General features: G+C 43.2%; 4 protein-coding genes and 1 long non-coding RNA gene across 7 annotated transcripts in view; 4 read left to right on the forward strand and 1 right to left on the reverse strand.

Annotated features, from left to right (window-relative positions):
• kif3b (kinesin family member 3B) overlaps positions 1-14,386 on the forward strand; it is a 16,273-nt gene extending 1,887 nt beyond the window's left edge. The window contains exons 2-9 of the mRNA XM_035645647.2: positions 1-180; positions 763-864; positions 1,269-1,391; positions 1,784-1,902; positions 4,869-4,985; positions 6,024-6,129; positions 9,277-9,488; positions 10,989-14,386. The exon at positions 1-180 is cut by the window's left edge and continues 1,309 nt beyond it. Of these exons, the coding sequence (XP_035501540.1) occupies positions 1-180; positions 763-864; positions 1,269-1,391; positions 1,784-1,902; positions 4,869-4,985; positions 6,024-6,129; positions 9,277-9,488; positions 10,989-11,094 (1,065 nt within the window). The 3' untranslated portion in view covers positions 11,095-14,386. The remainder of the gene's footprint in view (positions 181-762; positions 865-1,268; positions 1,392-1,783; positions 1,903-4,868; positions 4,986-6,023; positions 6,130-9,276; positions 9,489-10,988) is intronic.
• Positions 14,387-19,053: 4,667 nt separating this feature from the next.
• Positions 19,054-32,072, forward strand: LOC118316601 (kinesin-like protein KIF3B). Of its 2 annotated transcripts, XM_035644574.2 has the most exons (9): positions 19,054-19,229; positions 19,969-21,451; positions 22,322-22,423; positions 23,358-23,480; positions 23,876-23,994; positions 27,407-27,523; positions 29,208-29,313; positions 30,315-30,526; positions 30,808-32,072. In XM_035644574.2, the coding sequence occupies exons 2-9, from the start codon at positions 20,051-20,053 to the stop codon at positions 30,911-30,913; spliced, it is 2,286 nt and encodes a 761-aa protein (XP_035500467.1). In that variant the 5' UTR covers positions 19,054-19,229; positions 19,969-20,050; the 3' UTR covers positions 30,914-32,072. The 2 variants fall into 2 exon arrangements, with proteins under 2 accessions (XP_035500467.1, XP_035500468.1); XM_035644575.2 differs by lacking the exons at positions 30,315-30,526; positions 30,808-32,072 and having other exon boundaries at positions 29,177-29,314.
• A 6,267-nt stretch (positions 32,073-38,339) lies between these two features.
• Positions 38,340-40,329, forward strand: LOC118316625 (tumor necrosis factor receptor superfamily member 5-like; the record flags this gene model as incomplete). Its single annotated transcript, XM_047330637.1, has 4 exons — positions 38,340-38,464; positions 38,570-38,745; positions 38,834-39,425; positions 39,776-40,329. Coding segments are annotated over 3 exons (399 nt in total), but the record flags the coding sequence as incomplete, so codon positions are not given.
• Positions 40,330-42,704: 2,375 nt separating this feature from the next.
• LOC118316626 lies at positions 42,705-46,019 on the forward strand. 2 transcript variants are annotated; one of them, XR_004795234.2, is made up of 6 exons: positions 42,705-43,052; positions 43,783-43,984; positions 44,351-44,433; positions 44,649-44,908; positions 45,101-45,228; positions 45,570-46,019. It is a non-coding gene; the product is annotated as an uncharacterized LOC118316626 (long non-coding RNA). The 2 variants fall into 2 exon arrangements; XR_004795233.2 differs by having other exon boundaries at positions 45,101-46,019.
• A 22,831-nt stretch (positions 46,020-68,850) lies between these two features.
• Positions 68,851-71,760, reverse strand: part of LOC118316603 (tumor necrosis factor receptor superfamily member 14-like) — a 7,545-nt gene continuing 4,635 nt past the window's right edge. Inside the window, exons 6-10 of the mRNA XM_047330931.1 lie at positions 71,219-71,306; positions 70,938-71,113; positions 70,818-70,849; positions 70,193-70,253; positions 68,851-69,688 (exon numbers count right to left, since the gene is read on the reverse strand). Coding sequence (XP_047186887.1) covers positions 69,684-69,688; positions 70,193-70,253; positions 70,818-70,849; positions 70,938-71,113; positions 71,219-71,306 — 362 coding nt within the window. The 3' untranslated portion in view covers positions 68,851-69,683. The remainder of the gene's footprint in view (positions 69,689-70,192; positions 70,254-70,817; positions 70,850-70,937; positions 71,114-71,218; positions 71,307-71,760) is intronic.

A 71,760-nucleotide genomic window follows, 5' to 3' on the forward strand; every position in this document is an offset into this window, starting at 1 on the left:
GACAAAGGAGATTACTGGCGGGAGCAGCAGGAGAAGCTGGAGAGAGAGAGGAGAGCCATCATGGAGGATCACAGTCTGGTGGCTGAGGAGAAAGTTCGGCTGCTCAAGGAGAAGGAGAAGAAAATGGAAGACTTGAGGAGGGAGAGGGAGGCTGGAGAGAAGCTTTCAGCCAAGGTTAAGGTAGGCAGACTTTTCTCGACGGGACGTTTCTGTACGGCTGGACTGTGATGCTGCGTTCACAACGGACGCAATAGGAATTTTTGCAAGAAATCTTTTGCACGAATATTTTCCCGTTCTTCCTTCCATTTTCTACGACAAACCTTATCTGAAAAAATACACGCAAAGACACACACAGGTAAACATGAAAAAAAGTCAGACAGGAATGACGATGCAAAGCTACTCAAAGTGGTTGTGCCAACTAGCTAGCTAGCGTCCAACTTCACCACTTATTTGTGTCACGCCATTTGCACGCCCGACTCGTTGCCTCGAAATTTTTCGTCTAGTCGTGTCATTGCATTGACTCTGTATGTAATCCATTAATGCAAAATAATTTGGTTTGCGTCTGGTGTGAATGCAGCATAACTTCTGTCTTAACATGACAAATTTGACTCAACTAAATGATGATGATACACACAAGCCACTTGGTCTTCTTGTGAGTCAACAGACTCTGTGGTTCTCCTAGTGAAATGTATTGTAGAGAGATGGAAATGCTTCTGTGCCCCATTTGAAATGTTTTCAACCATTTTTTTCTTCTTCGCCCAGGCAATGGAGAGTAAGCTCCTGGTAGGGGGGAAGAACATAGTGGATCACACCAATGAGCAGCAGAGAATGCTGGAGCAGAAGAGGCATGAAATCGCTGAACAGGTATTCCAATCACCTGAACTGTGGATTAGAGTAATTGTTTGAAGGTTGCATGACAACAAAAAAGTGATCGCTGGTTATTTACACTCACATTCAGTGCAGCTAGTTAACCTGCATGTCCTTGTATTGTGGGAGTAGGCCAGAGTACCTGGAGGAAAGCCAGGCACGTACGGAAGAACATGCAAACTTCACGGTTCTTGTCATTTGCACTCGGCTCGATTGACTTCTGTAACATTTACTTTCACTTTTCTTCCTCATCTCCTACATTATTTGTTGACGGTTACTGTTGTGCTGTCTTCTGTCCCTCACTTGGCTGATTGTGAAATTATGACAGTCTGCCTTTCAGTCAGTGACTTGTGTTTACACACACAGCACTGCAGTCTATAGTTTAAAATGTGTGTTTGCAGAAACGCAGAGAGAGAGAGATGCAGCAGCAGATGGAAAGTCGGGACGAGGAGACTCTGGAGCTGAAGGAGACCTACAGTTCCTTGCAGCAGGAGGTCGACATCAAAACCAAGAAGCTAAAAAAGGTATCAACTCCAACCCTGACTGGTTTACTAGATGACTCTTCCAATCACAGTGGCACAGGACACTTGTTTTCTGTGTGCACCTCCAGTCCTGGCCTCTGTAGTCAATGAATTTATCCTGAGTACATACAAATACACTTATGTCATAAAGATGCAGTTCATTATTTGAAAAAGCACAGGACAGTGTAACAGCTTAATTTTGGAATCTGATGTGCACTTGTTAGGGTTTATGAGAGGTTTAGATTGTTTAAGAATAAGTGTTGTCGTTGTTGGCAGATTTAGATATTCCATTACTCATGACAGTGTGGTGTTTAAGCCAAGCTCTGATAAAAAATATTCTAAAATTCCCTTTCATCATGGAAACCCTGGTTTCCTCTTCCTCCTCTGTCCTTCAGCTGTTTGCCAAGCTGCAGGCAGTCAAGGCAGAAATCCACGACATCCAGGAGGAACACATTAAAGAGCGCCAGGAGCTGGAACAAACCCAGAACGAGCTCACCAGGGACCTCAAACTGAAGTATGGAGCCTGCCTATCATACTGCTGAACATCAGTATTTTTTTACATTCCATTACATTCATTTAGCAGACTTTTTTTCCAAAGCGACCTACAATAAATGCACTCAACCATGATATTACCCAAAAAGGGCAAGAATCAAGAGAGTACATAAACATTTAACAAATAGGCAAAAACAGCTTCAAGTGCTCCATTCTAGAGATTTTTTGTGTTTTTCAAGAAGTGCAGTCTGAACAGGTGAGTTTTCAGTCTGCGACGGAAGCATTGAAGGTATTCTGATGTCAATGTGGAGCTTGTTCCACCATTGAGGAACCAGGGGTCTCATTTATAGACATGGCGTACGCACAAAACGGGGCTGGAAACGTGCGTACGCCACTTCCCACGCAAAGGTTGAGATTTATTAAAAAATAAACTTGACTGGAGAATGTGCGCACCGTAAGCAAACATTCTGGAGACGAGGGGAATAAGCGACACAGACGGGGAGGTCGTGAACTGAAGTCAGATTGTAGAAAGTAAATGTGAGAAGATGGATTGACACCTCACACACAGCGCTTGCAATTCTTTTTTCTCGCCCCAATGACCAACTCCCTTTACTTCCTCAAAAACGGCAGAACACAGAGACACTTCCCCTTTGGACACTACTGCAAGTGTTTCTTCGCTGCTCACTGACCCCGCCCACACACACACACACACACACACACACACGCACACACACACACACGCACGCACACACACACACACACACACACACACACACACACACACACACACACACACACACACACACACACACACACACACACACACACACACACACCCTGCGCGAGAGGGAGAGAGTGCGGGGAGGGGTCGCTGTGGACACGTACCTCTTTGCCTCCACCTTGAATGAATGAGTCTTTTATGTCGCACATTTAAAATAATACTCAAGCAACACAAATTAAATACAGGGCCACTTTTCTAATTCCTCCCACTGTCCGCTGTGACCCACTGACAGTTGACAGCCGCGCAACACGTATCCTCTCGCACGGCTTCTTTTTATTAGTGATCCGCTGCTGTGGCACCAAATAACGCTGTTTTCCGGGCGTCCCCCTCCCTACGGGCGTGTCCACCTCCCTACAGGCGATTTTTTTCTTTTCTTTTTTCTTTACCTGTCGGAACAATGAACAATTGCATGCCAGGGTCATTAACATATCAGCATTCATGAGTTGATTTGCATTGACTATGGTTACAAATGGGTGTGTACGGGGGCGGGAAATGAGGCTGATTCACGTACGCACAGGATCTTACGCACAGTTTTATAAATGGGGCGTAAGTTTTGACCATGATCTGGATGTAGGAAAGGCCTGAGCCATTTGCAGCATTGTAGGCGAGTACCAGTGCCTTGAATAGGATTCGAGCCACCACTGGAAGCCAGTGCAGGGTGCGGAGGAGCGGTGTAGTGTGGGAAATTTTTGATCGGTTGAAGACCAACCGGGCCGCTGCATTCTGGATGAGCTGCAGAGGATTGCACATGGACATATCCTCTTGATGTTATGGAGGAGCTGGTTGTCACCGCGATTTTGGCAGCGTTGTCACACCCAGGTTCCTTGCAGTGAGCTGGATTCCTTAGAGTTCTCAATGGTGAGGAGAGGTTGTTGATGTGAGATGCCCTCCCTGGAAGTAAAGGAACACGGTCTTGCCCAAATTGAGCTTCAGGTGGTGCGTTGACATCCACTGAGAAAAATGTCAGCCAGACACTTGCAGAGGCAGAGATTTGTGCTGCCACCTGGGTTTCAGATTTTGGAAAGGACCAAATTAATTGCATCTGCAAAGCTATGGTAGGAAATGCCATGGGAGTGAAAAATAGAGCCTGGTGACCTGGTGTACAGAGAGAAAAGGATGGAGTTCTAAACAGAGGCCTTAGGGACCCCAGTAGTGAGGTTGCAGGGTTAAGACATAGATCCCTCTTCAAGGAACCCTGTAGGCGCGGTCCTTGAGGTAGGATGCAAACAGGGAGAGTGCCGAGTCTCAGACTCCCAGTTCTTTGAGGGTTGAGAGGAGGATCTGGTGGTTCACGTTCAAAAGCTGATGTCGAGCATGATGACAAAGAGGAGAGGGAGGCTGCAGGAGTTGTGTGGAGTTCCTCTGACAGCTAGGAGGGCGGTCAGTGTTGAGTGCCCTGCCTTGAATCCAGACTGGTGGGGGTCAAGAAGGTTGTTCTGGTGGAGATATGCAGAAAGTTGGGTGAAGACAGCAAATTCTAGTGTTTTGGAAGGAAATGGTAGTGGTAATTGTTCACATCAGATGGGTTGCGTGTGGGTTTCTCTTTTAATGAGGATTCACTTTTGCCGAAGGGAGTGTTGGGAAAGTAACCAGTTGTCACAAGGGTATTGATGAGCTGGGTGAGGAAAGGAAGAAGTCCGGAGCGATAGACTGAAAAGGGTGAGAGGGGGTAGGGTCAAGTGGGCAGGTGGTGGAGCGGTGGGAAGTGACCAAGGATAGTACGTCACTGGAAGGGAGTGGTGAAAAGGAGGATAGAGAAGGAGATGAGGTCAGTCGTACAATATTTATCATAAACATGATCTGTCCTGCTCCCGGAGAGAAAACATACAGCAACCTTTAAACTGCATGTGATTAGACTCTGTTTCCTGTCAGACTTAAACTTTGAGACATTAAGGTTATTGAAAAGGGAAAGGCGGTGAAAAGAATCCATGTGTATTACACTTGACAGACTTGGTTTAACATGCTGACAGGATACTTTAATATAATATAAGGAGAAAAGTTGCACTGCTGCATACTTAGAATCGAGTTCTGTTCTGCCCGATTATTCTTTAATATATGAACGTGTGATTGTTAATTGATATGAAATGAACTGGATAAATGAGCAAACAAAGTGTAATAAATAACATACAGCAGAGTTGGATTGTTCAGTCACACCTGAGTTTTTTTTGTCATTTCTCTGGCTAATGAATTGTCTGTTTGTCTTTCAGACATCTGATCATTGAGAACTTCATTCCCTTAGAGGAGAAAAACAAAATAGTCAACAGAGCTCACTTTGATGAGGAGGACGAGTGCTGGAAGATGAAGCCCATCACACGCCTAGAGGAGTAAGTTATGCAATATTCATTGCCTGTTTCTTTTGTACATTCTTTATCTGGTTAGAAGTGCTTTTCATGTGTAATGTAGCAACATGGCTCCTGCTATCAGCCTGGTTTCTCCAAAGCGAGAAAATACTGTAAGAAACCCAGTTTTTAACTAGAAACCCTGTTTTCAGTGCTATGATAAAGGCAAAGTGGGTGGAATTAAAAAGGAGGCAGGTTATTTTACTGATCTAGTAGAAATGCTGCCAACTGAGTGTTGGTGAAGTTCCAGAGCGCCATAGTCAGACTGACCATCCAGACTACTACAACGAATTGGCTGCATTGATGGGCAGATGGCCCGTCCCTTTACATCCCTGTCTATGGCTTCATCCACACTACTACATTTTAGTTTTTTTAGTCTTCAAACGCATCACTGTTGCTGTTTACGCCTGGCATTCACACTATTCCGGAATTTTTGAGCAGCTAAAAAAGTTTGGAGACGCTGCTCGCTCGGTTTTAGTTTACAGAACAGTTCCACCTCATCATTGGTAGAAGAAGAGAAGAAATCCCTTCTCCTACTTTTCATCATTGTTGTTACTTATTTGTATTATTTTCTGTTACTAAGCAACCATCAGCAGAGTAGACAATCTTACTTGAATGGTCATGTCACCATTTTCAGGTGAGTTAATATGGGCAGAGATTATTTCTGACACAGAGCTAAAACGCTTGTGTAGACACAGATCACATTCGTGAGCCTCCCTGCCAACCAGCAGGGAGGCTGGCGAAGGCCCTCTTGTTTATCCTTTAATTTACCAGGAAGGTCCCATTGAAATACAATATCGACTCCTCTAGGGAGTCCTGATCAAGATGGCAGCGAATGATAAAAAAGTTTCACATAAAGAGACAAACAAAGTCAAATAACATTAACAGACTATAACTTAGAGCACACACAAAGACAATAAAAATAGCATGAAGCAATGGGTGCTTTCTATCATTGAACAATATATGTATTGTTATAAATACATTTTCCCATGGTACATCACTCTCTCTGTGTATCTGCTTCAGTGAACATCAGATGATGACCAGGCCTCTGTCTGCAGTCGGCTACAGGAGGCCTCTCTGTCAACACGCCCGCGTGGCCATGATGATGAAGACTGACATGAGATACAAAGTAAGCTGCACTTTCTCTTCCTATTGTATTAACACTTAAACCTCACAAAGAGCCGTCGGCGCATATAAAACATTGAAGACACAGTGACTGTGCATTGTTCATCCTCATCTCCTGTTTCAAAGGTTACACCACAAGGGTTGAGCTTAGATGTTATGAGATATAACAACAGTACTGCAATGCAGCCTTAACAGCATAGGTACAAGTGCATTTAGCATAAGAAATATGTTTATTCTAGACACTGTAATACCAATAAACTTCAGACCCTTAGCTTCCACGTTGCCTCTTATAGCAGCAATGGACGATGGCTTGCATCACTATATCCCTGCTCAGGCTCCTCCAAAATGTCCCCATATATAAAAATGGACGTAATGAAGTCTGTATTCTCTGGAATCACCAGCAGAGGGCGACCCACTGGTTGCAAAAAGCGGTCAGTTTCTATAGATGTCAATTAGAAAATACTTCTCACTTGATTTATATAACGTTAGTAGACATTTTCCTGAGGAATCTATGGTCTCAAATGCTTGTTTCAAGTCTTCTTCAATACTGCATGTTTGCTTTGTAAATTATCGCCCTATTTAGAGGAATATAGATGATAAAGCACCGTTGCGTATATACAGCGTGATTGACAGCTGGTCTGTCCAATTGATGCATGGTTGCAGGTGTAGGTGGGCTTCAGGCGCTTCCGCACTGGCTTCATTTTCTGTTTTCCGGTGACTACGCCCATTTTCATATACAGTCTATGGTTTGCACATGTAAAGATTAACCCGTTAATTTGCATTTCAATGTGACAGACACTGGATTCCAAATAAAACATGTTCATTTCATAATGTTTCATCGGCTAACTAGCATTGGGTCTCAGTGAGAAAACTATTCAAAAGGCACGTTCCTACTTCATTGCTGTTATGCTTTGACATTGGTAATAGTACCCTGCCTCATGCATAGGGCACCATTTGTTGTCATCACAGTTGATCAGTTTTGGCTATCAAAATTAATAAAAAAATAATATTAAACAATATCTTCAATTAATAATAAATTTACCTCTGGGCTAGGCCTGTCACAATAACTACTTTTTTCAGATGATACATTAGGCCAGAAATTATTGTGATAAACGATATTATTGTATTTTTGCAACTGAAAAATTTGAGCCTTTAGCAGAGGCCTATTGGTCGTAGCGTGTGTGAATCACTGCACTCTTCTTCTACACGATTTACAACAATGTAGTATGTCATGAGCGTGACTCGTTATGTCAACAAACACGCATGTAAACACAATGGCGGTTATCAGGTCAATAGAAATAATCGAGTGTTGCACGATAAGTCGATAACCTAATTAATTATAGTGACTTGGGGGAACCACCCTTCAAAGGAAGGGAAATTATAGCCAATTTACTGATTCAGTCTCATTTACAACGTGCAACTATCAATTTGGAATTCTGATTCATAACTAAATTACCAATTACAACCAAAATCACCATGTTGGTAGTTAGCAGATGTTGAAGGATTTTGAGTTCTACCTGGTCAGAGGTTGACAACTCATTCTTATGCAAAATTAAAAAGACCAAACTGTATATTTAAGAAACATTTATTTAAAAGATTATTCATTGAAAACAACAATATCTAATCTAACAAATCTAAATAATATGTGTGCGCGCGTGTGCAGGTGCTTGTGTGTACACAGACTAGATGGCCGTCGTGGTCAAAGGTCTGCGAAGTACTACAAACAAGATGGCAGTAAACAAAGTAACTACAAAATGGCGGCATCAAATGTGTCAGTTCGACCACATGCTGTGTTTCTTTGATAAGACACTTCAGTGTAGGACAAAAGGTGCCAAGTTAAAATAGGTTTATTTAATAGAATACCATCATCAAAATAGCGTATTAATAGATATAACAAAACCACCAAGTGAACACATTGAATCAAATCCAATACAGTACACTACCAAAGTTAAACATTCCTATATTTGCTATGCGTTATATGCCCAGGTTACTTTACCAAGTCCATGGGGAAAAGGAAGAGTCTTTTTAAGAGACCTGATATAAAACCACACTTTGCAGCCTTGGTCGGTCCTTCAGCAGGCTCCCTTGTCCCTGCCTTAATTGGAAGTTGTAGCGGTCTGCTTTGGGCAGACCTGTATGGAGGTCAGGATCCTCACAGAGGAGTTCTGTTCTCTCCTTGAAGGTCGAGGCAGAAAGAGATCTTTACTCCCCTGAGGCAGGAGAAGAGGGAGATGAAGGCTTTTATTGGCCCGATGACCCCCTGGGGTTTGGGACACAGTGACCAATGGCAACTGGAGATTTCACACCCAAGGTGTGACAAGGTGAAGGATCACAGGAATCTGAGATTTCTTAGGCCCCGTCCACACCACAAGATATTTCGAAAACGATCTCCCCCCCATTTTCCTCAGCAGGGGGGCCTGAAACTTCTCCGTAATGATAGATTAATTGGTAAGACGCATCTAGCTGTAGAAACGGTGTAGTACCTATTCCCAGCCTATATGTGGCGCTGTTTTCTGCTACAGAACTCCACCAAAAAAGAAGAAGAGGCGGATCATACAAATACTCGTAGAAGAAGAAGCCGAACAACAGTACGAAGATGCTGAGTGAGAAGGGAAAAGGAATCCTCACTCTGAGCAGTTGCCGCGTGACAACTGTTTGGTTTCTCCCCTCTCCCTGGCCCTATGGAGTGACCGAGCAATAGTATATATTGCCCTAGTGACCCAAGAAGAGTCAGCATCTGATGCAGCACCGTCACAAGCCTGTAGTCTGCCATTGTTGTTGTTGGGGAGGCCGCGGGCGAGGGGCGAGGGTCGAAGGGTGGGGTGATGACATCATCGTATGCGTATCTGACGTTCACACAAACTCAAATACACAAACTCGGGGGAGATTTATCTTCTCGCCCCTGGGACCTGGATTCAAAAGAGTGCGTTTTTAGGCAGCGAAAACTCTGGGTGCGTCTGGACGTGAGGCGCTTACGTGCAAGACTTCCGCGTATTTACAACAAATTTGCATTCGTGTAGACAGGGCCTTAGTCTTTTCCTTTGTCTTTGGAGCAAAGGACCACATGGTCAAATCCTCTATTGTGTGATGCACAGCAATATCCAATATATTTTTTTTTCTCAATGAGTCTGCTTCTGTTTCTTCCCCCCAGGCTGAAAACATCCTGATACTGGACATGGACCTGCCAACACGGACAACTAAAGACTATCAGGAGCCAGTTATCGCCCCAACGGTGGCAGCCGCTCTGGAGGAAGCTCTCAGGGATGAGGATGAGATCCAGGTAGATGCCTCAGGCTTTCACAGCCGCTTGGGACCAACCCCACCAGCCAGTGCCAGCTCTAGCCTCAAGAAACCAAAGTCTGGGTAAGACCAACAGTCAAATGTACGATGTCCTTCAGCTGTCAAGAACCCATGTTGTAGTTCAGCTATCAATTTGATTTAATTTGTGTAGCACCAACATGCATTATCTGAGAACTTACATGATGGTCCTGTAGTTAGGCTGGAGCTTGTATTAATTGGGCAGGAAACAAAAGAAAGTTACTGTCAGAATGTGTAGGTTTATGACTTTGGCTGTCATTCCCACAATCTCAGGGTTCCCAAGCGTCATGGAAACACTGGGGAAAAAGTGACCTATTTTTTTAAGTAAAATGTCCTGGAAATTTTTTTAAACATGTTGCAATTGTGCTTTTAGCTGAGAATGAACTTCTAGGTAGCTATAGAACATCCATCTGAAAGGGCACATTTATGGACAAATCATTTGAATTGGTTGCTCTTGGTAATGTAGCAACGATGTGAACGTAGCCCCAAGTCATGTCATGGCTGACGTTAACATGCTTGCTAGCCTGTTTTGCCCAGTTTTGCCTGCAAAGGTTTAAGGTTGTGCTGAAACTCCGGCTTGGAGCACGGTTTCAAATGTGTTGGGTAATGTTATTGTTGAGAGATGGATAATAATTACTTTTTCTTTGCTAGCATTGTGTCTTCAAATGCAATTCTACGTTGTTAAGAATGACCATGGACCATGACCATGAAACTTTTTAAAGGGGAAGCTCAGTGGGTGTGCTAACTTCACTTAGTAGTGAAGGGGCAAACATGGTGTGGAAATCATTTATAAACCGCAGCTTGGTTGAATTCCCTGAAACATTCATTAGAAAGCTAATTCACGTATTTGCACACCTACAATGTTGTCCTCATTTTTCCACTTGCATATCGATTCGCCAACTTTGTTGTGAAGTGCGAGGCACTATTTCTTTTTGGAAGGATTATTATTGTTCTATTTTTTTCTGTCAGGATATGCCATTTTTTGGCCCTGGTGCTCTACAGCACCCCCCTATGTCATTGGCTGACATAATATCACATGCATCAAATTTTGTTGGCATGTAGGACTCCTCGAGAAGAACTTTTCCTAATACACTGCATTAAAAGGAAACACTGCTCAACAGGAAGTGAGCTATTTGACAATAAGGGCAAAGGAAAAAAATAGGGCTTAACATGATGTCAAAATCAAAGGCCTATCGCAAGTGTTACAGGGAAAAGGGAAAAGCTGGTAGGTCTAGCAAAAACTGTCCAGAGACTACACTAAACTGCATGAGGAACATTAAATTTAATCTGACTTTTGCTTTGTTTTATTTTTACCATTTTGCAGGAGGAATGTCCATGATACAGCTGGTTTATTTTGAGCTGGGCAAAAGTGAACATTTGTGGCCATGGACATTTGGCTGTTATTCAGTTCTATTTAGACCAATTTATGTTGTTTTGCTATGCACTGATCTCCCTGACGTGAGATCCCTGTCTGTCATACCAGCTCGATCATCACTCTAGAAAAGAGTGGGAACCCTGAATCTGTCTTTTCTTTCTGTCCCTCAGTCGACCAAGAACTGGCAAGAAGTCGAGCACCCCGACGTCTCCTTTCAGCCCCTCCAGTCCGGGATCGCCCCTTTACCCGAAACCCCGCGGCCTGGTGCCAAAGTGACAGCTTCTGTCACTACCACCAACCTCTTCCATGCACCTTTCCACTTTGGGACTAAACTTTGAGAGAATGCGTTCGGTTCTGTCAAAGGTTGTTTTTTTTTTGTCCAGACTACAGAGTCTTGGATTCGTTAACAAACTTATACTAATACTGCTTTCTAGGTTTTAACTGTAACCACGCCACTGTTTACTGTTGTTATGAGCTTTTCCATTTGGAGATTTGAAGCCCACTCAATACTGAGTGTGAGTCAGAACAACACCAGGACAGCAGCCATGCATGAAGCCTCACTACACTCAACACTGCTATCAGCTGCTATTGATGTCTTAAATTTCACACACAGTTTCACAAAGTTCTTAATGTACAGAAAAAAAATGCAGGTGGGCTTGGAGGCTCACTCTTGATTGACCATGGTAGCTTCAATGCACTTCCTCTCCCTCTTCGCATCTTCCCAGAAGTGTTTGGTCGTCCTCTCTCTTGGGGTTTGATGTGAAGACACATGGACAAGGCAGCACTCATTGTGTCGACGAGTCTGTCAGTTTGCTGTTGTACGTCCGGCTGTATATCTTATGTCTGACTCTTTTTCTTCTGATAAAAAGGTGGTATGTGTTGTTTTGTGTCTTTAAGGGAATCGTTCGACATTTTGGGAAATGTGCTTTCTTACTTTGTAAGAGTCAGATGAGATAATCAACACCACTCGGCTGTCAGAAAAAGCTGGAGGTAATCAGCCTGTCTTCACTCATGGTGACAACAAGGCTTAGTGAAGTCTTTATGCTAAGCTAAGCTAATCAACCGCTGGCTGTGGCTTCATGCTTTTACACTGGAGTAGACACTGGAGTACCGAGAAAGGTATTTCTTAAAATGTTGGACTGTTCCTTTAAGCTGTGTACGATTGTAAATGTTCAGAACACATTCCAGACTCGGCCTCTGTCACAAGTTGCTGTTATGAGTGGACGATGTTCTTCCTGAGGCACGAGACAGAGGCGGGTAATGATGGGAGAGAGCTGCGCACATTGACACATGACTCTGCAGTTGGCCACCACACATCCCAGAAGCAGACGAATGCTGAGCACACCCCGGGTTACTCCACAGTTAAGCTGGATCAAGGCTCGACGCATCGGCCATTGCGCGCGTCAACTGTGATGTCGCCGCAGTGCCAGATTATTTTATGCTTGCACTTCCGGCGTGCCTGCCATGTTGCAGTCTTCACCCAAACAAAAGGTGTCTCTGCTGACCAAAGCGGGTCGTTCAACGGGAAAGAAAAGCCGATTTTATAAGCCTGCTTTCAGAAATGCGACTCAAAAGAAGGTGGTCTGTTTGTCCTTTGACGGAGCGTCTGTCTCCAGATGTTTCGAGAATGAATCCTGCTTTTTCTCTTCCATTGATGCAGTGCCTCAGATTCGTCAGTGTTCCATGGTGCCTTAACGTGTGCCCTTCATCTCTGCTCCTTAATTTGAAGAGCATGCGCGCGTTTGTTGAGGCCCGAGGTGTCATCACTTTGTCTGCTCAATCATTCTGACGTCCGGGCTATATCTTCAGTACGCCCCCGACAGTCCTGTCAGGCTGGAGGTGCAGTAATTAGATGGAGAGGCAGAGCATGTGGACACAGCATTTATCTGGCTAAGCGCCACAGGAAGAGAAGGCAGACACATTGTTGTTATTATTCAAATGTTTCAACCCATCTACCTTTGTCTGAGTCTGACGCTGCTGCGTTCACACCGGACTGGTCACCAGCAGGTTGTTGGTATTAACTAGGGCTAACTAGCTAGTTACTTCTTCACCTGCTCACAATACAATCGTGATCCACACACAGCGACAGTAGTGATCCTCCATTCATGATACAATGACAGCACATCTGACGACAATGACAGAGGGAGGATCTCAATGCTCATTGGCTATCGCGTGAACGCGTCACAAGCGGCTGACGTGAATTTGCTGTCGAGCTACTCACCATTCGCGTCACGTGTCTAGTCGTGTATTTGTATTGACTTACTGTAGTATGTAATCTTGTCGCACCAAAAAAATGTCATCACGTCCGGTTTGAACGCATCATGTGAGAAAACAACTGATTAGTCAAACGGAAAATTAAAACCCAGCGGGGGTTCAGTCCATGTCCCATCTGCTTACGTGGAGGGGGTGGCGTTTATGGCAGTTCCCCCTGCCACCCACCAGGGGGTGTTCGAGGTGATTTGGCTTCACTTTTGGGTGACGTCAATTCGTCCATCTTCGTCTACAGTCGGTGATGTGAGCACAAACAATTTCTAACCTCCATGGTCCAGCCTGCCTCGCTGCTGCTCTTCGTTGCCCATACTCTACCTGTGAGGGGTGTGCTGTCCACTCGCTGTTGCTGTGAGGGCTCTTACAGGCCACTGTGACCTTGAAACTGGCCTGGGTCAAATGGCGAATGAAATCCTCCCAAATACTTGATATGTGCAGTGGATTGTTGAGGAGGCGTCACCATGACGCCCAGCTCAGCTGATAGAAGTTGAAAGTACTGCTGTTTGGCCCATGCCTACATACATGAATACATACATGTATTTATGTATGTTAGATAAGTAACAGTGACTCTAGGCTGTTTGAGATCAATCCTCAGTCATTCTTGCAGCTGTAAAAAAAGAAAAAAAATATTGAAAGAAAAGTCTAACTTATTACAATCTTTCATTTTTATATACAGATGTAGATATAATTTTCTATTCATTTTTTTCCTTTAAAATAGATTTTTATTTTTTGAGCTCTGTAATTTAATGTTGAAATTTGTTTTTTGCGTGTTACATTATCTCTTGTATTCAGCAAGGTACATGCTTTTCTCTCTCTCTGTGTGTGTGTGTGTGCGAGCGCACTTTTAAATGTGTCTGTTGTTGAGTTCCACACATATGAAAGTGCGTGTCACCTGTAGATTCATGTCACAGCTGAGTATTTACATGTTGACATGTTCATAAACACAACCATAATCTTTTAGAAGGAGCCCTGATTGTTGTAAACTAACACTGCAATGTCGTGAACCCCGCCGCATGACTTTAGCACGCGTGAGTAATACATGTGGTTGAGCGACTATTCATCACTCATAGGAATCTGCTACGCAGAATTTGAATGTCTCAATGTACCTGAAAAGCTTTGCGTCTGTATCCTGTAGCTACATCACTGGATCAAACTGCATATCTAAGACTTTTGTGACCAACTTTGATGCTGGTGTTGATTTTGTAGCCAAACGACGGTTGCTGGTGCACTTCGGTCTGCGGCTGTCTAAGTCTTTTAAATATTTAGTTTCTTTTGATTATTAAAAACAATTAAATGATAACCAGATGGCAGCATGTCCCGTCTCAGTGAGCGTTTTTTAAAGAATGATGTGTGACCCCATTTAACGCTTTGTTGATACCCCACCTCCAGCGCGTCGGAAAAACACCCCGGGTGCAGATGTCAGAGATGTTGAAGCATACTTTCGTGGAGACGTCCCAGTGATTCCTGTGGTGCTGTAAATGGGCCCACCGCTTCTGTCACAATCAACTCAGGGGTCATATGGAGAAAGAAAATTAGAAGGCTTAAGATTTGTTTTTGTTTTTTGTGTGGTTTCATTTTAAATCTAATATTTGTATCTTTTGTAACTGCAGCAATCATTTTAAAATTGTATTTGATTTCTCTAAATCATCTTGCGACCCACACCTCAGTGTCGAGCAGGGCCGGGGTGGGGCCACTTTCAACCCGGGAGTTTCAGGCCCAAGACCCATTTTCCATGGTGGTGGAAATGAAGCAACTGTTCAGCTCTTACTATCGTGTAAGATGGTGGAAAAGTATTACATTATGAATTTCTACAGAGAATAAAGGTGCCAGGAGATATAAGTGATGTCCACAACATAGATTTATTTAGTTGTATAACTTGTCCAATAAATTGTCGACTGGACCTTTGTTACACATCTGTCCGACTTATGTATTTAGATTATTACCAAATGTTTCCAACAATGTTATACATCACCCCTCAGTAGACCTACAATCTTGAGAAAATATTACATTAATACAAGTGACAGGGAAAGTGCGTTTTCAAAACAAAACAACACAACAGCCAACTCAAAAATTCTAAGCTGTTCTCTCATCCTAGTCCATTTCTGCTAACAAAACTGTACAAGCGTGGATGCAGCTGTGAGATTCAGCTCCCCCGGAAGAATATTTTGTACATTTCAAAGTTAAATCAATCAAGCTTGACATAAATTTGGGAGGCTAGATCTAAAATAACTTTATACTGTACCAGTATTTATGATTGTGTGCTGTAGTAAAGAATTTAATCAAAAACTAAGGTATGAATGTATGAGCTTGAATGATGATCACCACCATTAATATCCTCACAACCTATATGTGTGTTTTATGGACACTGATGACCCCCACCCACATACTATTACATAAAAGAGGGAAAAGTAGCTTCTTTTGAAAATATCATCATTTGCATAATTCTTTCTGTATTATGATTTTTTTCCTTTAATTTCCACTATCATGTTTTGTGTTTTCAAAGAATTGAAGTTAACTTTCAGACTGTCAGTCATATTTCAAGGACCGTTCATCTTGTCATGTGTGCTGTTTAGGGTCCAAAAAAGCGCAGTGTTGAGTTTGGACACGTTCGGTTCAGTATTGACACATTTTAAATAAATAGCTGATCAGCGCTGTGGATCTGGGACTCACCAACGTAAGACACGCTGTCAATCACAACAACAACTGATTCTCACACAGGTACAAATTGGAGTAGTTGAGCTGGTTCTCTTACAAAGCATTTGTTTCGTGTCTCACTATGAGTTACGACTCCTGCGTGACCTCATCAGAAGCAAAAATTACATTACGCCATTCTCCATTGGCTGGCACTGATGACGCCTATGTCAGGAGGGGATGGGACCCTCCTCTTATATAATAGGTTGACATCGCGTCAGTTGTCATTCAAAAAACTCTTCTCGCTTCTCACAGAAGCCTGTAAACAACTGTGTTTTTGGGTACTAAGCTAAACTGTCCACCGATTCGAGTGCACAACTCGGTCACCGGGCAATTTGTTCCCTTGTTAACTAGCTCGAGTGCGGTAGCAATACTGTTCCTCGGCTGACTTTGGTGCGAAGTAGAAACACTTTTCACTACTTTTGGGGGCTAGCAAGAGTTAACGAAATGAAAGGTAGTAATACCCCTACTTGGATAAAAGCTGGGCGGATGCAGACCTCCACCTCATGGGCCCGACTCTCGTGTCACAAGAGATGGATGAGGGATGCGAGGGCTGGGCTGCAGCTCATGTCAGCCTCAACGGGGACATGGAGGATGATGATGGGGCTGAGTCGGCCGACTCCCCCACACGGCTGAGGGAGGTGTCCAACCCTCGCTGACATCTCCCCTGGATCTTGACATGCAGGAGATGTGTAAGCGAGCTACTGCTAAGCTGAACATACCCGCCGTCCAAGCGGAGGTTGTAAAATCCCGGTTTGACGGCAAGAAACTGCCAAAGGCGAAAAAGACAGGGAAGCTTGTGCTGCCTATTTTACTGGAGCTACTCGACGATATAGCGGTGGTGTGGAAAGAGAGGCCATATAGTGAGAGACAACCCATCATGGGAGGCTCCCGGTTGGACTGTGAGGGGATGGAGTCCCATGGTAGCTGCCAGATGCCACCCATAGAGCTGCTGGTAGCGATTCACCTCCACCCGAAAGGCTCCATCTCTCCCCGCCAAGACAGACTGCTTCCAGTCTAGCCTCACTGACAAGTACTACAAGGCAGCGGCACTGTCGGCTAGAGCCCTCAATGCCTCCTCTATGCTGATGGTGTATCAAGATGAGCTAGAGGAGAACATGACGTCTAAACCAGATACCACCCTGTAAGAAGTCTGTGATTACGGACCACATCCTCCGTCTCCATAAAGTGGCCATACAAGCTACAATAAGAGCAATGGGCCTCATGGTTCTTCAGGAGAGGGCACGCTGGCTTGGGCTCACCAACCTGACGAGCAAGGAAAAGGAAGAGCTCCTTGACACTTCTGTCGTCCCTCAGGGTCTCTTCGGATCTGCTGTTATCACCATGCAGAAGAGATGTGAGGAGAAAAAGAGAGATGATGAGGGGCTGAAACTTTGCCTGCCGAGGAGGGCTCCACCTGCCGCTCCTATAGTGACACGCCGGTCTTTTGCACAAGCGATTTCTCACCCGGCCCGTGCTTTCAGGATCCCCAAGGTCCCTAAAGCACAGACAGCCCTTCAGGCCTCAAGAGGTCCCAAGAACCCGTGGTCAAGGAAGTAGTCTCCCCAGGCCAGACCCACAGCCACCGCGACTGCGAAGATGATGAAGCACCCGGTCTGACAGCCTCTCCTCCGGGGTTGAGCGCGTCCAGTTCGCCCCCTCTATGGACCACTGCCCCTCCCAGCTCTGTTCCAGAGCAAGTTCAACGGGACGTGTTCCATATAGAATGCAGAACCCTGGGTGGCGTTCATGTTCCATCCACCAGAAGGGGAAGACAACAACGTTGTCAGTGTTGTCACACAAGCAGTGAGAAAGAAAGGAGCTAGATATGAGAGTTGTTCCTCCCAAGGAGATGAGAGCCATTCTGGATCTCCGTGCCCTAAATCGGCATCTTAGAAAATACAACTTCAGGATGTTGACAGATGCTTCTCTGCTGCAGTGTGTTCAGGCAGGCGATTGGTTCTGAGCGGCGCTCTATTTCCACATTCCCCTATAACCCCCACACCGGAAATATCTGAGATTTGTTTGTGGTTCTACCTTTCGGTCTGTCCCAAAGCCCAAGGGTGTTTTTGAAATGCACAGAGGCAGCGGTAACCCTGCTCAGGGAGGGGGGTGTTCCTGTTGCCACATAAATGGCTGGTGGCAGCTTCCACCTGCGAGGAGGCAGCTTGTCCCACAGATGCTTTTATAAATCACCTGATGAATCTAGTATTTCAGATAAATGTGGAAAAGAGCAATTTGGACTCACTCCAAGTCAAGTGGAGACCATGCAGGCAAATCTAGCACTGTTTCGCAGGGACAACATGGTTTCCCTCAAACAATGCCAGAGGCTATTGGGTCTAATTTCTTCCTCTGTGGTGGTAATACTACTGGGACGCCTGTATATGAGGGGCTTCCAGCACGGGTGTCCTCTCTGGGTCTGGAGCCTCACCGTGACAGCAACTGTCGGGCTATGGTCTCCACAGCCTGTTCTTTAGCCCTTTGCTATTGGAGGAGCCCAGGTTTCCTTACACAAGGTGTTTTGATGGGGACCATCTCAGCCAGGAAGGTGATCACCACAGATGCTTCTCTGGTTGGCTGGGCTCACGAGGGGAGAACGGTGAGGCGGAGATGGGTCCCTCACATGCCTTCTGTCCACAAAAATTATCTGGAGCTGCTGGCCATTTATTTGGCTCTGAAAAATATCTTCTCTTGGGTGAGGGACCATCATGTTTTAGTGAGGTCAGAAAATACCACAGTTGTGGCTAATATAAACAGTGGGTAGGGGCTGAGGTCCCCCCAGTTACACACAGTGGCACATAAAACTGATTGTTTCGAGCAGTGTGCACCTGCAATCGGTGAGAGCAACTCACGTGCCAGGCATTCTGAACTGCTGGGGCGGATTTGTTATCCAGGGGCATTCCACTCTATGCAGACTGGTGACTTCAACAGATTTGGTTGCAGTCTGGTCAGGCAACCGTGGACGTTTATGCATCAGTGGAGAATGCTCAGTGTCCACTGTTCCTCTCTCTGCACGATCAGAGGGCTCCACTGGGACTGGATGCGCTGGCACACGAGTGGCTGAAGGCTCTTCTTTACGCCTTTCCCCCGATAGCTCTCATAACCCCGACTCTGGCCAAAGTGATGATCTTGGTGGCTTCCACAGAGGCCGGGGAAGCACCCCGTTGATGCAAAGATCAAATGATCAAAGGCACAAACACTCCTGTGATCTGTGTTTTCATCGTACATAACAGGTAGTGAATTCCCTCAGAATCCCATTTGAATTATAGGCAAGACACTGAGTAACTTTTAAAATTCTAAACTGGACTGAGACCACCAGCCAGGAAGAAAAGCACAATTTTTTTGAGGGGAACTTTTACTCTTAAAACCTATTGAGTCAGGGATCAGCTGAAGCTGAGAGAGAATTTTGCCATCTTCCCAGAGATGGCAGAGGAAACAGATTTGATCTTCAGGTACAGACTTTTTTGAGTGATGGCTCTTAAGAAAGACATTATTCAAGAGCAGTCCATACTTGCTTTGGACTGTAGGAATGGGACTTAATAATTAAGTTTTTAGTTAGATTTGACATTACCTGGCATAATGCGGGCTTGGTCAGATGCAACCACTGGAGCAATAGAGCGATGATAAAGCTCTTTGATGAGAATTGAGGATTAGCTGACAACTAGCTAATAGCTGGTTACTGCTGACCTGCTTACGTCATGTTACATACCTGCTATGTTGGTATAATGCAGTAGTTGGTTGGCACAAAAACACTTAGGTTTTGTTGTTAAAACTTTGTATGAAGAGTGAAAATTTTAGGAAAGAGAGAGAATTGAAGAGAAAATCAGTTTCCATCTCCCCCACTTATTCTGCCACCCTGCTACCCTGTGCAGGTATCTGAGTTGTGTTATATTTTCTGCTAGCTACAGTTGTGTGCAATTCACTTGCTAGATTTGTGTCGTTTATGTCCTGCTTGCATACCAAATGTTGATTATTAAGGAATATGTTGGACACACAATCCTGTGATCTCATTGCATATAACAGGTAGTGAGTTGTGAAAAAGTTGAATACAAGCCGGCATGTCCTCATTGAGCTGAAAATGTTGGTGTTTGAATGAAGTTTTTAGGTGGTAGAAGAAGAGGACCAAATAAACAGGCTGCAACTGTTTTGCAGAATAACATGTTGTGAATGCTTTGGATGTGTCTTCCGCAGATTCTGATGTGGGCATTTCTACTGGGAAACTCCTCCTGAAACCACACTTGGAAGACAGAAAGTACAAAGTGCCAAACTCACCATGTCCAAGAGCAAGAGTTCTGAGTTGGTCAAGGTGGTGGTCCGTTGTCGCCCCATGAATGAAAAAGAACGGGCAGCCAAATTTGAACCGGTGGTCTTGGTCGATGTGAAACTGGGCCAAATAATAGTGAGGAACCCCAGGGAAGCTTCGGCCAGTGAACCCCCCAAAGTCTTCACTTTTGATTCAGTGTACGACTGGAACTCCAAACAAATAGATCTGTATGACGAAACCTTCCGGCCCCTGGTGGATTCCGTTCTTCTTGGTTTCAACGGGACCATCTTTGCCTATGGACAGACAGGTACGGGGAAGACATACACTATGGAGGGGGTGAGAAACGACCCAGAGAGGAGAGGGGTGATCCCGAACTCCTTTGAGCACATCTTCACACACATTTCACGGTCCCAGAATCAGCAGTATCTGGTGAGGGCCTCGTATCTCGAAATCTACCAAGAGGAGATCAGGGACTTGCTGCCCAAAGACCAATCCCATCGCCTTGAGCTGAGGGAGAGGCCTGACACTGGCGTGTATGTCAAAGACCTTTCATCATTCGTCACCAAGAGTGTGAGGCAGATCGAACATGTCATGAATGTGGGCAACCAGAATCGTATGGTGGGTTCCACAAACATGAATGAACACAGCTCCAGATCTCACGCCATATTTGTCATAACTGTTGAGTGCAGTGAGTTGGGTGTGGACAGGGAGAACCATATCAGAGTTGGCAAGCTGAACCTGGTAGATTTAGCCGGCAGCGAAAGGCAGAAAAAGACTGGCGCTGAAGGGGAGAGACTTAAAGAAGCCACAAAGATCAACCTGTCACTTTCTGCTCTGGGGAACGTTATATCAGCACTGGTGGATGGCAGGAGCAGCCACATCCCCTACCGAGATTCAAAACTCACCCGTCTGCTGCAGGACTCGCTGGGGGGCAATGCCCGCACCGTCATGGTTGCCAACATTGGTCCAGCTTCCTACAATGTGGAGGAGACTTTGACAACGCTCCGCTACTCCAACAGGGCAAAGAACATCAAGAACAAACCACGCATCAACGAGGACCCCAAGGATGCCCTGCTGACAGAGTATCAGGGACAGATCGCCATGCTGAAGGCGCAGCTGCAGAATCGCTCGGGAAAGAAAAAAAACAGGAGGCAGAGGAGGAGGGCTGGGGAAGGGAGCGACAGCGAGGATCTGGAAGACGGAGAGACGGAGGGCGATGATGAAGATGGAGACGACAAAGGAGATTATTGGCGGGAGCAGGAGAAGCTGGAGAGAGAAAGAAGAGCCATCATGGAGGATCACAGTCTGGTGGCTGAGGAGAAAGATCGGCTGCTCAAGGAGAAGGAGAAGAAAATGGAAGACTTGAGGAGGGAGAGGGAGGCTGGAGAGAAGCTTGCAGCCAGAGTTAAGGTAGGACTTTTTAGACTTTTCAAGACAATCAATCAATCAATCAGTCAACATTTATTCATGTAGCGCTTCACAGCAACCACCACGTATCCAAAGTGATTTACATCAAGAAATAACATAAAATAGAATAAAAGAAAACAATAAAATCAGACAAAGGTACATAAAAAGGAGAAGGAGAGTGTCACAGTGCTAAGTTTTAAAAGCCATTCTAAATAAATACATTTTAAGGTATGGTTTTTAAAAAGTGCAAAGTCAGATATAGAGCATAAGTCGGGAAGTAATTTGTTCCAGCTTTATTAAGAAGGGTCCTGACCACAGCATGTTTAAAGGCAGCTGGGACAGATCCCAAACTTAGACATGATTTAATAAAAACAAGTAAACAAGACTCAACGGTATTAAAGATCTCTTTCCATATCTGGGCGGGAACAATGTCCAAGGGACAGATGGTGGGTTTCATGGGTTGCACCACCTCAGTGAGCAACGACAGAGAGACTGGCTCAAACTCCACAAGCACAAAAGAATGTGAATAGAATAGTGAAGGAAGTTCTCACAGGTTATGGTTGAAACATCTGTCAGAGCAGAAGTACAAGGGTTCACAACATAGTTAATTGTATTAAATAAACCCTGGGATGATGGCAGCTGCTAGACAGGGTGTTTCTGTACGCCAGGACTGTAACTGCTGTCTTAACATGACAAGTGAGATTTTCATTTGATTCAACTAAATGATGATGATACACACAAGCCACTTGGTCTTCTTGTGAGTCAACAGACTCTGTTGTTCTGCTAGTGAAATGTATTGTAGAGAGATGGAAATGCTTCCGTGCCCCAAGTGATTTGAAATGTTTTCAACCATTTTTTTTCTTCTTCGCCCAGGCAATGGAGAGTAAGCTCCTGGTAGGGGGGAAGAACATAGTGGATCACACCAATGAGCAGCAGAGAATGCTGGAGCAGAAGAGGCATGAAATCACTGAACAGGTATTCCAATCACCTGAACCGTGGATTAGAGTAATTGTTTGAAGGTCGCAAGACAACAAAAAAGTGATCGCTGGTTAATTGACAGTTGTAGTGAATCTAATGAGGATGAGATGAAGAGAAACAACCATAAACTCACATTCACACTCACATTCACACCTCTGGACAAGTTAGTGTAGCTAGTTGACCTGCCTGTCCTTGGATTGTGGGAGGAAGCCAGAGCCAGGGAGAACATGCAAACTTCCAGCAGAAAGGCCCTGACACTCTGACCAATTTTTTTACACCAAGAACTTTCTTGTTGCATGGTGACAGTGCACCACTGCACCACCGTAACAAAACCCTCAAGACAATGTGGAGTCCACGCTCATTATCATCAGAACAGGTCATCAAGTTTAAAGACGTGTCCTCTTGTGATCTTTTCACTACAACAGTCTTCAGCCAGCGACACATTCAAATTATATTATTAATGCTTTGAGAATCATTAAAAAAGCTTCGTCGGAAACAAAATGGAGACAGAGGGAATTATTTGATGCCTGAATGTCACAACGTAGAGCCAGAGAGGTATGGAGCAGGACAGTCGCAGGTGGAAATGGAGTTGATGCGGTTGATTTCTTCACCTTTTTTGACGGAAATACAGGGGTTAATGCAGTAACAAAATATTGAAAGTTCAGTTGAAGCCTTAAAATTATATTATATTCCACTGAACTTCAAGTTGAAGTACCACCCCCACAATATCCACCATACAGTCTCAGTCTTCGTCCCCGTTGTCTCCTACTAATAGTAGGCTACTATGGCATTATTTGTCGACGGTTGCTGTTTTGCTGTCTTCTGTCCCTCACTTGGCTGATTGTGAAATTATGACAGTCTGCCTTTCAGTCAGTGACTTGTGTTTACACACACAGCACTGCAGTCTATAGTTTAAAATGTGTGTTTGCAGAAACGCAGAGAGCGAGAGATGCAGCAGCAGATGGAAAGTCGTGACGAGGAGACTCTGGAGCTGAAGGAGACCTACAGTTCCTTGCAGCAGGAGGTCGACATCAAAACCAAGAAGCTAAAAAAGGTATCAACTCCAACCTTGATAACATATACCTTTATTCACCACGATGGGGAAATTTGGTCCAACCTTCAACCTTGACTGGTGTACTAGATGACTCCTTCCTGTCCTTCAATCACAGTGGCACAGGACACTTGTTTTCTGCATGCACCTCCAGTCCTGGCCCCTGTAGTCAATGAATTTATCCTGAATATACAAATACATCAAAAAGATGCAGTTCATTATTTGAAAAAGCACAGGACAATGTGACTGTTTAATTTTGGAATCCGATGTGCACTTATGAGGATTTATGAGTCAGGCAATGAAATATCTTGCAGGTAAGTAGTTATAGTACATTTTAGATTGTGTAGGTCCCTTTCATCATGGACACCCTGGTTTCCTCTTCCTCCTCTGTCCGTCAGCTGTTTGCCAAGCTGCAGGCAGTCAAGGCAGAAATCCACGACATCCAGGAGGAACACATTAAAGAGCGCCAGGAGCTGGAACAAACCCAGAACGAGCTCACCAGGGACCTCAAACTGAAGTATGGAGCCTGCATCAGTATTATATCTATCATTAACATGATCTGTCCTGCTCGAGGAGAGAACACATACAGTAACAATCTTCAAACTGCATGTGATTTCATGCTCTGTCATTTCAGACCTAAACTTTGAGACGATGGAATCTTTAAGGTTTATTTGAAGGAGAAAAGTTCCATTAATAGTATTTAGTTCTGATTGTTATTCAATACATGACTGTGTAATTGTTAATTGATATGGAATAACTCTACATTTATTTAGCAGATACTTTTGTCAAAAGCGACTTACAGTAAGTGCAAGAATCAATCAATAGAGTACATAAATATTTATCAAATAGGCATAAGTGCTCATTTTGGATTTATTTTTATTTTTTTAATGATAAATTCAGGGAGTAAGGTGCAGTCTGAACAGGTGAATTTTCAGTCTGTGACAGAAGCATTGAAGGGTTTCTGCTGTACTGATTTCAATGTGGAGCTTGTTCCACCATTGAGGAACCAGGACAGAATACAAACGGGATTCAGATGAGCGGTGGCTGCCCCTCGCAGTGAGGGAGCAGCAAGCCATTTGGCAGTAGCACAGAGGAGTGGACGGGCTGGTGTGTAAGTTTTGACCATTTTCTGGATGTAGGAAGGGCCTGAGCCATTTGCAGCACGGTAGGCTGGGAATGGCTTCAAGCCACCACTAGTGCAGGGTAGGTAACTTTGGTAGGTTGGAGATAAACTGGGCCGCTGCATTCTGGATGAGCTGCAGATGTCGGATGGCACATGTCAAGAGCCTGCACCAACACCTGTACCAATACCAATACAATGTAATGTAATGTAATACCTGCATCGCTTTCTCTGTGACGAACGGATGTAACCTCCTGATGTTGCTACTTTAAGAGTGTTGTGAAAGTAACCAGTTGTCAGAGAGGTATTGATTAGGTGGGTGAGGAAAGGGAGGAGGAGTGTCTGTGGTGGAGTCAGGAGGCAAGAGTGAGAAGGAGTCGGGTGAGGGGAGAGATGATAGGACAGAAGGAGACAGGGAGTGAAGGTTAGTATGAGTGGAAGAGGGAGGGTTGGCAGTTTGAGAGAGGGGAAGAGAGTAGGATATGAAGAAGTGGTCAGAGACATGGAGAGGAAGTGATAGAGAGTTCTGTGGTAGAGCAGTTTCTGGATGAATATGGGATCAAGTTGGTTACTGTCTATGTGTGTGTGTGTGTGTGTGTGTGTGTGTGTGTGTGTGTGTGTGTGTAAGACTAACAGCAGAGATGTTAACTTCTCTGTCTGGTTGTTGAAATCCCTGAGAAGTACTAACACTGGGCCATCTTCTGGGATGTTCTACAGGAGGACGTCCAATTCCTCCAAGAAATCCCCAAGAGAGCCTGGTGGGCAGTAGAATACAATGATATTTAATTCCACCGAGTGGGTTACAGAATATTAAATGGAGTAAAGTGCAGAAGGGGTAAAGAGAGCATTTTCCCCTCTGCCAGCAGGGCGAGGTGTGTGGGTGAACGGTAAGGCTGAGGAGAGAAGAAGGGGTGGAGGTGTTGTCGTGAGTTACCCAGGTCTCAGTGAGAGCAAGGAAGTCCAGGGCCCATGAGGAGGCGCAGCCAGAGATGAACCCGGCCTTGCCGTTAGCAGACTGGTTCCACAGGTCCCCTGTGACAAGGTGTTGGGTCTGTGTGGAACGGGAGAGGTGTAGATGAGATTGGAAAGATTACGATGATGTTGTGTAGGGGTACGTGGTCTAAAGTATCTACGAGAATAGGGATGTACAGGAATCGAAAGTATACACTTGTGACGTGAGGAAGAAAGAATTAAAAATCAAGAGATACTCAAGCCCCTTTCACACTGGCCCAAAAACCCGTTAAAACCCGCTAACACCCGGCGTTTTCTGCAGTGAGAAAACGTTTGATCGGCATTCAGCCCTGGGTCAAATGACTCTGCAATAGACCCGGGTATTAATCGGCTTCACCTCCGATCGCACTGATGTGACGTCACATCCGGGTGAACGCGCTAATTTGCGCGATGACAGAGGCAACGAAGGCTCGACTCCTCTGACGGTAACTGCTGTCACCTCACCAGCTGTAGTAAAGAGACCTCTCGCATGTAGCTAGCTCGCTTAGCCTAGCTTTGGGTCGTTGGTGGTAACAACTAACACAATCCAGATTCATGGATGAGGTTCAGAACGGGGCACTTTATTTCAACCCTTCGACGGACACACACGGCCTCATCGGGCGGTCTCTCATTACACAGTGGCCATAAACTGTCGGCAACATGGATGATGAACGGCTCACTGGCTGCCATGCTTTCTGTTGTTTACTACAATGTTGTTCTTCTTTGTTTTACGGCGCACACCGCTCTCTACCACCATCTATGGCCGCCACCTGTCACTACACGATCATCAGACCTTGGTCTGTTTGCAGTGTGAAAGTGGCCAATTGCCGATTCAACGTGGGTCGACCCGCGTTTAAAAAACCCGGGTCTACACGGTCATTTGGGTGTGAAAGAGATATGAGATTAAGTCAACAAAGAAAAAAATTGTTAAACCTAAAACAACAGGCAGAGCACAGTTAAACAGGGAATGCCAATTTCAGAAACTAGATTTACTCAGCTAATTCTAGCAGTCCTAGAGGTAAGATATCGCAGTAGTCAAATGTACAGTAAAATAAGGGTTGTGAAACTGGAAATAAATCAAACTTAGGAGTGTACAGAATCCAACTTAGAATCAGTCTGCAAAGACAAAGGCTTCTAAGACTACAAAACACTTGTTTCAGGAGAGACAAGTGAATTAAGAAAATTATGTGAGGTTTAACAGAATATGTGAGGGCAAAATATTGATATAGTCTTTGGGGCTTAGACTCCATGGGGAGATATTGTAGCAGAGGGCATCGGTCCTGAGCGGCAGCAGAGTAAATCCTCCCCATGGAGTCCAGACACTGTTGGCGATGGCGGTCGATGACCTGTTGAGTTAATGGAGAGAAGAATCGAGTCTGCCCAGACTGGGCGGCGATGGGGATGTGGAGGGTGCGCAGAACAGCAGCATGAGAAAATGCAGGCAGGGAGAAAAATCATATTTAAACAGACAGCAGCAAGATGATAGGCTGACAAGGCAGGTGTGTTGCAATGCTTTTGGATAGATGAGACCAGCTGATTAACAGCTGATCGCAGGAATGTCAGGCTCTGGGAATGACGGCACGAAACAGCGTGAGTGTATGACAGCCAGGATGAATGGAAATTAAAGTACAACTGAGGCAAGCGTGAGACTAGTCTTCCTGACCACTCCAGGGTTGGAGTCACACGGCTGAGCTGCTGTTTCTCTTTTTCTCTATTTACATTTGTTCAGTCACACCTGAGTGTTTGTGTCATTTCTCTGTTTGCCTTCCTGTCTGTCTGTTGCCGCATCCGGCTGATGACTTGTCTGTTTCTCGTTCAGATGTCTGGTCGTCGAGAACTTCATTCCCTTAGAGGAGAAGAACAAAATAGTCAACAGAGCTCACTTTGATGAGGAGGACGAGTGCTGGACGATGAAGCCCATCACACGCCTAGAGGAGTAAGTCACGCAATATTCATTGCCTGTTTCTTTTGTACATTCTTTATCTGGTTAGAGGAGCTTTTCATGTGTAATGTAGCAACATGGCTCCTGCTATCAGCCTGGCTTCTCCAAAGTGAGAGAAAACTGTAAGAACCCAGTTTGAACTAGAAACCCTGTTTTCAAGGAAAAGTTAAAGGTGCAGTAAGTGATTTTAATCCAATAAACTTTTTGTAAAAATCAGTGAATATTTCTCACACTCCACTAGCTGTTGGTTCTGTGTGTGCTGTGCCTCGAAATTTTTTTGGGGCTCAGCCCAGACAAGCTTTCTCAAAAATCGCTTACTGCCCCTTTAAAGCTCCCCTCCAGTCACGTTATTAAGTATATTAAAAAAATCTGCTTTGCCTAATATTTTGTTTAACATTGTTTACGCAAAAAAGGTTTTTAAGAAAAAACTCTGAAATGGGGATGGAAACCATCCACTCTCACTCCCTCATTGAGGAATTCTGAGACTATGAATATTCATGATATGCAAATAACACAGGCCACGTGCCCCGACCACCCCAGCTGCTCGCGCAACAAGACGGCTAGCGGCAACATCGGCTGAGATTCGGCCATGAAGCTTTCACGAACTGCTAATGCTAACGCTACCTGTGTGCTGCCACACCCTCCGTCCTCTCGTGGATGCGCTGCCTCTGCTGCACTAGAAGTTTCCGATTTCTTTGCCTGCATTTGCGTATTCGACAGCGATTGGTGTTCTGTATTACTGTGGACTGAATCTAGCTTGCCCAGGAATCCGTTGAATTTGGCACTGCAGAGAAGTGCACAGAAATCCCCTCCTTCAGGAGAGGAATGTGAAAACACCTCCATAGTGACAAAACGTGCTCAGATACAAGTCCCTACAGTCGATGTCAGACGTTCTAGAGGACAGGAGCAGAGGAAAAACACTTCTTTGAGATGATTTATTCATGATTTAAGAAAACATATTGATTAACTACATAGGCATGTCGGTCTGCCTTTATTGTAAATCTATACATTTATGACTATTAATTACCAAATTTTGCGTTTCTGTCGCTCTGAATAATGGATTCTAATTGCGCGCCAACAACTTCCAGGAACTATCTGACATCTCCATGAGTCACGTGACGTGCAAACATTTTGAACTTCCGTTGCCATGACTCTCATTCAACGGCGCTGGGATGGATGTAGCCTGTCTCTCTACCCGCCCTCTCTGTGAACCTATCATTCAGGATGTTGCACATTAGAGCTTGTTGAGAGCTTGTTCTTTTGTGTGTTCCAGGACTTACTCCCCCCCCCCCCCCCCCCTTTTTTTTTGTGCAATGCTTCAATTGAGCATGTATAAAGTAATACAGTTTCACGGAAATGTGAATCCTCCTTGTTTTGTCTTGACAGGTCGGAGTCCTTCTCCTATCTCAAGCGTCCATAATGGAAAATTAAAAGATTGGTGGCACAATGAAATTAAATATAGATCATAACATGAAGCGATGGGTGTTTCTACCATTGCACTATATATATATATATATATATATATATATATATATATATATATATATATATATATATATATATATATATATATATATATATATATATATATATCATCATATTGTACAACCCTAATCAAGATGTGTCATATGCCAAATTTTTCCCAAGGTACATCACTCTCTCTGTGTGTCTGCTTCAGTGAACATCAGATGATGACCAGGCCTCTGTCTGCAGTCGGCTACAGGAGGCCTCTCTGTCAGCACGCTTGCGAAGCCATGATGATGAAGACCGACATGAGATACAAAGTAAGCTGCACTTTCTCTTCACCTGTTTCGTTGGTGATTGTATTCACCAAGAGCCGTCTCCTCACATAAAACACTGAGGACACTGACTGTGCACTCTTCATCCCCATCTCCTGTTTCACAGGTTACACCACAAGGGTGGAGCTTAGATGTTATGCACAACAAAACAGTACTGCAATGCAGCTTTTACAGCATAGGTACGAGTGAATTTAGCATAAGAAATAAGTTTATTCTGGATACTATAATAGCAATAAACTTCAGACCCATAGCTTCCCCATTGCCTCTTGAGGTAGCAATTGACGGTGGCTTTGTCCCCGCTCAGGCTCCTCCAATATGTCTCTTAATAGGTCCACCTCGGAGCTTTCACCCTCCTCCTGCCCTGTCAGACTCCCTTTCCACAATTCAGAGTAGCATCATTTCTGCTTCTGCTTCCTAAAGTAGGGAACAGGTTTAAAACAGGATTTACTTAGTCCCACTATTCACTTCTAATTACAATTGAATAAAAGCTATGTTTTGAATTAATCTCATTGAAGAAGCAATAATATCTGGATCATAATAAAAATAATAATAATGTCGAATTTGGATCCTGCAGCTCTGGAGTCAGATACCTGCACTGGGGCACTAACACATATAATGTAAATACATGGAGATGGTTCATTAAACACCTGAGCAGCTCTAACTATTATCTTTATCAAATAGGAAAGTCTTAAGTCTAGCTTTAATGTAATTAGGCTATTTTGCCAGGCCAGGTGAAAATCATCTAGATCAGCGGAACACCATTTCCTTTCTAACTCACGTCTGTTTTAAAGCATGTTTGTGCAACCACACCCCCAAAACTGAGGCCTCACTAAAAGGAGTAGTAGAGTAGAGTAAACGACATTCAATTTGTGTTTTCGGACTTATGACCTCCACCGAGGCACAAAAATGGCTGCATACATTTCCAACATGAACTACCTGGATTGATTAGTTTTTCTTAGCTGAGTGCTTTTGTTTTCTCTCTTCAGGCTGAAAACATCCTGATACTGGACATGGACCTGCCAACACGGACAACTAAAGACTATCAGGAGCCAGTAATCGCCCCAACGGTGGCAGCCGCTCTGGAGGAAGCTCTGAGGGATGAGGATGAGATCGAGATAGATGCCTCCGGCTTTAACAGTAGCTTGAGACCAACCCCATCAGCCAGTGCCAGCTCTAGTTTCAAAAAACCAAAGTCTGGGTAAGACCAACAGTCAACTGTACGCTGGCCTGCAGCTGTCAAGACCCCGTGTTGTAGTTCAGTTTTCAATTCAATGCGATTTTGTTTGCGTAGCACCAACATGCATTATCTGAGAGCTTACAGTATGGTCCTGTTGTTAGGCTGGAGCTTGTATTATTTGTATTTGGTCAGGAAGCAAAAGAAATCACAGAAAATGTCAAGTAACTGTCAAAATGTGTAGGAATGTAATGTATGACTTTGGCTGTCATTCCAACAATATGTATTTTCTTTCTGTCACTCAGTCGACCAAAAACTGGTAAGAAGTCGAGCACCCCGACGTCTCCTTTCAGCGCCTCCAGTCCAGGATCTCCTCTTTACCCCAAACTCCGCGGCCTGGTGCCCAAGTGACAGCTTCTGTCACTACCACCAACCTCTTTTGTGCACCTTTCCACTTTGGGACTCATCTTTGAGGGAATGCTTTTTTTTTCGTCAAAGTTTTTTGTGAAGCTGCACAGGACGTCAACATCAACAATATGGAAGCCTTCTTTGCACTTTTATTTTGAAAGTACAGGAGCAACAGCTAGGGGTTCCATTGGAATTCACATAGACAACTTGACAGATGTGTTGTTCATCCCAGGACGCTAACACATAAACAGATGTATCTTTTTAAACAGCACAATGTAACTCGGGGGGACATTGTCAGTACAGACGGTGCAGACAAGCTGGATAAAGACAATGTGCCTCCTCAGGGTCTTGGTAGCTATGAATTGTCAAAAACATAATTATTATCCACCAACTTTAGGGAAATGTTAGTGAAGATTTAAAGAGATCAACTGAGGTGAATACTACAAGTGGATTTCAAGTCAGGAGAGATGGTCTTGTGAAAGATATGTTGATATGCTGGGTGTATACGATTCAGAGTTTAATCAACAATCTTTAATTATTGTGGTGGTTATCTGGTGGTTATCAGAAGAAACAATTGAACAAGAATATAACATTAGACTCTAAAGCAACACAGATGAAACCGAAAACAAGTGTCATGGTCAATTACACAAAATAGCCAAAAGAGGTCTCTCTTGCCGACAACGGGACGTACAGCACGCATTTTCAATGGCTGCAGGTGGTAGTAACAAGGCCTTAAACTACCGACAATGGTTTCATTTTTTTCTACATAGTCACGCTTGTGAAAATATATGTGTAACAAGTAAACCTGAACCAAGAATATACCGTCAGTGCTGCTATTGTATGGAAAAAGAACAAACTACAACGACTGGGATTGACAGTAGTTTAAATGTATTAAAAGCACAAGATACAAATATTGACAGCAGTTTCACACTGAAGTGTCAAGTATGATTTGATATAACTCCAGTCTCCTGTGGGTGAATATGTTTGTGTGAGTGTGTGATACCCTGTGCTCTGTCCCCGGTGTGTGTAGCAGGTGTGACAGGAGGAACAGCTCCCGTCTCCATGTTGCTGCTGTATTAGTAGCATACTTCACTCATTGTGAACCGTGTTGAACTGTTGGTTTGTTGTTGCCATTTCATCTTAAAGGGCCCATATTGTCAAAGATGAGATTTCATCCCTTTTTTCATAAATAAGCTCTGTAAGTACTGTAAAAGTGTCAAAACGGGTAATAAACAGACAAATACATTAGTGCTGTCAAACGATTAAAATATTTAATCGCGATTAATCGCATTAATGTCATAGTTAACTCGCAATTAATCGCACATTTTTACCTATTCTAAATGTCCCTTGATTTCTTTTTGTCCCATTATTTTTTGTCTCATTTTAATGCTCTTATCAACATGGAAAAGTGGATCGGCTTGCTTTGTGCAAATGTTTTCTTATTGAAACAACATTGGCATATACTGTAGTGTTCAATTTCACACTAACATTCACACGTGGAGCTGACAATCTCTCACACAATGCAACACTGTCCATCAATAAAAGGGTGAAAGAAATACTTTGTCACACAAACAGCCCCTTCAACAGCCCTTTCTAAGGGATCAAAACAGGGCGATACAGATAAACTAGGACTAGGCCTATAGTGCAGTTAAACCATGGCTTAATATTTTCTTTTTCTCAAGTTTGCTTTGAACATAGCAGTCAGGCTACTGCTTTTTATTCACCAGAGGCTCATGGACCCAGCCTCTTATTTCTCTCCAGAAAGAATGAACATGGGTTTTCCGTCTGAAGTCGTCCATTGTCGCCTGGCTTTGCCGAGGGGGCGGAGAATTCGCATCAGCCGTGTGCTTGGCCATCAAGTGGTATTTCAAACTGGACGTGCTGCGATGGTAGCTCAGTTCACAACGACAGAACACAGATCATTTCGGACTTGTCAATGGAACCATTTGGCAACTTTTTAAAAGTAAACCCTCCATTCAGAATCTTATTGGCATCCATTTCGGCGTCTCGCGCTCGCCTACCCTTCTGGCCGCCTCGTGTGCCTGTTGTTTTGTTTCCGGTCTAGCTAGATCCGGTGTGGTGTTGTAGTTTTTCTAACGTTACTAGGTGTTGCAACAGCATGTGAGAAAACTACACAGTTTGCTAGGCCAAAAAGAACGTTAATCTTGCGATAAAAAAAACGACGCCGTTAAAACGGGTTTGCGTTAACGCCGTTAATAACGCGTTTAACAGACAGCCCTGAAACACATACAATATAGCTTTGGCAGCAGTTCACTCTGGCGGCTTGTGATACCGGTTACCGATGAAGTTTGCATTGGTTAGTTTACAGAACATTTAAAACAGCTATAAAACCAGATTGAGATGTTTTTTGGCACCAAAAGAAACAAATATATATTCTTAAGAATATCAAAACTTCAAATAAAACACCAAAAAGGTGACAATATGGGACCTTTAACCTTGAAGGTTTCCCATAGACTGTCTGCTATATGATTTTAACCAATAAGATCATTTACATACAAATAAAATTAACCAGAGATTAAAGCTATAATAAAGAACTATATGTGCAAAACCTGGCAGGAATACTGCGGCAGGAAGAAATCTTCACAGTATTCAAAAACCTGTTGCTGGAATACAAAGAAGGAAACCAAAGGAAGAGATGCTCATTACTTGGATGAGAGTTGGACATTAACGTCTGGACCACACACTCCACAGAATGGGAAACAACCCTGCTGGACTCTGCTCACACTGTAATAAACCAGAAACTATGATAGACAGCAACAGCTATGATGAAGAAAGAAAGGAATTGATTTCAGCACTAGGAAATCTGACAGGAAATACAATTTGGTACAATCTGACATGAAATACATTTTGAAAATTCTGAAATCATCTTATTAAGTACCTTAGAGAAACAAGAATAATAAAGAGGATTAATGTTCTTTTTTATTGAATTTTGTTCAATTTTTTTGTTTGTTTTTTTGTTAATCTACTGCTCACACACCAGACCAGTAGGTGGCACCATAAACTGGTTTGCCAACTACCATTAAACATAAGAGCTGTTCTGAACAGTTTGTTTAAAACGTTTAAAACTAATGTGTCAAAATCAGTTTTTATCGAATAATGTTTTTCAATGCGGGGAAGATAGATTATTCCCTCGGATATGCAAACACAGCCATCACAACATTGCAGACATGTTAACTCTTCCTCATGTCATGATCACACTGAGGTCGTTGCTCTTTGCGTTTCTAAGCTGTTTCTTTGTTCCATGCAGGAGGCAGAGTCAGAAGAGTCCGAGTGCCAGAGATGTTTCTGCAGGCTGCCATTGGTCACTGTGTGCCCAAGACCTCAGGGGGTCATCAGGCCCATAAAACCCCAGCACACCCATCTTTTCACTCTCTTCCTGCCTCTAACTTCAAGCAGACAACACTCTCCTCTCCAACCTCTCAATGGAGAGTAAAGACCTCTCTTTCTCCTCTGAGAGAAACCACTGCTCTTGGACCCTGAACTCCATGCAGGCCTGCAGAAGCAGACTGCTGCAACTTCCACAGGCAGCGACGCGAGAGCCTGCCAAAGGACCAACCAAGGCTGGAAAGTCTGGATTTACATCAGTGGCAGACACAAAGTCTGGTCAACTGATCAAGCTCAGGAACCACCAAGCAGAGTTAGTGTTGAGCATCTAACTCTGTGGAGGACACAAAAAGAAACACTGAAACCACGCAGCACGACTGCTGCATCTTTCTGGACACACAAACAGCCTCCATTTCCATGGACTTGGTAACGTAACTTGGGAATACAGAATAGCATAACGCAACACGGCTAAACATAGGAATGTTTAACCTTAAAAGTGTACTGTATTGATTTGACTCAATGTGTTCACTTAATTTTGTTGTTATATCTATCAATAAGTTATTTGGACGTTAGGACCCTGTGACTAACCCTCTCTTAACCTGAAACTCTCTGTCCTGCAACAAATGGCCTTATCAAAGAAGCACAGCATGTGGCCGAGCCGACACCACTGATGCCGCCATTTTGTAGTTTCTTTGTTCAGCGCCATCTTGTTTGTAGTACTTCTTAGACCTTTGACCTTTACAGCCACACACACACACACACACAGACACACACACACACACACAATCTCATATTTGTATATATTTCGTTTGTTAGATTATATATTGTTGTTTCAACTTGTCTTTTAAATAAATGTTATTGAATATGCAGTCTGGTCTATTTAATGTTGCATAAGTGTGAGTATTGCCAACCTCTGACCGGTAGAACTCCAAATCCTTCAACCTCTGCTAACTACCAAGGTGGTGATTCTGGTGGTAATTATTAATTTAATCATCAATCAGAATTCCAAATTGATAGTTAGCTTATTGTAAATGAGACTAAATCAATTGATTGGCTATCATTTCCCTTACTTTGAAGGGTGGTGCCCCGAGTACTTTGATTTTAATCAAAGTTATGATTTAATATTAACATTTTTAATATTAATATTTTATTATTTTAGCCATAACTGATCAATTATATTGCTTAGACAAATGGTACTTTCACCAATGTCCAGGCACAACACTAATTAAAACCGGTAACAACCCATGAAGTAACGCGGAAGTCAGAAAACGTTTTTGGCACATGCGCTGGGTGAGCAACTTTCGTAAAAATGAATGGCGCCGCCATCTTGTCTGGGCGACATCCGGTTTCTAGGTTTTAATTATTAAATCTATGGGTAACACCAATCAATTTTTAAGCCCAAGGTCCCTGAGCTTGGCCCTCGAGAAAGGCAAGATCTACATATGGGAGCATTGAAAGAAAAAGACAATATCTTCTAAACTGAGCCCTTTTATTAAGGCAAACTGTATTTGAATAAAATGAAATACTTTGGTCCAACTTTCAATTTGATGAAAATAAAAAATAAATGCTGTATATACTGGCATATCAAACAGGCCATAGCTATCTTGCTTTAAGAATTGTAATATCAATTTTAAGTTGTATTATTCAAATGTATACCAATACAAAGATATTTATATATATATATATATATATATAATATTTGCATTATAGAGTTTGCAGATTATTTTGTTCATAGTGGACAAAAAAAGCAGAGCAGATCACATGCAATGCCAGTTAATTATCAACTTGCTTCATGCAAGTTACTACATTTACTATTAACATTGAAGAAAGCAGAACAGTAATATGTGCCATAATCCTCTATTAATAAGTTAAGTGCAGTTCTCTGTCCCATCATATGCAGCACCACTTCTACAAGGCCATCAGAAGTTTCTCAAGTGAGTGTGATGACTGTGACTGAGTGCTTTGTGGTTTGGCTCATATAGTAGATACAAACGGCCAGTCTGAGGCGTCAGTTAGAGGAGTTAGTCATCATCCGTATCTCAGCAAATCTCAGGTGAGTGCATGTTAAATCCTGCTTCGTAGTAGTAATGAGAGATCTGTGGCAGATCTAGAGGCTAGTTTTAATATGAATAAAGTTATATAACTATAAAAAATGGAAACAGTGACTGGTGATACATTCTTATAGTGAGGCAGGGGGTGTAAATGCATGTGTGCCACACACACACACACACACACACACACACACACACACACACACACACACACACACACACTCTACTAACAGGTTTCTGTCAGTGGGGTAGTGGAGTGGTAGTGGGAGTATGACCCCAAAATAGTGCAGGGTTGAAAAAAAAGCTGTGGGATGGAGGGGGTGCGACTGTTTTTTCCACATCTGTGTGGTTGCTGTCCCCCTGTGAGTCAGCTGCAGTGTTCGCTTTGTGTTTGCTCAAAATACTTCTGTCAAACATCCTGAATATTCAGAATTCAGACAAGCTGCAAGTTCACTTACATCTCCCAGCAGTTACAAATCAATGAAACAATAAAATCAATAATCTTTTTCAGTGGGCTTTCTAAATGAATTCTGTAAATGGGCAACACTGGTACTGCTCCAACTTAACAGATGCAGAATACTTGACTATACATTTGAGGATGAATATTTGAGCTGGATACAGGAACAATCACCTCAGTGGTGAGTCTGTTGGGACAGATGAGCGAGGTCTCAGGGTTTACAATCCACTGTTTTCATTGGGAGTTGTTTGGAATGGTTTCTAACTAAAGAAGATAAAATACAATATAATATCCATCCATCTTTCACTGAATGAACTAACAAGCAAAGACCTTAATACCAACTTGAATGTTGTCAAAAACCATAATCATTGTCTCCTCCTCTCCTCCTCTTCTCTCCTCCTGTTCTCTCCTCTCTTCTCCTCTCTCCTCTCTCCTCTCTTCTCTTCTCTTCTCTCTTCTCTTCTCTTCTCTTCTCTCCTCTCTTCTCTTCTCTTCTCTTCTCTTCTCTTCTCTTCTCTCCTCTCTTCTCTTCTCTTCTCTTCTCTCTTCTCTTCTCTCTTGCCCGAGTAATTCTCACCTGCTCTTTGCAATGTCAACATGTCAACCAAGCTTCACTGAGACGAAACTCTTATTCTTCACAGATATTTTTGATCAACGTCTTCAGTGGGAACACTCTGACCTGTCATCCAGAGACAGAGTATCCGATAGGGGATGAATGCTGTCTTCTGTGTCCGCCTGGTAAGATTTTAAGACTTTTAAGACTTACAATAATTCATTTTTTAAATATTACAATTTTCCTCAATACTGGGATATTACAGCAGTCCTTGTCATGTGGTAAGTTGCGTGAATGTAAATACTGCCATACCTGCAGTTTTCATGAGTGATCGCTTTCTGTCCAACAGAAACAAAGATCTCACAACACCTCTCTATAGAGATAACTCTGGTCAGTCTGGGAACCAGAGGGATTTAATTGTTGCCAAATGGTTGAAGCCAGAAATGATTTTCATGCATCACTGAGCACAAAGTTGAACTTGGCATTTGTTGCTGTTTACTGATATCTGCCTAAACACCAGCGATCAGATGGAACACGCTGGCAAAACAGAAACAGGTAGATGTGTTGTCAGAGGTTAGAGTCACAGACAGCAGCCTTCTCATCTTCTGTGTCCATTGAGGAAAGTTGTTGTTCCTATGGCAACATCACAATAGCTGTAGAGAGTTTGTTGTATATGGTGAAGATGAGGGACCTGCCACAGTGATAGGAACTGTGGGCAAAACTGGTTCAGCCGACAGAGACATAGAGAGACAGACAGACAGACAGACAGACAGGCAGGCAGACAGACAGGTAGACAGACAGAAAGCCAGGAAGACAGACAGACACAGAGAGAGAGACAGACAGACAGACAGACACAGAGAGAGAGAGAGACAGACAGACAGACAGGCAGGCAGGCAGACAGGCAGACAGACAGACAGGTAGACAGACAGACAGACAGACAGACGGGTAGCACAATCTTGTTCCTTCTATTTAGATTTTTAGTAGTTTTAATGTAGATTGTAGTTTGACCCCTTCATAATATGATATGTGCTAGTAAGTGTATATAATTTGTGTTGTACAGGAACAGCCCTCACAGACACTGAGTGCTCTGACTGCAGTGATGGGACTTTTTCAAATGGGACATCTACATCTTGTCAACCACCCACACAGTAAGTGAAGAGTCCCGTCAGACATGGACACACCTGGTTTCTTACAGGTGCAGTGAATCTGTGGTATCTGTGCATGTTCCTGTGAAAATCTCCCTGTCGTTCCAGATGTGAATCACAAATCCTTCAGCTGATAAAACCTGGAACTGTGTCGACTGATGCTGAATGTGGAGAAGACTACGATTCAACTATTGTGGTCGCCATTGTAGTGTCTTTTTTATTAATTTGTGTTGTTTTACTTTTTTTACTCTTTTTTTTCTGGAAGAACAAAAGACGTCTATTTGGTAAGATCTGAGTGTTGTCAAAGAAGGTGTTCTCAAGTGACGACGTCATTGATCAGGAAGTTTTTCATTGTTTTTTCATTTGTTACAGGCAAAATAAGAAGTGCAGCTATTCCCACAGAGGTATGTCTGTTACTCTCCTTTTCACACTGTATCTTCTATGTGTGTGTGCACTGTGGTGGAGGATAATACTTGGTTCATCTTAAGCCTTGTTCACACTACACAATATTCCAGCTGTTGACAATTTTTGCAACTCGCTGACAAAAGCCCCTGATGGGATCGATCAGCAGTCGCCAATGGCTGAGTGAACTTTCACAAGACGCGATTAGAGAGGTTCGCCGACGCCTCTTGTAAGATCACTCAGACTCATTTGAACGGACACCTTTGGAACCAATATTGTAGCGATGCTATTCTGTGTACAGGTATGTGGAGAGCTGTGACAGTATCTAAACCCATGTTTGCGTTTGTGTGTACTAGTCTGGGGTTTCACAAGACAACAAGTCATGTAGTGTGGACTGCACAGCTGACCCACAGTACGACTCTGGAGGTCGTGAAGTGTGAACTTGGCTTTAGTAATTCAATTATTAAACTTTTTAAATAATAATTTCATATTTCACCCAAAAGCGAAACGCAGGTGGAAGAGAAGGTGAGAACATGATTGATACGAGAGGGAACAGCAGCAGGTGAGACAGCAGTGTATTCTTGTGTGTGTGTGTGTGTGTGTGTGTGTGTGTCTTGATATTTTACAATAAAACTATATAACTCTATTACAAATAACTTTGATCAAAAAGAAAATAGAAAGCGTAGAATGTAAAGTTTTCATAGTGATGCACATTGGTAAAGAACTCTGATACCAATATGTCTGTGAAAGTCTCATACCGGCCGATATCATCAGCCAACTGATATATTGGTCGGGCTCTAATTGAATTTTTCATTGACTGAGGACTGTCTTAATGAGCTGACATCATCACTCTGTGAAGTCTTTACATATCTTCAAGAGGTCTCTGCTTTTTTAACATATTTCTCTCCACAGTGTAAGAGACAACTGGGGGAGAACCAGTGAAACACTGTTCACTGCAGAGTCAATGTGCTGGTACATTGTCTTTAAAAAAAAGGCCGCTCCGTGCTACAAGCTGCCCACAGCTCATCATCTCACTCAGATGTTGCTGCGTGGCTGAGAATAAAGTGGTCAGGAACATGAAACTTTGAGAACAATGACTCCAGCGACATGAAGGTCCTGCTGACAGTGAGTCACGGTGTACGTGCCTCCACACTCAGACTTTACTGATCTTCTGTGGAGGCAGAGAGAGCTCACAGCTGGATCTGAACATCAGACTGAGACTGGACTGTATTAGTCATGAATAAGGACAAAGAGCTGGAACAGCGGCATGATGGGACGTCGTGATATGTAGAGGCTTCTGATGCTAGCTGGTCTAGCTGCTGCAGGTCAGGACCCCTGACCCCTGTTGCAAGACTACGTCGTAGTCACACTATGCGATATGTTGTTTTTGCTTAAAATCAGTGAAATAATTATTTTCCGAAACCTTCATTAAATGATCAAAATGAATGATTGAAATGTACAGGTTTTTTCTATATTTTTGGGTTTTCACAAAATTCTTGGTGTTGCTACGTCAAACCTACCTCCTGTGATGATGGGACGGATTGTTGCCCTCAGCGGATGAGTTGGGAATATGCTCCTCACTTTTTATCATGTTTTACACAACATTTTCTTCACAATGGACATAGACAATGGACAATGAAAATAGTATATTTACTTTGCATTTGTTTTTCACTGTTTGGGAGCTATGGCTCACTGACAGGAACAATTTTCTTATGTCGATGTAGGCCGTCTGTTGTGTCCCACTAATTCATCAGAATATAAAGATCCCAGTAGATGATTCAAACATTGACGACAGAATGTTTTCCAGTGTTTGAGAAGCTGTGCAGGTCCTCAACATCAACAATATGGAAGCATTCTTTGCACTTTTATTTTGAAAGTACAGGAGCAACAGCTAGGGGTTCCATTGGAATTCACATAGACAACTTGACAGATGTGTTGTTCATCCCAGGACGCTAACACATAAACAGATGTATCTTTTTAAACAGCACAATGTAACTCTGGGACATTGTCAGTACAGACGGTGCAGACAAGCTGGATAAAGACAATGTGCCTCCTCAGGGTCTTGGTATGTTAATTGTCAAAAACATAATTATTATCCACCAACTTTAGAGAAATGTTCGTGAAGATTTAAAGAGATCAACTGAGGAGAATACTACAAGTGGCTTTCAAGTCAGGAGAGATGGTCTTGTGAAAGATATGTTGATATGCTGGGTGTATACGATTCAGAGTCTAATCAACAATCACTAAAAAAATGTGTAACAAATGAACCTGAACCAAGAATATACCGTCAATGCTGCTATTGTATGGAAAAGAACAAACTACAATGACTCTAAGCAGTCTATTATTTGGACATAGTATTCTTTATCGAACATTAATTGGCGTCATTATAAAAAACCTGCAGTGAAAGTCCAAAGGATAACGCTTCATTCACGCACAACTTTTTAGCATCATGCGACCCGTTCAGCCTTACTGCAACACACACGTCCGTCTACCTGTCACAGTTCTTGGAGCTTGTGGTATAGCTCCAAGAATTTGTCTAAGGCTAGGAAAGTCTGGGTCTTTACTGCACAATGCAACAAATCCTGAACGAACACCGAGCATTGCCTGTGCCCCATCAGCTGTCAATGATGCTATTATATGTATAGGAATTTCCTTGTCCTTGAATGCCTTATACACATTCTCACCTCACACATCCTGGTCCTTTTCAATGGAATAAGACAGCGTAAGTCCTCTTTTACTGTAAAATCTGTGAAAACCATTCAGACAAACACACTGGGTGGTATCGGTGGAGTCGGTGGACTCATCAAACTGAAGTGAAAAGTATTCACAGATCGAGAAGTCTTTTAAGACTTGCTAGGATAAATCAATGACTCGACCCTTCCGGCTACAGTAGGTGCAGCAAGCGGCACACTTTTAATCCTTGCTTTAATGTCCTCTTTGTTTTTAAAGTCTGTGCTCAGCATCTGTAAATGGCTTAAATATGTAAAGTCTTCACTTTCTCCACTCAAATTTAACATCAATTACAAATGTAAAAAATGTGAAACAAAGAACTGTGACTCCTTTCGGTTTAATTATTACTTTTGTTATGTATATGTAAAAATATTTTTCTATTGAGTATGTGATCTAGTGTCCTCTGTAACTTACTTTGGGTCTCTCCTATTTATTATCTGTTAACTGTTCAATACATGTATTCAAAAATGTACAAGCGTGTCCTGTGTGACTATTTCCTTATCTGTGTTCTTCGTTCCCGCTGTTCCTTTATTCTTCTGAGTCTAGTCCAATCCTTACAGTACCTTTTATATTAATTTCTCTTACAACTGGGACAAGGTGTGTTTTTCTCTTTCAGAGAGATATTCAATTGAATAAAGAATTACTGGCTATGTCAATTCTGTGCGCATGATTTTATTTATTGCAAATTCCTTGTCTCATTTTAAGACAGTAAAGCTAACAATGACAACTCTTGATTCAAGTAGAATCATCTTGTTTAGTAGATCTGTTTTTATTTTTATTTTTCCACAAACAGTGAAAGAAGAATTGACAAGCTAGTTTTGGACATTCCAAAATATGTCTAAAAAAATGTTAGCCCCCAAAAACGAGAAGGTCCAACATATCAGCCTTTTAACATTGTCATATTTAACATATTTCAATTAATAATAATTAACTCTTTTAATTCTAATTTTTGGCTGATTTTAAATCAAGTTTGCTTCAGAAATGACAGTTAGGGACCTAAAACCTTGAAAATAGCTATCCAATCAGATTTAGTTGTTGCTGTTGTGTCTCGGCAGAAAAAAAGGTGACAGCTCGCTCACTCATTGGTTAAGGACTTCATGACCGGGAAAAGAATCCGGAGCTTGTGTGTTCATTATTGAGTGACGGGTAAATCAGCCAATCGTATTTTGCTATTGTAGTGGGCGGGACAAAAGCTTCGGGAAAGAAGCTTCCAGAAGGCCGAAGCGGGAAAAAGAGCACGAAGTGTGGCTGCTACGGGAGAAGATGACGCCATCGTGGCTAGCTTGATAGCACCAGGAACACACCAGGACTGTGTCGACAGGGAGCCTTGGCACTTGTGTCGATAGAGAAAGGATTTGTCATGGAACATAAAGCTAAGGACAAACTTTATGACGCTGCCATTTCCCATTTCACGAAGAAGGACCTATGGATGGACTTGATATTCAAGTAGCCACATGAGGTAGGCTCCCCGATTTTATTTGACTCCGAATCAGAGATGGCGTGTTCATTTTGCATTGTCATGGCACTTCATACCTGGTTATTATAACACTTTGCTAATTTAGGCCAACTTGCACTCAAAATTATGGCGTAAGTTTCGGGGCACTCTGTTGTTACTTTGGTGTTAGCATGCTAACTTAATGACTTTAGCGCTATGACTACACGGAGACGAGGGTCTGTTCACACAGTCCACAGTCACACAGACTGACTGGGTTGGACCGTTAAGAGTTGAAATGGCAGGAACGTGCAAGACTGTGTGGCTGCAACCCCGGAGCCTCCCGTCCTGTCCCGTCTCATGCCTCTCATCCCGTGTAGTGCCATCCCACCTGGTGCCGTCCCCGAGCTTCTACTTTTCAAAATAAAAGCTTGCGTCTGGTCTGCCATGTCCTCTTCGCACTTTGGTGTTTTGGGTCTTTTTGAACTAAACAGTAACGGCAATCATGCGAATGAATAAAATACTTAAACACATCTGTCTATAAGATAAATGCAGACTATCATGCTTATGAATGAAATACCAAAAAATATGTATGTCTATAAAATAAGTGCAGACAATCATGCTAATGAATAAAATACCCAAAATGATGTCTGTCTATAATATAAGTGCAGACTATAGACCATTTAAAAATCCATTCTATGGGGATTTCTCAATGTGCGGTCTTCTCTGTACTTGTGTTCTCGTGAAACGTCATCAGTCCCGGCCAAAGTGCTGTTCACATACAATGAACGCATCGAGCCAAGAAATCCAAGTCCAAATGCCCGGATGCTGTTCTCGCCGCGCCCCCTTTACCGAGGATGCATCGGAGGTGACTTGTGTGTTCTTGGGAGAGCCAAGTATCCCATAATGCATTTCGCAGCACCCAGCGGCAGCAATGGAGGTTGAGAGAGCTCACAGCTGTAAGTTAAACATTTCGAAATATTACTCTTGATTTCTCACAGAATATAGTTTAAATATTTTTTAGGCGAGAATATATAAATATGTGGTCGATTTATCAAGTTAAAGCCTATTTGATAATTTGTTCCAACGTTGTCGGACGTCGCTAGCGGGCATCGCTAACTAACCCCGCCAACCCTCATTGAGTGGATGGCTAACTGACCCCTTTTTACAGGGAGGGGGAACTCCTCCAAAAATGGATGGGAGGGAGTATTTTTTTTGAGTGCTTATATCATTGTCTGTATGTCTGAAAAAAGCTTGGAGTAAGATTTTGTGCAGTCTACCCTAATGCTTAATACAGTTTGTCACTTGTGTTTTCTTTTTCCCAGTTACTTTGTTACCACTTTTGGCCTGTCAATAAAAAGCCAAGCAGGCCAAAAAGCAGTGGAACAATCTGAAGGAAAAGTACAAGGTAACATTCCTGCTTCTCTGCTCTGTGTTGTATACTGAAAGAACCTTACTGAGATTCCTGTCAAAGAAACACATAGTCAAATTTTGTCAGACCATATATTAAACCAAACACAGTCAACAACACTGATGCAATGGACCTTGAAATAAAGTGAACTGTGCAAATGTGAATATATTGAGTCAGTTTCACAGTTTAGTAATTAAAACCCTATTCCTCAGAGATCCACCCACAGGGAAAGGGGTAGCGTCAGGAAGTGTGACTGCTGCCAGCTGGCAGTGGTACAGTGCGATGGATGCTGCACTCCAGGGGCAGCACTCAATTAGTCCGCCCCTGGTTGTTGCAGCAAACTTAACTGCCACTGAGGGTGGTGTGGTCACACTGGCCACACCAGAGGAAGCCAGGGCCAGTCAGCCTCCCAGAAAGAGGCCCAGGGACAGCCAGGCTCTTCTGGACTTCTTGAGAGAAGAGGCAGAGAGGGGTGAGGAGAGGGACATTGCTAAACATTTATTTGAGTTCTGACTTTATTCTCAGAATTCTGATTACAAGCCTTGTAATATTTTATTTAAAGTTATATGGACTTAAGTTTTTACTGGATTTAAATGACAATACTTTGAGTCACCAGTTATTTTATTCAATCTTTTCCTCATCTCACCCTTTTGGGTAAGTGCAGAGTTTCCGAGGAATCTTCTCCAGGAGGACATCTACAGGCCTATCTAACTGCTGTGCCCGTTTCAAGCAAAAATGGGTGCTGCAGGAGAGCGACATCAGGCACAAATGAATCTTCTACTTCAACTTAAGGTTTTAGAATAGTTTCCCACAACTCTTCAGTTTATCTTAGCGGGCTTAATCTTCATTCTACCTGTCTCACTCACATTTCCCTCCTTTCGCCTGTTTCTCGGGGTCACACTGAGAGGTAGTGCATTTCTTTTTCTCATGAAAAAATGTACAGTTTGAATATTGATGTGAAAAAAATTTAAGGACACATTTATGGTTTAGTATTGTATTAGTTACCATTAATTTTAATTTCTCTAATGTAAATTGAACAGTTTTGACATTAAAGTTGGTAGTAACGGCAAACTCAGCCTGGATGTTAAGAGTAATACGTTTCATTATATGCTGAATGTCTTTCTGTTCTGCAGAGTGGAATTCCCATTTTGACAACACGAGAGGTCATCCGTGGTCTCATTGACAGCATGTCGACGTCCCCACACACAACAGAGGGCACACGCTCAACCTGGTCATTACTGACACTGCCCCAATCAAAAATCTGCTGACGTACGATCTGGGAATGTCGGATCACAAAGCCATTTCATTGGAGTTGAAATTCTATCACCACACCAAGCCAAAACATTTCACATCAGCAAATGAATCAGTGGATTTTTACAACAACACCCTGAGCAGTATCCTGGACCTCCATGCCCCTGTGAAAACACAAACAGTCACCTTCTCTCACTCAGCCCCCTGGTTCATATCTTACAGAGCTCCTAGTTTCATATTATCCCAATAGATCACTTCGCTCTGTAAATGCAGGATTACTTGTGGTTCCCAGAGTCTGTAAAAGTAGAATGGGAGGCAGAGCCTTCAGCCACCAGGCTCCTCTCCTCTGGAACCAGCTCCCAGTTTGTGTCAGGGAGGCAGACACCCTGTCTACATTTAAAGTTAAACTTAAAACCTTCCTTTTTGATAAAGCTTATAGTTAGAACTGCTCAGGTGTTTAATAAACCATTCCTTTATTATGCTGTTATAGGCCTAGACTGCTGGGGGAACTTATATCATGAGCATCTTTCTCCCTCTCCCGTTCTCTCCTTCTCCCTCTCTCTCTCTCTCTTTATATCTCTCTCCTTCTCCCACCTTTTTCAATCTCTCTCTCTCTCTCTCTGCCCCCATGTATCTACATTACATGTCACTAACTCTGTTTTCTCTCTCCCCTAGTAGATCTGACCCCAGAGCTGCAGGATCCAAACCTGTCATTATTATTATTATTAGTATTATTATTATTGTTATTATTATTATTATTATTATTATTAATAATAACATCATTGTATTCATAAGTGTCAGTTTTCACTAATTATAGGTATCAGTCTGGTAGAAATTAAAGCAACTGTTATACTACCCCCCATCCCCCGATATATTTACAGTACATGTCACTAACCCTGTTTGTGTTTTCTATCTCTCCTAGTGTATCTCTGACCCCAGAGCTGCAGGACCCAAACCCCTCATTATTATTGTTATTAAACAACAACATAATTGTATTTTTTAATTATAAGTATCAGTCTGGTAGAGATTACAGCGGCGGTTGTACAACTGTCCTCTCTCTCTCTTCTCTCCTACTGTCTCTCCTCCCACCCTCTTTCTGCCCACCTCTCCTCTCTTCCTCATTTCTCTACTCACCCCAACCGGTCGAGACAGAAGCTCCGCCCACAACTGAGTCTGGTTCTGTCAGAGATTTCTTCCTGTTAAAAGGTAGTTTTTTTCTCTCCACCGTCGCCAAGTGCTTCGCTCAGTGTGGGATTTGTTGGGTTTTCCCTGTAATATTGTAATATTGACCTCACTATGTAAAGTGCCTTGAGACAATGTATGTTGTGATATGGCGCTATACAAATAAAATTGAATTGAATGGAATTCACTTCAGATCTACGGAATGAGAAAGCAGTTGGCCGTGTACTCGTGCGGTGTGTTGCACCAACTGGACTCACTGTACACAAATTGGCCTATCAAGAACAAAAGAACACGAAAGGCCTACTCAAAGTCACTTAGAAAAGCACGGTCACAGTTCTACTCCAACATCATCAATACAAGTCCTGGAAACTCCCAACAGCTTTTCTCTACCATAAATCATCTCCTCAAGCCGCAAACTCTCTCACACACCGATACCACAGAAGAGCAGTGCAATAACTTCATCTTCTTCACGAAAAAGAGACTAAACAAAAACAAAACCTTCACCCTTCACCCATCCAGGACCAGGCTCCGCACCATGGGGGATCGAGCCTTCTGCTCAGCCGCTCCTCTTCTGTGGAATTCCCTCCCAGACCACCTGAGGGCTCCATAAAGCACTCTCTCTTTGTAGAAGGGCTAAAAACCTTTCCGTTTAAACAAGCATTCGCCTAAATTTTTGCTACCGACGTGGAGTAAAGCTGTGTCTCCACGGTGAGTTTCTGCTGTAACCATTTTTATGAAATACATATAGGGAAGATGATAAACAATGACCCCATCATTTTACTTTTAAATATAATGCTTAATACCTTAACCCTGCTCCTGACAACTGACATGTCACTCATGCTTGTTAGATTGAAAGGTTAACATCAGAGCATCTTTCTGCAGCTCAGTGGTGGATTGGGTCTGTTGCCTCTTGATTTCACGCTACGATGTTACCATAGTCTATGGAAGGCCAAAAGCGCAAATATCGAATTAGAAAATGCGCCTCGTCACGTCAAAAACAGACGTGTCAAGACATAAAAATGTCTCAAGACGGCATTTTTTGCCATGTTAAGACCTTATATTTGTACATGTTGACGCGTCATTGACGACACATGATCTGGTTATTGGCCAATGAGAGACTTAGGATAACGGAAGTCATACGTATTCATGAAGTCGGCAGTCCAAAAATAATGCATGAGTCACGTGATGAATAAATTACTGACATTGCGCAAACATCACTGGCACGTATAGTCAACATACCCCCCACATGACGCTTCTCATTACCCGACACACATTAGTAGTGACGTATGTGAAACGTGGGCCAGGGGGCGTGTCCTTTGGATGGAACTAGTTCACGTTTGCAGCGGGGGTGCAGGGAACCAGGCATTCAGTTGACTCCGAGGCAAACGAGAGGTAGAGATGGCACTAGGGAAATTTCTGACTGACAACCAAACGTTTGGATATTGTGCGCGGTTAGCCACATCTGACGATGATGAAACGAGATGAGCGTCTTTGGCAAGGTAAGATAAATCACTTTTTCTATTTAACAGCCATGTCGACTGAGCTCCTGCAGAATTAGATAGTTACTAGCTCATGAAACACCTTTGGCTTGATAATTCCATGTGACTTAACCCCCCGTGCTGACTACAGGGTCTACCCTGTTGAGCCAAGTCTCTATTTTCATGTTGTATTTAGCTGGGTGACTCATTTTTATCGTTCAAATGCGCTACACAGGGCTTCGACTGAGCTATTTGTTTTGGAGACCAAATTGACCTCCGACGTTCGGCCACTAGATGGTAGTATATGACCACAAATTGCAGAGGGGTCCCTATATAAGGCAAAAACAACTAGATTTCTCTGGGGATATTTCAGTGGCTTAATCTTCTTCCTTGTATCTGAAATAGTTGGTGTATTAGTACTACTTGGTGAACCAGCTCTGTTTAAAGAACAAGTAAGTGTACCCAGGAGGCAAATGAGGCCCTGCAGGACTGCTCTGAGTCTACGGAGTGGGATGTGCTATGCGAACACATGGGGAGGACATAAACGATATGACTGACTGCATAACAGAATACACCAAAGGACTTCTGAACAAGAAGATGAAAGAAAAGAAAAGGACAGACTACAGCTGAGGAGGGTCCAGCACGAGCTGAGGGAGAGTAAAGATGCCTACAGGATGAAGCTGGAGGCTTGTTGTTGCAGAACAACGTGAGGGAAGTGTGACCTGGTTGAAGACCATCATCGGTTTAGGGGTGAGAGATAGGCAGACATCAGGGAGATAGAAAACGAGCTAAACCTGTTTCTTTAACAGGTTTAGCTCAGAGTCCTCTCAGTATGCCATCTCGTCTACCACACACCCTGCCCCCCACACACCTCCACTGCTTCCAATGCTCCAGTCCCTCCTCCCCCCTCTCTCCCCTGTGGTTGCCAGCTGAATTTTCTTTGCTGTGGTCTATTCTACTTCTCCCATTTTAAGGCCAGATATATGGTCTTAGGGAAGCTATTCAACATTGTTTACCCATATTTGTTTTTTGATGCTGTCCCTGTGTTTGAGATTTGTGAAGCCAGTTTTTCTGACCGTCACAATAACAACCATATTTCTATAACCTAGAATCTGTACAATGCAATCAAGTCTCAGATGGGCAAGAGGAAGGCTGGTAGAGACGGGCTTGGCTGACGCGCTGCTGGATGACATCGAGGAATTTCTTCAGGATGCCGGGGAAGATCAACAACGCCCTGCAGAACATATGCATACACATATATATTATAATATTAGCATACACAACATATATACGCAAAAGGAAGAAATGGCGTCTGCACAGAGGTCTCCTAGCTGTTTGGTATCAGAACAGGTCAGTGTTGGCTTTCGGGTCAGGCTGTGCATGTGGCAGTCTTCTCATCTTTAGGCATTGGATGTCCTTTAGAAAGAATATCACAAATCAACATTACTACGTTGTTGCATGTGTTGAATTTCTTTATTCATTCATTTTGACTGCCGTTTTTAATTCATTGATCATCCTCCAGCTTCAGCCTTGTTTTAGCTCAATTTAATGATTAGGAACTATAAAATAAAGACATTTCTTATACAACATCAACTGTGGTCTTTTGCCCATCTCTCCACACTGGTTGGTCAATTCTGAACTTTGTATATAAGTGCTTATGAAAAGATTCGCCTACTCAACCGTTTGAGGTGTCCCTGAGCGGCTGAGTGTCTTTTCAAGTTTATGGGAGTATGTCGTTTTTCAGCTTTGATGGAGTTCTTTAGCTCCTATCCTAATTATATTATTCATATTTTGACAATATGTGCCTCAAATAAGGCTGAATAGTTGGTGTTACACCGGGCAACTTTTGGAGCAATATTAGATGGCAATGTTACTGCCAAAAGAAGATATTGTGAAACACTTAACAGATGTAAAGGTATGAAAATGTAATCACTATTGTAGTCACAACTAAAAATGAAAACCTCCTTTGCCACTTCTTGCAGGTCTTGAAGTGTTTGACTAACTTTCCAAGAGGCAAACTTCTATGCAATCCAGTGAGGAACCAAGGCAGATGTAAAATAAAAGAAATAGACAATTTATTCTCCTTAATATTAACAGTTACAAAATGAAACAAACCGTTTCTGTCCTGATCAACTTGTTCATAAAATAAAACATGTCCATATGGCAACACTACAATCAGCTGCGCTTTACAAAAGCAAGATTCATTTGTGGCAGTAGGACAAATAAACCATCTCGAACTGCCAGATCAAGACAAATGACGTTTTATGACATCAATATAATATGTAATTAAATTTTACAGATCAAAATTAAAGACTGAATCACTCAACTACTAAATTACCCAAATAAGGCAGAACATTTACATTCATTTCTCTATGGCTCTAACATTGATTATCGTGACCAACATTTTCAGGGTTATCAGTATTATCACTGTATTGTTAAAATATGATAAAAATGTGACCATTAAGTTATTCACACACCATATGTGTATATAATAACAAGAATAATTTTATTTATATAGCAAACTTTCCGAAGCAGCTTCACAAAGTGCTTTCACAAAAACATACAAAGCATACACAGCATTCCAACAATAATAGGGTTTTCAGTTCACACATCTGTATAAAAAACATATAAAAATACGACATCACACAAAAGCAAGTGTATAGAAATGGGTCTTTAAAAGTGACTTAAAAGAAGGCACAGACTCTGCCAGCCTTATCATCTCAGGCAGGCTGTTCCAGAGTCGAGGGGCCCTGATGGAGAAAGCTCGGTCACCCTTAGTTTTGAGCCTCGCATTTCATTCATGTAGCTTTGAGCAAGACCAAGCTGTGTTTTAAAAGTAATTAGTAAAATCTTAAAATCAATTCTAAAATGGACGGCGAGCCAATGAAGTGAAGCTAAAAGTGGGGTTATGTGATGCCGTCTATTACAAGCATTGAGAAGCCGAGCTGCTGAGTTTTGGACCAGTTGGAGGGAGGGATTTTTTGTTGACACCAGAGAGGAGGGAGTAGTCTAGGTGGGAGAAAATGAGGGTGAGGAATTTCATCATAAACACATTGTATGGATATGAATGATGATCCCCACTTTTAATATAAATCAGAAAAAGACAAATAAAAATAAAATATATTTTAAAAATATATATAATTGACTTGGACCAACAGAATACAGCCATCAGCCGTTGACTGACCAACTGGTATGGAGTGTGGATTAGAATCGCTATTATTTACTATATTCAAAATAAATGTGTAAACTCCTATCACTAATAAGAAATGTAATTAATAGTTTGCACCACTCAACCTGTGTGTTAAATTGTTAACAATTGGGGGAGACAGCTACATACCTCATAGACCAAGAGCAGAATAAAATTGATCCAAAGGTGAACAGCTGAATTTGGTCGAGGTGCGTTCAAGACACTTGGAAATTCCAATGTTAAATACTGAGACCTTAACAAAATTAGACTAAATCTGTCTGTCTGTCTGTCTGTAAAAGTGAATCAAGTTACTTAAATGTTCACAAGTTGACTGATAGGTTTTCCTACAACATTTGAATGTATAGTCACATCAGTTAAGATTCCGCCAACTGCTATTAACTCCTGTCTCAGTCCTGGGACAGACTGGTCATTTAAAGGTTAAATTGAAAGGATGTCAATGAAGTTTGAAGCAGAAAGTATGAATGGGACTGACTAACACAGCACACTTCACCCATATTCTCTGTCTGTCTTTGTTTCCGGAAAAAATCATTGTGCAGGCTATGTGCAGGGCTTTTTTCTGTCATGTTGTGATGTTTTCACTGCAACAGATGATGAGCGTAACCTTGAGCCGACTTTAATGTGCACGTCCATCGTGAAAGTGACAAACAATTCCTGTTTCGCGTGTGTATCGCATATTTTCCAGCGTCCCTTCTCGCGTGTTTTTGTGAGAAAAAAAAAAGTGTATTTGTATGAACTCAGGATAAATTCATTGACGACAGGGGCCAGGACTGGAGGTGCATACAGGAAACAAATGTCCTGTACCACTGTGAATGGAGGACAGGAAGGACAGGAATCCAGTAGTAAACCAGTCAAGGTTGCAGCTGATACCTCTTCCAAGTCCTCTGTGTCCACCTCCTGCAGCAACGAACTGCGCCTTCTTCTCTTCCATTGTCTCCTCTCGTCACTATCCTCCCCCTCTCTGCGTCTCTGCAGGATAAGGTAGCAAAGATGGAATGAAGAGGGGAAAATACAAAACTTAGTTTGTACAGTGGTGACTATGAATATTAAGAGAGATAATTAAATACAATAATAATACATTTAATATATATACATATATATGTATAATTTTATATATTAATAAAAAGAAAATAAAAAGTGTTTGTCTCTGTTTTTGGTTTTGTCTTTTCCAGTTTTATGTCAAATTCTTGAAACACTGTTCCCAATTTCTTTTTTTTAGCAAATAACTATCTTTCTTATTTTTTTTCGAGGAAATAACTATCATGTGCATTGAGTCTATATTTTCCTGTAGCAATTGTAAACTTATTTTATTTTTTCTTACTTACTTCGTGGATCTTATATACTGCCTCTGTCCACAGTCTATAAGCCTATGACACATGTGGTTTATGCTCTTTTTTTTTTTCTTTTTTCTTTTTTTTACATATGTTACGGTATTATAGTGGATGAATCGATGCACCTCTCTTTTCCCCGACACATCCTTGAGGATCCTGCGGTGATGGACTGGGGACTGGAGAGAAGTGACCAATCAACGGAGGGGAGCATCAGTCACTGATCCCGCCTCCAAAGTCTCAAACTTCGCGCGTGTGCGTGTTCAGCAGTGTTGATCTGCTCTCTCGCAAGTTTTGAAACTAAACTAACCCCATAACACACACACAAACACACACACACACAATCATCACCAGCAACGCATTGCCTCAAACTCCACTAAAATCCCAAAATCCGTTGGATGTCTTTCTCCACACTAGAAATAATGATAAAAATCAACGTTCACAATGCAAAATATGGCGTGCGCTAATAAGTCGCAATAAAACCGTTTGCAAAATATGCCAAAACCTGCTAATATTTTCGAGTACAAGTTGGCCTAAATTAGCAAAGTGTTATAATAACCTGGGGTCTCACTATTAAACATTGCATACAAACAAAACAGGGCTGGAAACATGCGTGCGCCACTTCCCACGCAAAGGTCGTGATCTATAAAAAGCCAAGACCCATGCGTACGGCGTACGCACATTCTGGAGACGAGGGGAATAAGCGACACAGATGGTGAGGTCGTGAACTGAAGTCAGTTCTTCTTTCTCGCCCCGGGGACCAACTCCTTTTACTTCCTCAACAGCGGCACAACACAGAGACACTTCCCCTTCGCCCTGAGACACTGCAGCATTTAGATGGACTGCAAATTCACTACCTGCATCTCTGTTTCTTCGGAACCTCGCTGCTGACTGACCCCCCCCCCCCGACCCCACCTCTCCACCTCTCGCGCGTGGCGGATGGTCCCACAGCCCTATGTTCCCACATTTCGAAGATTTTATTTTTTTTTTCACTGAAAATTAGGCCCCATGTTCCAACAACCCTATTATTATTATTATTATTATTATTATTATTATTATGTTCCCACATTTCTAGGACCTTTTCAAAATTAGGGTTAGGGTTACTAGATAATAGGTTGGATGTAATTGGTAAAAACAGAGAAGTGTTGGTATCTGTGAGAAAAAGTTACATTTCACTTCTACTTATCGGTTCCTCAAAGATCCTCCAGTACAGATCTTGAACATGCAGTCAGATGTTGTGCACTGATGCACTTTAGTATCATATTTTCCCACTTTTGCTGCTCCGATGGATTTATTTTCCTTGAATTTGTATTGTAGATATATCGAATTTGACTTACAAATAAATAGAGGAACTTTATTGATCCCAAACTGTGAAATTCCAGTGTTTTATAATGCACAATAAAAAGTGAAGGGCATATTCCCAACTCATCCACTGTGGGCAAAAATCTATATTGCTATAGCAACACCAAGCCTTCTGTGAAAACAAAAGAAAATTATAAAACCCCCATATATTTCAATCATTAATTTCCCTAATTTAGTGATGGTTTCGGAAAATAATAATTTCATTGGGTTTTAGCAAAAAACAATTCATCAGTGTGACTACGACATAGTCTCGCGACAGGGGTCAGGGGTCCTGACTGATACATTTCTTCTAATAAATCCATGCAAACGACCGCGAAGTATTCGGACGACCCAGCCACTCTCCCTGTGGTGGACAACACGGATTTGACGGAGCAAAACTGTGAGGATGACAATTGATGGGAGCCGGATTGGGACGAAGAAATGGTGCCTGCAGGCCCCGCACCATGTGACGACGACCTGCAGCAGTGAGACCAGCTAGCATCAGAAGCCTCTTCACCGTCACAAAGAGCTGTTCCAGCTCTTTGTCCTTATTCATGACTGATACAGTCCAGTCTCAGTCTGATGTTCAGATCCAGCTGTGAGCTCTCTCTGCCTCCACAGAAGATCAGTGAAGTCTGAGCTGTGGGCAGCTTGTAGCACGGAGCGGCCTTTTTATTACTGTACTCTTCAAATTGACCTGCACATATCAGGATTTCTTGACGAATCATTTTTTTAAAAACTGTATTCTATATGCCTCATTCACATGAACATGCTCGTAACCAGATAGGAAAACTAAGACAGTTGATATCCAGCTTCGTAACACAGGTTAGCCAGGAAAGCTGTGGGCACATACAGGTTAGTGATTTCCGGGTTGTGGTTCCGACATGACACTGAAAGTTTAACACAACTGAGCCACACCCCCCTTTTAAAGTCGTTCTCTTACACACGAGAACTAAACGACATGTATGATTTACATGTATGTATGATTTAAACGTACGTTCCGAAGTGACGCCTGTTGTCAGATCTCTTACAACTTTCCTACACTTCATTTCCGTGTCACTTTTCTCCTTAACACGCAGCATTTGCTGTCAAGAGACCTCTTGTGGCCGTTTTGTGTAATTGACCATTATATATACAGATCGGTTTCATCTGTGTTGCTTTAGAGTCTAATGTTATATTCTTGTTCGCTTGTTTCTTCTGATAACCACCAGATAACCACCACAATAATTAAAGATTGTTGATTAAACTCTGAATCGTATACACCCAGCATATCAACATATCTTTCACAAGACCATCTCTCCTGACTTGAAAGCCACTTGTAGTATTCACCTCAGTTGATCTCTTTAAATCTTCACTAACATTTCCCTAAAGTTGGTGGATAATAATATGTTTTTGACAATTCACAGCTACCAAGACCCTGAGGAGGCACATTGTCTTTATCCAGCTTGTCTGCACCGTCTGTACTGACAATGTTCCCCTGTTACATTGTGCTGTTTAAAAAGATACATCTGTTGTGTGTTAGCGTCCTGGGATGAACAACACATCTGTCAAGTTGTCTATGTGAATTCCAATGGAACCCCTAGCTGTTGCCCCTGTACTTTCAAAATAAAAGTGCAAAGAATGCTTCCATATTGTTGATGTTGAGGACCTGCACAGCTTCTCAAACACTGGAACACATTCTGTCGTCAATGTTTGAATCATCTACTGGGATCATTATATTCTGATGAATTAGTGGGACACAACAGACGGCCTACATCGACATAAGAAAATTGTTCCTGTCAGTGAGCCATAGCTCCCAAACAGTGAAAAACAATTGCAAAGTGAATTCATTGTCCATTGTCTGTCTATTGTGAAGAAAATGTTTTATAAAACATAATAAAAAGTGAGGAGCATATTCCCAACTCATCCGCTGAGGGTACTGATCTGTCCCATCATCACAGGAGGTAGGTTTGACGTAGCAACACCAAGAATTTTGTGAAAACCAATTTTTTTTTTTTAAACTCGTACATTTCAATCATTCATTTTGATCATTTAATGAAGGTTTCGGAAAACAATAATTTCACTGATTTTAAGCAAAAACAACATATCGCATAGTGTGACTACGACGTAGTCTTGCAACAGGGGTCAGGGGTCCTGACCTACAGCAGCTAGACCAGCTAGCATCAGAAGCCTCTACACATCACGACGTCCCATCATGCCGCTGTTCCAGCTCTTTGTCCTTATTCATGACTGATACAGTCCAGTCTCAGTCTGATGTTCAGATCCAGCTGTGAGCTCTCTCTGCCTCCACAGAAGATCAGTGAAGTCTGAGTGTGGAGGCACGTGCACCGTGACTCCCTGTCAGCAGGACCTTCATGTCGCTCGAGTCATTGTTCTCAAAGTTTCATGTTCCTGACCACTTTATTCTCAGCCACGCAGCAACATCTGAGTGAGATGATGAGCTGTGGGCAGCTTGTAGCACGGAGCGGCGTTTTTATTACTGTACTCTACAAAGACAATGTGCCAGCACCCAGAGGGATTGTACCAGGATTCTAGAACACATTGACTCTGCAGTGAACAGTTTTTCACTGGTTCTCCCCCAGTTGTCTCTTACACTGTGGAGAGAAATATGTTAAAAAAGCAGAAACCTGAAGATGTGTAAAGACTTCACAGAGTGATGATGTCAGCTCAGTCAGACAGTCCTCAGTCAAAGAGAAATTCAATTAGAGCCCCACCAATATATCAGTTGGCTGATGATATCGGCCGGTATGAGACTTTCACAGACATATTGGTATCAGAGTTCTTTACAAATGTGCATCACTATGTTAACTTTACATTCTACGCTTTCTCTTTTTTTTATTCATAGTTATTTGTAATAGAGTTATAAAGTTTAACTGTAAAATATCAAGCCTCAGATACAAAAGCAACAGCAAACGGACAGTGAGGAAATATTTGTAGATTCTTACAAAACCTGTTTTTCTTTAGAATCGCTTCCTTACCCTATTAAACTGTAAAAAATCACACACACACACACACACACACACACACACACACACACACACACACACACACACACACACACACACACACACACACACACACACACACACACACACACACACACACACACACACACACACACACACACACACACACACACACAGAAGAAGAATACACTGCTGTCTCACCTGCTACTGTTCCCTCTGTCGTATCCATCATGTTCTCGCCTTCTCTTCCAGCTGCGTTTCGCTTTTGGGTGAATATGAGATTATTTTATAATGTTAAATAATTGAATTACTAAAGCCAAGTTCACACTTCACGACCTCCAGAGTCGTACTGTGGGTCAGCTGTGCAGTCCACACTACATGACTTGTTGTCTTGTGACCGGGAGTCTTGCAGGCGTTGTGAGTTCATACTACAGGACTGGCTGGTGACATGGAGTCACACAGAAACCCCAGACTAGTACACACAAACGCAAACATGGGTTTAGATACTGTCACAGCTCTCCAAATACCTGTACACACAATAGCATCGCTACAATATTGGTTCCAAAGGTGTCCGTTCAAATGAGTCTGAGTGATCTTACAAGAGGCGTCGGCGAGCCTCTCTAATCGCGTCTTGTGAAAGTTCACTCAGCCATTGGCGACTGCTGATCGATCCCATCAGGGGCTTTTGTCAGCGAGTTGCAAAAATTGTCAACGGTGGAAAATTGTGTAGTGTGAACAAGGCTTAAGATGAAAAAAGTATTATCCTCCACCACAGTGCACACACACATAGAAGATACAGTGTGAAAAGGAGAGTAACAGACATACCTCTGTGGGAATCGCTGCATTTCTCATTTTGCCTGTAACAAATGTAAAAACAATGAAAAACTTCCTGATCAATGACGTCGTCACTTGAGAAAACATTCTTTGACAACACTCAGATCTTACCAAATAGACATCCTTTTTTTTTCATCCAGAAAAAGTAAATTACTGTTAGAGACACACAAATTAATAAAAAAGACACTACAATGGCGACCACAATAGTTGAATCGTAGTCTTTTCCACATTCAGCATCAGTCGACACAGTTCCAGGTTTTATCAGCTGAAGGTTTTGTGATTCACATCTGGAACGACAGGGACATTTTCACAGGAACATGCACAGATACCACAGGTTCACTGCACCTGTAAGAAACCAGGCGTGTCCATGTCTGACGGGACTCTTCACTTACTGTGTGTGTGGTTGACAAGATGTAGATGTCCCATTTGAAAAAGTCCCATCACTGCAGTCAGAGCACTCAGTGTCTGTGAGGGCTGTTCCTGTACAACACAAATTATATACACTTACTAGCACATATCATATTATGAAGGGGTCAAACTACAATCTACATTAAAACTACTAAAAATCTACATAGAAGGAACAAGATTCGTCCGTCCGTCCGTCCGCTCTCTCTCTCTCTCTCTCTCTCTCTCTCTCTCTCTCTCTCTCTCTCTCTCTCTCTCTCTCTCTCTCTCTCTCTCTCTCTCTCTCTCTCTCTCTCTCTCTCTCTCTCTCTCTCTCTCTCTCTCTCTCTCTCTCTCTCTCTCTCTCTCTCTCTCTCTCGGCTGAACCAGTTTTGCACACAGTTCCTATCAGTGTGGCAGGTCCCTCATCTTCACCATATACAACAAACTCTCTACAGCTATGGTGATGTTGCCATAGGAACAACAACTTTCCTCACTGGACACAGAAGATGAGAAGGCTGCTGTCTGTGACTCTAACCTCTGACAACACATCCACCTGTTTCTGTTTTGCCAGCGTGTTCCATCTGATCGCTGGTGTTTGGGCAGATATCAGTAAACAGGGCACACCCACGACTGAAATGTCCCTGACATCAACAAATGCCAAGTTCAACTTTGTGCTCAGTGATGCATGAAAAACATTTTTGGCTTCAACCATTTGGCAACAATTAAATCCCTCTGGTTCCCAGACTGACCAGAGTTATCTCTATAGAGAGGTGTTGTGAGATCTTTGTTTCTGTTGGACAGAAAGCAATCACTCATGAAAACTGCAGGTACGGCAGTATTTACATTCACGCAACTTACCACATGACAAGGACTGCTGTAATATCCCAGTATTGAGGAAAATTGTAATATTTAAAAAAATTAATTATTGTAAGTGTTAAAAGTACATACGATAATATCTGGACAATGAATCCAGCTTCATGATAGTATCCCATTATTCCCTAAATTAATCTATTATTATTGTATTTTTATTAGTTAACTATTATTAAATCTTTAATGTTAAAGTCAGCTCCAGAAAACAAACCTTTATGTATGATGTACTGTCCTGGTTGACATCTTTTGTGTCTCAGTGCTTCCACACAGCGGCTCCCTCTCCGGTCTATACAGTAGAATCCTTCTAGAGGTTCACAAACTGTATCTGATGTTGTTGTGCACAAACTGTTTATCTTCAGTCCAGAACCTGTCAACACACATAGAGGTTACATATATAAATACAAAAGTCCTGTTCTTTAATATACTAGAGGACAACTGGCATCTCATCAGATGTATCACAAACCTACATTTCTGCATCTTCAGAGACACTGTCAAACCCCTGTGAAACAGCATCTTGCAGTAATATGCCTGCTTACTGATTTTAAATCTACAGTGAATGTACCTGAACCGCAGCTGGCACAGGGAAAACACTCTCTAAGTCCATTGGAATGAGTCATGAAGGAGGTCCTGTTAACACAGGGCAAACAGGAAGTGCTCCTGTACTCTGTGCAGTCCGTTTTCACACGTTTCCCTGTTGAAAGGAACACAACTTAATTTTATGAAAACATGAAATTCTGAAGCCAAAGTTCTATTTACATTTTTCTTCACTGACCCATTACACGACACAAACTGCACCAACAATGGAAGCAAGACTGACTCCACAGTCAGTCGACACATGGTGGATTAAGGTAAGTGTGGTTGATCGTTCAGCTGGATCTTACCAGGCGGACACAGAGGACAGCATTCATCCCCTATCGGATACTCTGTCTCTGGATGACAGGTCAGAGTGTTCCCACTGAAGACGTTGATCAAAAATATCTGTGAAGAATAAGAGTTTTGTCTCAGTGAAGCTTGGTTGACATGTTGACATTGTAAAGAGCAGGTGTGAATTACTCGGGCAAGAGAGAAGAGAGGAGAGAAGAGAAGAGGAGAAGAGAGGAGAGAGGTTTTGGTTTTCAAAGGCCCTTTATTGAGACATTAAACAAACAAATTAAATGATTGTGACCTCAACATTTTGAGGGTAAACAGCAAAAAGGAAAAATTTCAAAAATTAACAAATAACTCCCCGCCCTCCCCCACAGAGCACAAAGCTCCCCCAACAGCCCACATCCGGCTGAAGGCCAGCACATCACCCATCATCTCAAAGTAGGTGTGTTCCACCCGCAGTCTGGCTTTCAACAGTCCTTTCAGAACCGGCAAGGGTTCCACACTGCCCACGTTCTGGGCCCGGTTCCAACGTGTCAGCCATATGGCCAATTTTGCAGAACCAGATAAATAGTTTAAAAGAGTGTGCACAGTCTTTTTCTTGGCACAGTATTTTGGGCCAAAAATAAATAACGAAAAGGAAAAAACCTCCCCAAGCCCTTGGAACCACACCTTCAACAAATCAAACATTGGCAACAGACGAGGACACTGAACAAACAGGTGAACCAATGTCTCAGAGTGTGAACAGAAGATACAGCCCTCCCCTAGCTCCGGATCAAGGTGTGCTCTGTATCTGTTCGTAGCTATCGCCCCATGCACAATCCTCCACTGGAGGTCTGCTGTCCGCTTTTCAACAGGCAGCTTGTACAGGGACCGCCAGCTGCCTTTCGGGGAAATGTCTGGGCCGAAAAACTCAGTCCACCTCGGCTCCTCTATCCCTGCCAGAGAGTTAAAAAACAAGGTCTTTACACAGGCCTGATAGAGGGTCTTCTTCCCTGCATCCTGAAATGTGTCCAGGTGAGGGGTTGTGAAGGACAGCAGCTGGTTCCCTCCCTCCTGCCACTCCCCCACAGCCGGGGTGATGGACAGGGAAGGGAACCTGTACTCACACCCCTCACTCCACTGGTCACACAGGGTGTGGTCTTCAGCCAGTGCTCTCAAGGATGGTGGCAGAGCAGCACAGACTTCCTCCACCACTCTGTGGACCAGCCTGGCAGAGGTGATGTTGCTGGTCTCCCTCAGTCTGTTGACTGACGCCGCCGTCATCCTCATCAGATGGCCTAGTTTTGTACATCCAGCTTCTCTGAGGTTGGCTTGGAGGCTGGCAGACTGCAGCGTCCGGGTCCTGAGGAAGTTGCTGAAGAACAACGGTTCTTCAAACACCCACAGGCCCGGAGTCTCATTGACGTTATGTGTAACCTGGAAAATCTCCCATGCCTCCAGCACAGATGAGTAGAACGGCCTCAGCCCTGTCAGGTCCACGTTCCCAGGTTGTAGGAGGAAGAGGTGCTTGTCATAGCCCAAACGTCCAGCTCTCCTCAGCAGCAATCGGGCTGTGTCGCACCACCTCGGGACACAGTTGAAAAGCAGTTGTTGTGCTGACTGTAGTCTGAACGATGCGATTCTTGCCTGGATGTTTATTAGTCCCTGTCCTCCTTCAGCCACAGGCAGGTAGAGGGCAGCTGCTCGGATCCAGTGCTTACCTGACCAGAAAAAGTCCCCGATGGATCTCTGAACATCCTCTATCAGGCCTCTCGGTGGCGTCAGGGCAATAAGTTTGTGCCAAAGGGTCGAGGCAACCAAGCTATTGACCACCAGAGCTCTTCCCCTATAGGACAGCTGGGGTAGCAACCATTTCCATTTAGACAACCGAGCACACACTTTCTCCTTCACTCCCACCCAGTTCTTCTTTTGAAAACCCTCTGAACCCAAAAACACTCCTAACACTTTCAACCCCTCCTGCCCCCACTCAAGCCCCCCAGGCAGACTAGGCATCACCTGATCCCTCCCCTGTCCTACCCACAAGGCTTCACTTTTGGCCCAGTTGACCCGTGCAGACGACGCTCGCTCATATAGCGACAGGGTGTCCTGCACATTCTGAACATCCTGCTGGTTGGAAACCAGGATGTTCACATCGTCTGGATAGACTGAAAGAGCCGGATAATCATGGTCGAGTCCGAATGACCCAGGCACGGTGAGCCCACTGAGTCGCTTCCTCAACATACACAACAGTGGCTCAATAGCGAGACTGTACAGCTGACCTGAGAGAGGACAGCCCTGCCTGATACCTCGCTTTACAGGGATTGGCCGACTCAGCCCTGCCCCCATCTTCGCCAAACATTGTGCATCACGGTACAATACACCAACCCAAGCCAGAACCCCATCCCCAATACCAAACGCCTTCAGTGCAGAAAACAAATATGAGTGATCAACCCTATCAAAAGCTTTCTCTTGATCTAAAGAAACAATGCCAACACTTAAATTATGATATTTACATAAATCAATTACATCACACATAAGAAAAATATTGTCCATAATTGTTCTGTCAGGAATGCAATAAGTTTGGTCCGAGTGTACAACTATTTCCAGAATGTTTTTGAGTCTATTTGATAAAGCTCTTGAGAGGAGTTTGTAGTCTGTGCAGAGGAGAGAAACTGGCCTCCAGTTCTTTAGTAAGGCCAGGTCTCCCTTCTTTGGCAGCAGAGACAGCACAGCTCGCTGACAGGAAACAGGAAGTGATCCTGTCCTGAGGCATTCCGTTAAAACGCTGTGAAAATCAGCTCCCAGAGAGTTCCAAAATTGTTTAAAGAAGTCAGAGGAGAGACCATCAATCCCAGGTGCCTTTCCGGAAGACATCTGATGGACAGCAGTTGTTAATTCCTCCATTGTCAGGTCAGAGTCGAGAGCAGCTTTCTCTCCCTGGTTGAGCTGTGGAAGCCCCTCCAGGAGCTCCTCACGGCACTCCTTGCTGCATTCTTCCGCCCCAAAGAGATTGGCATAGAAACCCACTGCATGGCTCCTCATCTCTCCTGGACTGGTGGTCACTCTGCCTCCTGGAAACTGAAGGCAGGTCATCTGCTTCCTCTGAGCCGCTGACCTTTCTAGATTAAAAAAGAAGGAGGTGGGGGCGTCCATGTCCTTGAGCTGAAGGAAGCGAGACCTTACTAGAGCTCCCTTCACTCTCTCCTGCAGAAAGGAGCTCAACGCCAACCTCTTCTCCTTCAACAGGTGACCTGTTGAGGGGTCTGGATTATTGTGCAACCCCTCTTCAATGTCTTTAATGGTGGTTTCAAGCTCCTGAACCACGGCCTTGATTCTAGCAGTCGAATGGGAGGTGTACTGCTGGTAAAAAACACAAATCTGTGCTTTACCCACCTCCCACCACATCTTCAGAGAACTAACATTTGCTTTCTCAGCCCTCCACTTTTGCCAAAAGCATTCAAAGCTCTGACAGAAAGTACTGTCCTGCAGGAGCTTATTGTTGAAAAACCAGTGGGATTTGACCCTGTTGCCTGGTGAGATGACCAACTCTACACTAATGAAGTGGTGGTCAGTGAAACCTACTGGACTGATATTGCTGTGTTCTAGTCTTGAGCTGAGGCTTAGAGAGATGTAAATCCTGTCATGTCTTGCTGCACTCACCCTGTTATTGCTGACCCTCACCCATGTGTCCTGCCTGGATTGCGGATGTGTCACTCTCCATGCATCTAACAGATCTAAGTCTGTGATGAGGCTGTTGAGGCTCTGAGCTGACTGTGGGTGGGGTTCCTCACTTGTCCTGTCAATGGTGAAATCCGTGGTGCAGTTAAAGTCTCCACCGATGATGAGCTGATCCTGCTGGAAATTCCTCAGCTCATTTCTTAGGAGTGTGAAAAGGCTGACTCTCTCTGTTCCCTGATTTGGAGCGTAAATATTAACAAAACAAAAAACTGAGCTTTCTACTTCTGCTTTGACAATAAGCAGACGGCCCTTCACCACTTCAGTAGAAGATAGGAGAGTTAGCCCTGCAGATGCTTTGAACAGCACAGCTACTCCTGCACTGAAGTTGGTGCCATGGCTAAGGACCCTGGGACCTTCCCACCAAAGACCCCAGTCGGTCTCGTCTGCTGGAGTAGTATTTGTCTCCTGTAAGAACAACACATCTGTATTTTTTAGTGTTGAAAATTCAGCAATTAGAGCCCTTTTCTGTCTGTCTCTCCCTCCATTGATGTTTAAAGATCCTATCTTAAGGCTCCGCATAAAGAGGTCAGAAAAGAGGAAACAAGTTGAAACGAGGAGAGAACAGTATATAGAAGAAAACACCATGTGATGCATGATCATTCTACTTCCTGGTCTTTCTTACAGGTCGAACCATTGACACCTTCCTCTAAGCTAGGATATGCTTTTTAAGTCAGAAGCGTTTCTTTTCATCCAACAGATCAAACCCGACCACCCTTTTCAGTATACTGACAGATCTTATGAATTTATCAATATCACTTAAGTAATCACTCACTTTCACTGATTTCTTGAATGTCTCATCTAGAAAATTGTTGATTTCCTCTAGTGAATAGAGATCAGTGCTCCTGACAGGAGTTTCACCAATAGATTTTGTGTCTGACAGCGAGTCATCCTCCATGTCATCTCCCTGAGCTGGTGCCTGGCTAGTGGGTCCCCCCTGTTCTTCACTGGTGATCACACCGTGCTCTCTGTCTGCTTCTTCAGTCCTGACTGCTGGCTGTGCTTGTGTTCTGTTCCACCTCCACCGCCTCGAGCCCACCAGGCCCACTGGGCTGGGCAGACTCGGAACCGGCTGCGTCACCCGCCGCTGCCCGGACGCGGAACCAGACGCGGAGCCAGACGCGGAGCCAGACGCCGCTTGTTTGTGCAGGCACGCATAGCGTTTATACCCACGTCTCCACACTCAAAGCAGCGGATGTGTCCGGAGCTGGCGTACACCATGTACGAGCCGTCGCCGTGCTTCACCCGGAAAGACGCGTCCAGTGTCTGTGTAGGCGAGTCAAGCCCAGCCCAGACTCACACTCTTGAAGCTGCTGGCCAGTTTGCCGAACCTCCGGAGTTCATGTTCCGACAGGTCGTTGTGAATAAACGGCGGAACCCTGGAGACGGTGATCCGTGTGGAGGGAGCGGACAGCGGGGACACCTGCACCAACAGGTCCCGGATGAACACGCCGCTCTCCACCAGGCGCTGGATGGGAGGCTCCTCCGTCAAGAACACCACCACTGCTTTGTTCATTCTGGACGCGTACGACAGTTTGTCGTGTCCCACCTGTTCCCCGACAGACAACAACACTTTCTCCACCGTCACGTTGTGATCCGGTGGGATGATCCTCGCTCCCTGCCGGAGACACGGAGGAGGCGTCTCGGGGGACGCCATTCCTCCAACACACCGACTGACTGTCGATCCCTCGGCCAACACGCAGACAACTACAGAAATAAAACTCTTACCTGATCATGCAGACAAGTTGAAGAAATACAGGGGGAAAACCAAAAACCATTCAAATCTCCACGCCACTCACACGTCCACCACTACCACTCACGCTCACACACTGGAAACGGAAGGGGAGGAGAGAGGAGAGGAGACAATGATTATGATTTTATGAGGTACAGACGGATGGATATTATATTGTATTTTATCTTCTTTAGTTAGAAACCATTCCAAACAACTCCCAATGAAAACAGTGGATTGTAAACCCTGAGACCTCGCTCATCTGTCCCAACAGACTCACCACTGAGGTGATTGTTCCTGTATCCAGCTCAAATATTCATCCTCAACTGTATAGCCAAGTATTCTGCATCTTTTAAGTTGGAGCAGTACCAGTGTTGCCCATTTACAGAATTCCTTTAAAAAGCACACTGAAAAAGATGTGGATATGGATTTTATTGTTTCTTTGATTTCTAACTGCTGGGAGATGTGAGTGAACGTGCAGCTTGTCTGAATTCTCAATATTCAGGATGTTTGACGGAAATAGTTTGAGCAAACACAAAGCGGACACTGCAGCTGACTCACAGGGAGTGGAAAAAGCAGTCGCACCCCCTCCATCCCACAGCTGGAAAGATTTTTTTTCACACCCTGCACTATTTTGGGGTCATACTCCCACTACCACTCCACTACCCCACTGACAGAAACCTGTTAGTAAATTGTGTGTATGTGGCACACATGCATCTACACCCCCTGCCTCACTATAAGAATCTATCACCTGTTACTGTTTCCATTTTTATAGTTATATAACTTTATTCATATTAAAACTATGCTATAATTATTGCCACTGTAATATATGTCCTTTATCTATGAATGTCCATAATAATATTGCATTATCGTACAACTTTGTAAAGTTGAGTTGGCTCTGAAAAAAACATTTCATTACTGATAATGATGTTTGCACTATTATCGAGCATATGACAATAAACCTTGAATCTTGAATCCATGCTCACCAAGTAGAGCTGCTGAACAGACAAACAAACAACTTTACCAACAACACAGATGCAGCCGCCAAAGATTTTCTCGTTGATTTCATTTTGAACGACAGGTTAGCAGTTTTCTTGAGCTGAAGACACCATCTCACAGAGATCTGGGCTGAGGTGAGTTGTACCATCCAAAACAGGAGGAGAACATCTGGAAACAAAGAGAATTCAGCTGTAAAAACCTCACTGACCAGTAGGTACGCTGGTTACTATGGGGTCAGGTTGACAGTGACCTGAGGCCTGAGGCCTGTACTACGAATCAGGATTTGTGATTATAGAGGTAACTTCAGTTTAACTCTGGGTTTTCTTTCCTACGAAGCTGGTTCTCTTCTCACTGGGGTAAATCACCATGGTAGCCTATGTCTTGTGTTCTGTTACAGGATGATGTACAGTATGTGACCTGTGGGCACATACAGGTTAGTCCTTTCCAGGTTGTTGTTCTGACTTGAACCAAACCTGACACTGAAAGTGACAACTGAACCACACCCACGTTTCAAGTCGTTCTCTTCCACTAAGAGCAGCATTAATAAAATCAGTTCACACCACAGACCAGTAGAACTAAACGATACATATCAACTCAACACGTCTTGTAACTTTCGGTCGACTAATCATTTCCGTGTCACTCCCGCGACATTAGAAGCTGCTGCTCTTTGCTCCTCCTGAGCGCTCACCGCTGTCTACGACTCTTTTCTCGTCTACAGAAAAGAAACGTGACACGTTCATGTCTCTTACCGTCATGGGAGTGGAAACTAACGAATTCAGACAAATACAGCGCAGTTCGTTTGTCTTCTGATGGAGTGAGAGAGAAGTCCCGAGTCTACTTTCTCACTTAGTTCGACGCAGTCGCTGCACTTCCGGGGGGGGAGGGCTGGGCGATTAATCCAGTTTTTAAAATATAACGATACATTATCAAACACGACATAGAATTATACAATATCGTGTATATCGAGATTTATGTTGCGTTAAAATAACGTTACAAGTTTCTTTCGTGGTGCCTATGTCTCCTCTGGTGCTGCGTTTCATTCGTCGTTCAACACTCACTCTTTCACTTCCCCTCAGCCCTCGGTATGACGTCACAGCAGGTCATGTTAATGTCGTAGGCGAGGGCTTTTATTTTGAAACGACCAGACACAGCAACTACCGTAAACGGTCGAAGTCTGCCTGTACTTACAGCACCAACAAGGCAAAGTGCAATCGATGCGGGAGGTTCACGGTCCTTGGGCAACACGCGCACGAAGAACAAGGACAAGCGCATGTGACCACATGTGACGACATGTGACAACATGTGACAGCATGTGACGACATGTGACAGCATGTGACGACATCTACTACGGCTCTGTTCAGTTTAAGTGTCCCAGGAAAACATAACCACCTGACAGTGAGCCATCATGTACAATAGACAAGCAGCTATGTGCAATTCAAGAATCAAATGACAGCTGATTGATTGTAGACACCAAGAGATTTATACCTGTTAAAATTGAGTTCTACAGACACCAAGTGCTGCTCCTTGTGAGAACTGTTGGCTTCCTCTGTAATATTCTGGTCTCGACCTCACTACAAGTGCCTTGACATGATGTATTTTAGGATTTGGCGCTAAACAAGTAAAATTGAGTTGAAATTGAATTGAACCAGTACTTCTACTGTGATGTAGTGCCTTTTTGTCAATCTATGTAATGTGAGTAGCACGTGTGGTCCACGTGTTTCTTGCTCTGTAATGTTATGTCCAGGCCTCCTGACGACCCCCTGAGCTTTCTTTGCAAGCCCTATCTGGTCTACTTCTTGCATTGTACAAACAAATGTGAAACCAGAGGTTCTTTCTGAAGTACACGACGGTCCTATATAAGTCTACGTTTTACGCAGTATGAACAGTTTTCCTTTGGCTGGATGCTCTCCAAGCTCTGCAGTGCTTGAATCGATGCTGGTCTTTCTGTAATAAACCTTTGTATACAATCAAGACGGTGTCGGCGGACTTCTCTTACACACACATATATATATACATATATACACACATATATATATACACACACACACATATATATACACATATATATATATAGATATATATATACACTTTTTTTAACTCCCCCTGCTTTAATTTCTTTCCCTCCCTCCCCCCACCCATGGGGAACAAAAAAAGGGAAAAAATAGGAATTAAAATTAAATTTTTGCAATGGACGTCTGATTTTCTAAGTTAAGAAGTGGGGAGTGATGGCGTCTAGAGCAGAAAATGAAGCCAAACAAAGACATGAATAGTAGTTCAGGATAGGAAAAAATTAAGTCACACAAATGTATAAATAGTATACATAGTTTTTCCTTCTTTCATGTTTCATTTTACAGAGATTTTGGGATGGTTTACCTTTTAATTTTTTTAATTCAATTTAAATATTATTCACCAACACATTTATGAATACCGTGAAGATTTCTTCCTGCCCCAGTATTCCTGCCAGGTTTTGCACATATAGTTCTTTTTGATAGCTTTAGTCTCTACTTTCCTTAATGGTATTTGTATGTAAATTATCTTATCCTTCTTTTTTCTTTATAAAGCTTCAAATCCCCCCAAAAAATCAAAAAGCAGCCTGCTGATATTTCATAACTCCCAAACAGTGAAAAACAATTGGAAAGTAAATATACTATATATTCATTGTCCATTGTAAAGAAACTGTTTTATAAAACAGAATTAACAGTGAGGAGCTTGTTCCCAACTCATCCGCTGAGGGCAACAATCTGTCCCATCATGCAACTGTTCCAGCTCTTTGTCCTTATTCATGACTGATACAGTCCAGTCTCAGTCTGATGGTCAGATCCAGCTGTGAGCTCTCTCTGCCTCCACAGAAGATCAGTAAAGTCTGAGTGTGGAGGCACGTACACCGTGACTCACTGTCAGCAGGACCTTCATGTCGCTGGAGTCATTGTGCTCCAAGTTTCATGTTCCTGACCACTTTATTCTCAGCAACATCTGAGTGAGATGATGAGCTGTGGGCAGCTTGTAGCACGGAGCGGCCTTTTTTTTTAAAGACAATGTACCAGCACATTGACTCTGCAGTGAACAGTGTTTCACTGGTTCTCCCCCAGTTGTCTCTTACACTGTGGAGAGAAATATGTTAAAAAAGCAGAAACCTGAAGATGTGTAAAGACTTCACAGAGTGATGATGTCAGCTCAGTCAGACAGTCCTCAGTCAAAGAGAAATTCAATTAGAGCCCCACCAATATATCAGTTGGCCGATGATATCGGCCGGTATGAGACTTTCACAGACATATTGGTATCAGAGTTCTTGTGCATCACTATGAAAACTTTACATTCTACGCTTTCTCTTTTTTTTTTATTCATAGTTATTTGTAATAGAGTTATAAAGTTTAACTGTAAAATATCAAGCCTCAGACACAAAAGCAACAGCTAACGGACAGTGAGGAAATATTTGTAGATTCTTACAAAACCTGTATTTCTTTAGAATCGCTTCCTTACCCTATTAAACTGTAAAATATCACACACACACACACACACACACACACACACACACACACACACACACACACACACACACACACACACACACACACACACAGAAGAAGAATACACTGCTGTCTCACCTGCTACTGTTCCCTCTGTCGTATCCATCATGTTCTCGCCTTCTCTTCCAGCTGCGTTTCGCTTTTGGGTGAATATGAGATTATTTTATAATGTTAAATAATTGAATTACTAAAGCCAAGTTCACACTTCACGACCTCCAGAGTCGTACTGTGGGTCAGCTGTGCAGTCCACACTACATGACTTGTTGTCTTGTGACCGGGAGTCTTGCAGGCGTTGTGAGTTCATACTACAGGACTGGCTGGTGACATGGAGTCACACAGAAACCCCAGACTAGTACACACAAACGCAAACATGGGTTTAGATACTGTCACAGCTCTCCACATACCTATACACAGAATAGCATCGCTACAATATTGGTTCCAAAGGTGACCGTTCAAATGAGTCTGAGTGATCTTACAAGAGGCGTCGGCGAGCCTCTCTAATCGCGTCTTGTGAAAGTTCACTCAGCCACTGGCGACTGCTGATCGATCCCATCAGGGACTTTGGTCGGCGAGTTGCAAAAATTGTCAACAGCTGGAATATTGTGTAGTGTGAACAAGGCTTAAGATGAACCAAATATTATCCTCCACCACAGTGCACACACACATAGAAGATACAGTGTGAAAAGGAGAGTAACAGACATACCTCTGTGGGAATAGCTGCACTTCTCATTTTGCCTGTAACAAATGAAAAAACAATGAAAAACTTCCTGATCAATGACGTCGTCACTTGAGAAAACATTCTTTGACAACACTCAGATCTTACCAAATAGACATCCTTTTTTTTTCATCCAGAAAAAGTAAATTACTGTTAAAGACACACAAATTAATAAAAAAGGCACTACAATGGCGACCACATTAGTTGAATCGTAGTCCTTTCCACATTCAGCATCAGTCGACACAGTTCCAGGTTTTATCAGCTGAAGGTTTTGTGATTCACATCTGCAACGACAGGGACATTTTCACAGGAACATGCACAGATACCACAGATTCACTGCACCTGTAAGAAACCAGGTGTGTCCATGTCTGACGGGACTCTTCACTTACTGTGTGTGTGGTTGACAAGATGTAGATGTCCCATTTGAAAAAGTCCCATCACTGCAGTCAGAGCACTCAGTGTCTGTGAGGGCTGTTCCTGTACAACACAAATTATATACACTTACTAGCACATATCATATTATGAAGGGGTCAAACTACAATCTACATTAAAACTACTAAAAATCTACATAGAAGGAACAAGATTGTGCTACCTGTCTGTCTGTCTGCCTGCCTGTCTGTCTACCTGTCTGTCTGTCTCTTTTTCTGTCGGCTGAACCAGTTTTGCCCACAGCGCTCCTATCAGTGTGGCAGGTCCCTCATCTTCACCATATACAACAAACTCTCTACAGCTATTGTGATGTTGCCATAGGAACAACAACTTTCCTCACTGGACACAGAAGATGAGAAGGCTGCTGTCTGTGACTCTAACCTCTGACAACACATCTACCTGTTTCTGTTTTGCCAGCGTGTTCCATCTGATCGCTGGTGTTTGGGCAGATATCAGTAAACAGGGCACACCGATGACTGAAATGTCCCTGACAGCAACAAAT

Source organism: Scophthalmus maximus, chromosome 3 (assembly GCF_022379125.1).
Source record: "Scophthalmus maximus strain ysfricsl-2021 chromosome 3, ASM2237912v1, whole genome shotgun sequence".
NCBI lineage: Eukaryota > Metazoa > Chordata > Actinopteri > Pleuronectiformes > Scophthalmidae > Scophthalmus > Scophthalmus maximus.

Bases quoted from the DNA above. Each gene is read 5' to 3' on its own strand.
- LOC118316601 (XM_035644574.2), top strand. From the start codon at position 20,051: ATGTCCAAGAGCAAGAGTTCTGAGTTGGTCAAGGTGGTGGTCCGTTGT. The intron at 23,481-23,875 runs GTATCAACTCCA...TCTGTCCGTCAG, and splicing joins AAACCAAGAAGCTAAAAAAG to CTGTTTGCCAAGCTGCAGGC. The intron at 23,995-27,406 runs GTATGGAGCCTG...TTTCTCGTTCAG, and splicing joins ACCAGGGACCTCAAACTGAA to ATGTCTGGTCGTCGAGAACT.